At 43.8% G+C, this 61477-nt stretch overlaps 1 pseudogene; it reads left to right on the top strand.

Moving 5' to 3' along the window:
- Window positions 1-9590: 9590 nt before the first annotated feature.
- LOC134358124 (hydroxylysine kinase-like) lies at window positions 9591-24229 on the top strand (annotated as a pseudogene).
- Window positions 24230-61477: the final 37248 nt, after the last annotated feature.

Raw genomic sequence — 61477 nt, 5'->3', positions numbered from 1 at the left:
GAGTAGGGCTTTGACTCATTGTTGTAGCTGGGCGGGGGTTGAGTCCCCAGAGGGTGGGAAGGGAAAAGGTGAAGGGAAGAGGTGAAGGGATGTCTCTCTGGTGGTTGGATGGGAAAGTGCGATGAGGTGGGAAACGAAGATTGATCCAGGGAATTGCAAAGGGAAGGGCCACTTTGAAAAGCTGAAAGAGGAGGGAGGGAAAGATATGCCAGGTCTGGAATCTTTTGAAATGGTGGAATTGTGAAGGATGATCTGTCAAATATGAGGCTGGTAGGGAGTAAAAGACCAGGGATCTCTATTTGAGGATGGGATAGAAGGTGCAGGTAAAAGATGAAATGTGGTCAAGGACTCTGTCCATTGTTGTAAAGAGAAAGCTAGGTTTAAGAGGAAGGAGAACATCTCAGATGCATCTGTGGGGAAGTCCTGTCAGAGAAGGTTTGAAGGAGACAGTGGAACTAGGAGAATGGAATGGAGGATGGGGGAAACCATAGTTATTTAAATATCCTGGGAACAAAGTTCACCTGACAATGCAGCCACATGTGCATGACAAAATAATTGTGTGAGGAAATCACATGCCAGGGTAAATGTAGTGAAACCTCTCTACTTGGATGCAGGAGACACGAGACTGTAGATACTGGAATGTAGGACAACACAAAATCTGCTGGAGGAACTCATTATCTGGGATGGGAGAGGAAAGGAAATGTCTACGTTGATAATTTCTTTCCCCTCACAGATGCTTGCTGAGTTCCTCCAGCAGATCGTTCCTGTTTGTTCAGACGGAGACGCAGCTTGCAGTCATAGACACCAGAGTGCACCAGAAATCCCTTGCTTGCGTCAAGCTCAGTCTACACAGTAATATCAAACACAACAATAACTACAGTGAATAACTAAAGCAATGGAATGGTGCACAGATCGTAGTGCAAGTAGAGCAGGAAGAAATGCTGAGGTAACAATAAGAGAATAACTGAGAGATAGAATGAAGACTCTGAGAAGGAGGCAGCACCTTGGGGATAGGGGTTTCATTCCAGACGAAGATGGTAGAGTTTGTCATCGATACGTCGGTTATAATCAAAAGCCCAGGAAGAGTTTATTTAGGTGTCAAAAAGCTGATATGCTTATTAATATATATTCATATATGTGTGTACACTTGTTAATGATCAGCTCTGCCTGTGACGATAATGCACTGGGCAGGGACTGGGTTCAGCAAACTGTCAGTAAAACACAAAGCCCCACTCAAATGCCACAACTACAACCTGCCCTCCTTGCTGCCATACAGTGCTACTAACTCAGTCTGCCTTCCCTCAATCACTAACAGTTAATAGTGGCTTACATACATCAAAGTTGCTGGTGAACGCAGCAGGCCAAGCAGCATCTATAGGAAGAGGCGCAGTCGACGTTTCAGGCCGAGACCCTTCGTCAGGACTAACTGAAGGAAGAGTGAGTAAGGGATTTGAAAGCTGGAGGGGGAGGGGGAGATGCAAAATGTTAAGAGAAGACAGGAGGGGGAGGGATAGAGCCGAGAGCTGGACAGGTGATAGGCAAAAGGGGATACGAGAGGATCATGGGACAGGAGGTCCGGGAAGAAAGACAAGGGGGGGGGCTGACCCAGAGGATGGGCAAGAGGTATATTCAGAGGGACAGAGGGAGAAAAAGGAGAGTGAGAGAAAGAATGTGTGCATAAAAATGAGTAACAGATGGGGTACGAGGGGGAGGTGGGGCCTTAGCGGAAGTTAGAGAAGTCGATGTTCATGCCATCAGGTTGGAGGCTACCCAGACGGAATATAAGGTGTTGTTCCTCCAACCTGAGTGTGGCTTCATCTTTACAGTAGAGGAGGCCGTGGATAGACATGTCAGAATGGGAATGGGATGTGGAATTAAAATGTGTGGCCACTGGGAGATCCTGCTTTCTCTGGTGGACAGAGCGTAGATGTTCAGCAAAGCGGTCTCCCAGTCTGTGTCGGGTCTCACCAATATATAAAAGGCCACATCGGGAGCACCGGACGCAGTATATCACCCCAGTCGACTCACAGGTGAAGTGATGCCTCACCTGGAAGGACTGTTTGGGGCCCTGAATGGTGGTAAGGGAGGAAGTGTAAGGGCATGTGTAGCACTTGTTCCGCTTACACGGATAAGTGCCAGGAGGGAGATCAGTGGGGAGGATTGGGGGGGACGAATGGACAAGGGAGTTGTGTAGGGAGCGATCCCTGCGGAATGCAGAGAGAGTGGGGGAGGGAAAGATGTGCTTCGTAGTGGGATCCCGTTGGAGGTGGCGGAAGTTACGGAGAATAATATGTTGGACCCGGAGGCTGGTGGGGTGGTAGGTGAGGACCAGGGGAACCCTATTCCTAGTGGGGTGGTGGGAGGATGGAGTGAGAGCAGATGTACGTGAAATGGGGGAGATGCGTTTAAGAGCAGAGTTGATAGTGGAGGAAGGGAAGCCCCTTTCTTTAAAAAATGAAGACATCTCCCTCGTCCTAGAATGAAAAGCCTCATCCTGAGAGCAGACGTGGCGGAGACGGAGGAATTGCGAGAAGGGGATGGTGTTTTTGCAAGAGACAGGGTGAGAAGAGGAATAGTCCAGATAGCTGTGAGAGTCAGTAGGCTTATAACATACATCAAAGTTGCTGGTGAACGCAGCAGGCCAAGCAGCATCAACATACATCAAAGTTGCTGGTGAACGCCATAATAGTGGCTACTGTTTTCTGTTGAAAACTTCTCATTTACTATCATCTCATTCCTCTTCAGTAGCAGATAACCTGGTTGCATCGCCTTCTTAAGCTGCCCGTGGGGCTGAGGGTGACTCCGGGTCAGAGGGGCTGATGAGGCTGGTGTGGACTCACAGGCTCTGTCATGGGTGGGCTGGGGCAGCTCAGATGATGACACCTTCAGCTGTTTTCACTGGGCTACTACATGCTTTGGAGAAGATACTCAGGACTCTCAGCTCCTTCGCTAGTTTGAGCTGTCAATGCCCCGTCAGTGCCATACATTGCTGTGGATGTGGTATTTCCTTCAAGGAAGTTTTGGGTTGATCCTTGAGTCATTTCAACACTCCGGAGCTGGAGGAACTCAGCAGATCAGGCAGCATCTGTGAAGGGAAATGGACAGTCGATGCTTCAGGTTGAGACCCTTCATCAGGACTGAAAGAAAGAGCTGAAGTAGAGAGTCTCAGTCTCTTGTGAATTCCTGAGTTATTTCTGTCCTCCTGGTACCTTTCGCTGTGTTGGAGATTGGACGCGTGTCCTTCTCAGTAACCTGGCATTGGACAGGTGAATAGTGAGACCTTCCCTGGGAAGAGAGCAAGTAGAATAGAGACTTGAAGCTGGTGATTCAGTCCATCTGAAAGGTCTTGAGCTGAAACATCGACTGTCCAGTTCCCTTCGTAAGTGCTGTCTGACCTGCAGATTTCCTCCAGCTGATGCTGGGGAGGATGGTCTGGGGGAAAACACTCTCATTGCTTCACTTACCCAGCCAGTGGTGTTGGAGAAGACTGTGGGGAGTGTCAGTGTTCCTTCTCCAGTGCCTTCAGGTGGTCAATATTTCTAAAGTGTTCAGGAGACAATGAGCTTTGAACATAGAACACAGAACAGTACAACACAGGAACAAGCCTTTCGGCCCACAATGTCATGCTAACCCAGTTACATTTGTAATCAAGTTTCAAAGTTCCAAATAAACTTATCATCAAAGTACATATATGTTATCATATACCACTCTGAGATTCATTTTCTTGCAGGGATTTATAGGGGAAAAAAGAAATACAAAAGAATGTATGAAAAACTCTACATAAATAAGCAAAAACTGACAGACAGCCAATATGCAAAAGACAAAGTATGCTCCCGATGTGGCCTTTTATATATTGGTGAGACCCGACGCAGACTGGGAGACCGCTTTGCTGAACATCTACGCTCTGTCCGCCAGAGAAAGCAGGATCTCCCAGTGGCCACACATTTTAATTCCACATCCCATTCCCATTCTGACATGTCTATCCACGGCCTCCTCTACTGTAAAGATGAAGCCACACTCAGGTTGGAGGAACAACACCTTATATTCCGTCTGGGTAGACTCCAACCTGATGGCATGAACATTGACTTCTCTACTTCCGCTAGGCCCCACCTCCTCCTCGTACCCCATCTGTTACTCATTTTTATGCACACATTCTGTCTCTCACTCTCCTTTTTCTCCCTCTGTCCCTCTGAATATACCTCTTGCCCATCCTCTGGGTCAGCCCCCCCCCCTTGTCTTTCTTCCCGGACCTCCTGTCCCATGATCCTCTCGTATCCCCTTTTGCCTATCACCTGTCCAGCTCTTGGCTCTATCCCTCCCCCTCCTGTCTTCTCCTATCATTTTGCATCTCCCCCTCCCCCTCCAGCTTTCAAATTCCTTACTCACTCTTCCTTCAGTTAGTCCTGACGAAGGGTCTCGGCCTGAAACGTCGACTGCGCCTCTTCCTATAGATGCTGCTTGGCCTGCTGCGTTCACCAGCAACTTTGATGTGTGTTGTTTCAATAAAAATAACATTGGGAGCCTGAAAGTGAGCCTGTAGGTAATAGAATCAGTTCAGAGTAATGGTGAGTGAAGTTATCCACACCAGTTCAGGAGATTGATTGCAGTAGAGAGTCATAACTGTTCTTGAAGATGAAGAGTGGGACCTAAGGCTTCTGTACCTCCTGCCCGATGGTAGCAGTGAGAGGAGAGAATGGCCTGGACAGGGGGTGTCTTGGATGACGGATGTTGCTTTCTTGTGACAGGGCTCCGTGTAATTGTGTTCAATGGTGGGGAGGGCTTCACTTGTGATGTACTCAGCTGTGTTTTATTTATTTAGAAATACCCCGTGCAGAATAGGCTTTCCAGGCCTTTGAGTCTCGCTGCCCAGCAATGCATGAAAACCTTGATTCAGCCTTAACCTAATCGGGGGATAAGTTTCAGTGACCTGGTACGCCTTTGGACTGTGGGAGGAAACTGGGGCACCCGGAGAAATCCCACGCATCCCACAGGGACGACATATAGACTCTTTACAGAGGATGTTGGGATTGAACTCCATCCAAACTTCCAACGCCCCGCGCTGTAATAGTGTTGCACTAACCATAATGCTACTGTGTATCCGCTGCTTTCTGTAGACTTTTCTGCTCTTGGTCATTGGTGTTTCCATACCAGGCTGTGATGTAGCTAGTTACAATCATCTCCACTGTGTACCTATAGAAGTATGTCCCGGAATTTTATAAATCATTATTTAATTTGTTCCCGAATTTGAATGAGTTTTCACTAATCTGGGGCGGAGATCTTAATACTTGTTTATCCCCATTATTGGACCGTTTGGCTCCTTTACGGACTCTACCCAATAAATCTGCAACCTTGATTAATTCATTTCCCTCAGATTTCGGGTCGACGGACATTTGGCGTTTTTTGCATCCTCAGGAAAAAGATATCTCTTTTTTTTCACATGTTCATCATTCCTATTCAAGAATTGATTTTTTTTTATTGACTCTTGTCTTATTTCTTCAGTGGTTAAATGTGAACATGATTCTATAACCATTTCGGATCATGCTCCACTTAAGCTTTCTATTAAAATATCAGCCAATACACAAAATAATAGACAATGGCGTTTTAATTCGCTGTTGCTTCAGGACTCGGATTTTGTTAACTTTATGAATGAACAGATTGATCTCTTCTTTACAATTAACTGTACAGAGCATATATCCATGACCACCCTTTGAGATACTTTTAAAGCTTATATTCGTGGCCAGATCATCTCGTACTCTGCTGCTTTGAGGAAAAGGTCAAAGGGGGAGGAACAGGTTCTTGTGGACAAAATTAAGGAAATTGATAAGAAATATGCTACAGCTCCCTCTGAGAAGTTGTATAAACAAAGAACTGAACTTCAAAAGGAACACAGTTTATTACTTTAGTCCTCTATTGCAAATCAATTAATGAAAACAAGAAGCGAATTTTATATACATAGTGACAAAGTTGGTAAACTGTTGGCTAATCAGTTGAAGACTAACTACTAAATTTCAAATTAATCATATTTATAATCAAAAAGATCAACTGACATTTGATCAAGCTGAGACTTTTTTGACTTTTATTCCTCCTTATATCAATCAGAGTCTCCACGAGACTCTAAACATATGTATGACTTTTTAGATAACCTAGATTTCCCTAAGATTTCACACGATATATCTTCTATGTTAGACACTTCCTTTACCACTGATGAGATTAAGAATGTTATTTTTTTATGAACCCGGGGAAAGCTCCTGGTCCTGATGGGTTTACCGCGGAATTCTATAAATTTTTTGCATCCTCATTAATCCCTTGGCTATTCAGGGTTCTGGAGGCCTCAATAAAACTTGGTAAACTACCCAAATCCTGTTATAGAGCATCGATCTCTTTAATATTAAAGAAGGATAAAGACCCTGCTCAATGTGCATCTTATAGACCAATATCTTTGTTAAATGTTGACTCTAAAATTTTTTCTAAACTATTAGCAAACAGAGTAGAAATAGCACTTCCTTATATTATCTCGGAAGACCAAACGGGTTTTATTAAAAATTGTTACTCTTTTTATAATATTCGTACACTTTTAAACATTGTCTATACCCCGTCACAATATGATCCTGAATGCGTCGTTTCCCTAGACGCTGAAAAAGCCTTTGCGGGGTCAAATGGCCTTACTTATTCAAGGTGCTTGAAATGTTTGACTTCAGCCTGAAATTTATATCCTGGATCAAATTATTATATCATTCTCCTATGGCCTCAGTTCGTACTAACTCTTTAAATTCACCTTCTTTTCCTCTTTTTTGAGGTACCAGACAAGGTTGTCCTCTTAGTCCTTTATTATTTGGGATATTGCATTAGAACCTCTTCCAATTGCCATTCGAGAATCTCCTAATATTATTGGTATAACTCATGGTTTAAAGTCTCATAAAGTATCACTTTATGCTGATGACTTACTTTTATATATTTCTAATCCTCAAAAATCTATTCCTGCTGCTTCAGATTTATTAGCACAATTTAGTCTTTTTTCAGGTTATAAGTTAAATCTCAGTAAGAGTGAACTTTTCCCGATTAATAAGCAAGTTCCCTTATATCAGAACCTCCCGTTTAAATTGGTTAATAATCATTTTTCATATCTTTGGATTAAAATTACTTGTAAACATAAGGATTTATTTAAGACTAATTTCCTACCCTTAATTGATCACATTACACAACTTTCATTTAAATGGTCTCCACTTTATTTAACTTTGATTGGTCGTATTAATGCTGTTAAGATGTTTATTCTGCCAAAATTTTTATACATATTTCAGGCATTACCGATTTTTGTTTCAAAGTCCTTTTTTGACAAAGTTGACTCTAAAATTTCTTCATTTATTTGGCAAAATAAAAACCCCAGACTGGGTAGGATACATCTACAGAAAACTACGAGAGATGGAGGTTTGGCATTACCTAACTTTAGATTTATTATTGGGCAATTAATATTCGACACATGAAATTTTGGTTACTTGATCAAGATACACTATCCATTCCTAAATGGGTAGTATTGGAATTACAATCTGCTGAAGGTTATGCACTTGGCTCCATTTTAGGTTCTTCTCTTCCTTTCGATTTGAAACACCACAAACAGGTTTGTAACCCGATAGTTAAATATACCTTATGCATTTGGTTTCAATTCTGAAAATTTTTCGATCTTAATCAATTTGGGCTTGCGATTCCTATTTTAGGCAACATATTCTTTCCTCCTTCCTCTACAGACCGTGCCTTTCAAATTTGGAAGACCAATGGTATATCACGGTTTTTGGATTTATTTTTAGATGGCTCCCTTATGTCTTCTGAAGAATTATTTAACAAATATAGCTTACCAAGAATACATTTTTTTTAGACATCTCCAAGTTAGAAATTTGCTAAGTACCATACTTTCTTCCTTTCCGGCGTTACCTTCTACATATATTTTAGATAGTATAATTAACCTTAACCCATGTCAGAAAGGTGTAATGTCTATTATTTATAATACTATCATGAAACTTAGGAAAGCTCCTTTCGATAAGATTGGGTCAGATTGGGAAAAGGAATTGGGCTTCACTATTTTGGCGGATGACTGGACGCATATTTTACAACTAGTCAATACTTCCTCTATCTGTTCCAAACATTCCCTAATTCAATTTAAAGTTATTCATACAGCACATATGTCTAAAGATAAATTAGCTCATTTTTATTCTCATATTAACCCTCTTTGTGACAGATGTCATGGGGAGATAGCTTCCTTAACTCATATGTTTTGGTCCTGTCCTACTTTGGAAACATTTTGGAAAGACATTTTTAATATTATCTCAAAGGTATTGAATACAGATATTTCTCCCCATCCTATTACTGCTATTTTTGGATTACCTAAAATTTCCAGTAATCTGTTCCCTTCAGCCCGTAGAATGATTGCATTTCTTACTTTAATGGCAAAGAGATGTATTTTACAACATTGGAAGGAGATTAATGCCCCAACTACATTTTTTTTTTTGGTTTTCTCAGACGATACTATGTTTAAATTTGGGAAAAATCAGAAGTAATCTTTGTGATACGTCAGTTAAATTTGAACAGACCTGGAGATCTTTTATTCAACATTTTCATTTAATGTAACTTTTTTTTTTCTCTTTGCCTATATTTACATTCCCTTTTTGCTTTTTAACTGTTTTTAATGGAGGTCGGGTTTGAGGACGTGATTGTTTTGAGTTGTTTAAGTCTGTTTGATACCTAGTTAGCCCATTGCTTTGCTTTGCTTTTTAGATTAGTTGCACGGTGGGATTTTTTTGGGGTCTTTTTTTTTGGGATTTTTCTTCTCTTTATTGATATATATGGAAAATTAGTATACTATTATATTACCTCATTATTTTATAACTAAACTGCACTGTTTGTACTACTTTTTTTGTGTATTAATATCTCTTGTAAAGTTATATCACAACAGTGTATTAGTTTCTACATGGGTTACCTTTTGTGTACTAATTCAATGAAAAGATTTAAAAAGAAGTATGTCGACGTTTTTGGTGACATGTTAGATCAAATGAAACTTCTAAGAAAGTAGAGGCGCGATTATGGCTTCTTTATGATGACACTTGAGTGCTGGTCCCAGGACAGATCCTCTGATATTAAAGGATTTTGAAGCTACTGTCCCTCCTCACCTCCAATTCCCTAATGAGGACTGGCTCGTGGACCTCAGGCGTCTTCCTCATGTAGTTGATAACCAGCTCTTTGGTTTTGCTGACATGGAGTGAGAGGTAGTTGTTGTGGCACTATTCAGCCAGATTTTCAATCTCCCTCCTAGATGGCGATTTGTCAGCATCTTTGATTTGGCCAACAACAGTGGTGTCACTACAAACTTAAACACAGCATTGGAGCTATACTTAGCCAGACTGATATAAAGTGAGGGGGCTAAGCACATAGCCTTGTGGTGTACCTGTGCTGATAATGTTTGCAGAGGAGTTGTTATAACTGACTGGGGTCTAACAGTGAGTGAATTGAGGGTTCATTTGCACAGGGAAGTACTGAGGCCCAGGTCTTGGAGCTTAATGATGAGTTTTGGGGGGATGATAGTGTTGAATGCTAAGCTGTCGTCAATGAAGAGCATCTTGATGTATGCATCTTCATTGTCGAGGTGCTCTAGAGCTGAGTGAAGAGCCAATGGAATAACATTTGCTGTTAACCTGCTGTGATGATAGGCAAATGCCCAAGTAAACAAATCCCTTCTGCTGACACAACGTCCACATTCTTCCATTCCCTGTACATTCATGTGTCTATCGAAGAGCCCCTTGAACCTTCCGTTTGCATTTGCCTCCATCACTACAGTAGGCAGCACATTCCAGGCATCCATCGTTTTCTGGGTAAAAAAAAACACCACACCAAGGGTGGTGAGGTGCAGACATGTCTCTACCAAAGGAGGTGTAAGACACTCCTTCCCTCCGCTAGCCTGCAGGTCAGACTTGGGCAAAGCTTAGCACCTGCTTAGCCCCTCCCCTCCAAAATCAGGGTCACGTGAAGACACAGGAGCAGGTGGTGGATGGTTGTGTGAGCAGCTGGTGCGCAACACAGGTCCTGGTTTTGTGACCACTGACGCCAGGCAGACAATCTCTGAGGGTAATGATAATGGCTGGGGTCACTCATCTTGGAAAGACACTTGCAAGAAAGCAGCAATGGCAAACCATTTCTGTAGAAAATTTGCCAAGGACAATCATGGTCATAGAAAGAACATGATTGCCCACAGCACGTAACAAATGAACACCACGTACTTCCTTACTCTCTTTCAACTGAAATATATGCCCTCTGGTATTAGGTATTTCAATCCCAAGTAATTACCGTGGGGAACCTTGTCAAAAAATTTACTAAAATCCATATATGTCACATTCACTGCTCTACCTTCATCAATTTGTTTTCTCACTTCCTCGAGGAATACATTCAGACTCGTGAGGGGCAACCTACCCATCACGGGGCCATGCTGATGATCCATAATCAGGCTTTGCTTCTCCACCAGCCCGTAAATCTTGTATTTAAGACTCCTCTCTAACCATTTGCCCACAATCTAAGTAAGACTCACTGGTCTTTAATTTCCAGGATTATCCTGATTACCTTTCATAACCAAAAGAATAACATTTTCCACCCTCCAGTCTTCTGGTACTGTTCCTGTGGTCAGTGAGGACATAAAGATCATTGCCAAAGGCACAGTAATCTCTTCTCTTGCTTCCTGTAGTGACCTTTTGGGCACCGTTGTTCAAGCTCTGAGTGGTTAAAGGGAATTAGCTGTTCTTGAACCTCGTGGTGCGGCTCTTAAGGCTTCTGAGCCTCTTGCCTGATGGCAGCTGCGAGAACCCTGTGAGAGAATTTAGCCTTTGGTTAAACCCTCCTTGAAAAAAGTCAAGCATGATCAAAAACACAAATCCAGGGTTTTATCCATAGGAATTCCTCTTCTACCGACAGTACTATGGTTTGGGGATAAGGACACAAACAATAACAGTACTTCAAGACAGGTTTGCTTGACGTGATTTATTAATAAAACAACCAGTTACTGTTCTTTCTCTCTACAATTAACTAATCCATGTAAGTATGTGTGTTGTAGGTTAATTGACAACTGTAAATTATCTCCAGTGTAGGTGGGAAGTTGGGGAACTAGAGCACATCAATGGGTGTAATGTGAAAGAAAATGTCTCAGAAGGACAATGAGATTGATGGGCTTGTTCAGTGAACAAGAATAGACTCAAGGCACTGAATGGTCTCTGTTATGTTGGAGGAAATATAATACAAATATATAAAAAATTAAGAATGTTACTATTCAGAGTGATACACTCTGGATGTCTTTCAGATGTCCAACTCGGAGAAAGCCATTTTAATCACTGAGTGAGGCACAGGCGGCAGAGCTGGTTGATGGCTGTACAGTCTGATGGTTTCAGAAGTCTACCCAATGCCCGGCTGCATTGACCAGAACTTCCACATTCTGATAGCGGAGCCCCTGGTGAACAGAGATCACAGGAAGAGCTACGTCCTCAAAGTCCTGAACGTGACCGACAGCCAGGATGTAGATTTGGTGGAAGTACAAACATGAGTCATGGTGTTCTTGAAGCAGAAAGGTTTTCCAACCCCCAGACCCATCCCAACCACTGATGGCGGGATTGTGTTGCTAGAGACGATTAGTGGGTATCAGATATTCGTTCTCGTACATTGGCTTCTGCTGATCCCTTTAAAATTTGCTTTATTTGTATAATTTTGTCCATGTTTTCAAAATTCACTGGAATTCACTGGAAACATATAATTTTTCAGGTCAGATTCAGAAAGATTAGGCAGACTAACTTAATAAAAACCATGCTCTATATTTTGCAGATTCTGGTCAAGAATATAAGACCCATATGGTCCGCTTGCTGACCTATTTACCGGGAATTCCGCTGCAGCAGATCCCTGCAGACCCACCGATCTTGTACAAGGTTGGGCAAACTCTCGCTCAGATTAATAAGGTTCTCAAAGTAAGTCCATGTATTCTGTGTCCAGACATCTAAGTAAGCCGTGTTTTGCCTTTAACAACAATGTCGGTGTAATCACGAGTTGTGTGGTTATAGATCAGATCTATTTTAAACCTTGAAACAATAATTACACGAAAGCAATTTGTTGAAAAGGCATCTATATTATTTTGTGTTATTGGGCATCACAGACATGATGCCAAATATTAAGCAGCAAAATGAATTTGTAGAAACACTCAGCAGGTCAGGCAGCATGTGTGGAGAGAGAAACAAAGTTATTGCTTTATATTTGTCATTTATCAAGATACGGTGAAAAGCTTTTGTTTGGTGTGTCATCCAGCCAGGCCAGTACACTGAGGTATGAAAAGAAAGCAAAATGTAAAATATAACGTTTCAGTCTCAGGAAGTACAGTACAGGTAGACAAATAAAGTGCTAGGGCCACAGCAAGGTAGACCGAGAGATCAATCCTTACCAAGTTAAAGGTTCGTTCAAGAGTCTGAGAGTGGCTGAGAAACAGTCCTTGTGTCTGGTGGGACATGCTTTCCAGATTTTATATCTTCTGATCAATAGTAGAGAGGAGAAGAAAGAAAGACTGAGCTGGGAGGATCCGCTCTTTGGGATTTTTATGAATGACTTGGATAAGGAAGTGGAAAGGTGGGTCAGTAAGTTTACAGATGGAACGAAAGTTGGTGATGTTGTCGATAGTGTAGGAAGTTGTGGTTATAGTGGCAAGTTGACAGAATGTAGAGCTGGGCTGAGAATTAGCAGATGGAGTTCAATCCAGAAAAGTGTGAGGTGGTTCATTTTTGAAGGTTTAATTTGAAGGCAGAATATATAGTTAATGGCAGGATTCTTAGCAGTGTGCAGGAACAGAGGGATTATTGGGGTCCACGTCCATAGATCCCTCAAAGTTTTTACACAGATTGATAGGCATATGGAGTATTGGCCTTCATTAGTTGGGGGATTGAGATAATATCATTTGTGAGGTTATACTGCAGCTCTATGAATGTATAAAAAACACACACTACACTGGTTAGACCACACTTAGAGTATTGTGTTCAGTTCTGGTCGCCTCATTATAGCAAGCCTCCTCGACATGAATTAACACGTTGACATCACGTGGAGGCCTAATTGCTTCAAGGATTCCATCAGGCGATGCCAACTCAGGGCCACCCATGTCGGAATGGCTGTGGACGAGATGCCAGGCGAAGGTTGACCCGACCCCTGCTCCCGAACGGACAGACTCGCGACTGCTCCTCTCGGGCCATGTCATGTGAAACAACAAATGATAGGAGGGATGTGGAAGCTTTAGAGAGGGTGCAGTGCTGATTTAACAGCATGCTGCCTGGATGAGAGGGCAAGTCTTATGAGGATAGGTTGAGCGAGTTAGGACTTTTCTCCCTGGAGTGAAGGAGGATGTGAGGTGACTTGATAGAGGTGTACAAGATGATAGATTGAGCGGACAGCATGAGACTTTTTCTCAGGGTGGAAATGGTTAATATGAGGGGACATAACTTTAAGGTGACGGGGGGGTAAGTTTAGGTGGGATATCAGAGGTAAATTCTTTACGCTGAGAGTGGTAGAGGCAGATACATTAGGGACATTTAAGAAACTCTTAAATAGATGGGCACATGGATAATATAAAAGAAGAGTGTTTTGTTGGAGGGAAGGGTTAAATTGATCTTAGAGTAGGTTAAACTGTCAACAGAACATCGTGGGCTGAAGGGCTTATACTGTGCTGTAATGTTCTATTTTTTATGTTCTATTTCCTGAGGTAGTGGAAAGTGTAGCCGGAACCAAGAGGGAAAGGCTACATTCGTAATTCTCAGCTAGTTAATGTTTCAGATCAAAGACACTTTGTCAGGTAATTGAAATTTAGAAAGATTTGGATATTTCAATTTTTTCCTCTGTTTTTGTTTGAAAGAGAGATGGGCAGTGTTCAATTAATCCTTTGCTGTATTTGAAACCAACAAGTCGACTTGCATCGTCCACTATAAACCTTCATATCATGGATGCAATAGAAAGTAGCTACCTAATAAATGGGGGAGAGGACTGGCCAATAGAAGGTGGAGTTGGGACAGTTGTTTTGAACTTCTGACTGTACAGGATGAGTTAACCTCACAGCTGTAGTTGCTTGCAGTGCAGTGATCTGTTCATTTTGACTAATGTGAGTGATCCGTCTCCCACAACTGTAATGAATACTGTCAGTTCTCCACTCTGGGCTGCATAGAAAAGCAGAATTCTGTGGCAATTATCTTGAACTTACCTTTAAATGAAGTTAATATGCTGGAGGTGGGTGACTGTAATGGACTTGTCTAATTATTAGGAATTCCAGCATCCCAAACCGAAGAGTCTACAGAGAGATTCCTTCGACTGGAAACTTACAAACATTCACCAGCTGAACAAGTACCTATACACACTGAAGGACAGTGAGTGCAAAGTTGTGGAGCAAATTATTCAGCAAATTCTAGAGAAGGTGCTTCCAAATATCAAGAGCTTTAATGAAAGTAAGTGCCTGTCTGGCGGTCATGAGGTTTGCAGGGTGGGACTTCAGATAATTTGAGCAGTTGTGAAAATGAGTGGTTTCAATGTGCCAGGTACACCTCCTTCACCTTCTGACCACTGTGAACAATGGAATGAAATAGGTGCCTAAACACCCATCCGATGTAACCCATCCAGAGTCACAGACTGATGTGGTGAGTCTGTGCGATTCATTGCCACAGGCAGCTGCGGAAGGCAATTCATTGGGTAACTTTAATTAAGGACATCAGGGTTACAGGGAGAAGGCAGGAGAATGAGATTGAGAGGGAAAATAAATCAGCCATGATGGAATAATGGAGCAGATTCGATGGGCTAAATGTTCTAATTCTGATCCTTTGTCATATGATCTTATGACCTTGTACAGCAGGGAAACAAATCATCCAGTCCAACTCATCCATGATAGGAAAATGCCATCTAACCTGGAACCATTTGCACAAACTTTTCCCCTATCCCTCTGAACTGTTCCTATCTATGTATCTGTCCAAATGTCCATTAAATGTTACTAACCTTTACCTCTTCCTCTGGTCACTCGTTCCATAATCACACCTCTCTTTGTGTGAAGAAATTGTTCTTTTAAAATATCTCCCCTCTCAGAATACCATATATTCACCCTGTCAATGCCCCTCAAGATTTTATCCCAATCTATCTCAGCCACCTGGAATAAAACCCCAGTCTGCCCAGCTTCTCCCTACAACTCAGGCCCTTGAATCCTGGCAACATTCTCATAAATCATCTTTGAACTTCTGCTGTCTTAATGACATCTTTCCTATAACAGGGTGACCAGAGCTATGCACAACTTTCCAAGTGCGGCCTCAAAAGTATTCAGTACATTGCAACATAATGTCCTAAATCCTATACTCAATGTTCTGACTAATGAAGGCCAGATGCCAAATGCTCTCTTCATCACCCTGTCTACCTGTGATGCAACTTTCAGTGAACTATTTACTTGTATTCAGTCCCTTACTTTATCTAAAGGCTAACACCACAACTATACATACAGATAGTCACTCATCTCACGTGAAACTGTAAGAAGGCAAGAAGGAACTGCCAAACATCCAAGTTGGATCCTTCACTACGAGGCTTGATAACATCGCCACTGATTGAACTGGTTGAATCCTGAAGGAGCTCATTGCTGAATTAAATCTGGGGTAGATATTGATTCAACCAAGACAACTTGATCTCAACATCTCTAATCTACCTAAGGTAGAAGTCATCAATACACAGTCCTTGTAGAGACAGTTGCACCTTCACACCACATGCACGCAAAATGGAACTGAGATGGAACAGTAAACAATCTGCTGAATGAACCAAGGGCTGAGCAATGTCTGTGGGAGAAACAAGATCCCAGATGTTTTAGGTCAAATCCCTGCATCAGGACTTGAGACACTCACAGTTCCTTCCTGCCACAGATGCTGCTTGACGATCTTCTCGCAAATCGCTTGTTGCTCCAGACTCCAGATTCTGAAGTCCCTTTTGTCTCCATTGATCTGGCAGCTCAGAAGTGAGCAGCCCCGGGACACTGTGGAGCACAGATGGACACCTGTGGACTCTGTACCTTATGGCCTGGGTTAGGGTTTTAGATATTGTTTCATAAGCGGCAACAATGAGTATCAATCGAGACAGGATATATAAAAACAACCAAACATTTATTAAACACGGATAAACAATAATAAACAAATGAAAACCTTAACCGGAAGTTAACCGCTATGCAGCCGTTCAACAACTCGTCACTTGGCACTGATTCTTAAAGCGTTAAATGTGAAAACAGTTCTTAAAGCGGTAAAGTCAAACACAGTTCTTAAAATGGTAAATTCAAAAGTCCAACAGATTTATACATTCAATTGGGAGAGACTTCTCTGGAGAAGGATTTCTTCATAGACGCAACTTTCCTGTTGGTTCTGTCCAAAGGAATCACAATGCAGGAAGTAAACGGCTTAAAACAACTGACCTTAATTTCTTTTAGAGAGAGCAAATCCTGCATGGACTTTCTTGCTCTTTTGGCAAGAGTTATCTTCGATGCAGGTCGCTACTTCTTCAACGAAGACTCAATAAAGTCGATCCTTTGTTAAACTGCTGAACGATACCGACTTCTCTTAATCCTTCGGGTCCTGTACTTCGATAAAGTCTTCACTCTCCAATACTACTGGAAAAAGGTACATCAACACATCTAGCAAAAATTGCCAGTCCAGCACTATTGCATCTTGCAACAGAACATAACACTCCATTTTAAAAAATGAAACTGCGTCATAAAAACAAATACGCAACAGAAACGGAGACACAGATGCACGTTCTAGCTGGAAAACTAAAAACTAAAAACTAACTGCGTCATCTGAGGTCTTCCCTTATATACCCATGGTGCACATGTCATCACGTGACCTCATATCAGCAAGAAAATTACATCAGGTGACCTCCAAAAGACCATTACATCATTCTCACAAGATCTCCTTGAGATATGTAACAATATAGGAAATAAGCTGCAGAAGGTTGTAAACATAGTCAGCTCCATCATTGCGCATTCGCCTCCATAGTATCCAGCACATCTTCAAGGAGAATTACCTTGCAAAGGTGGCATTAAGGATCCGCATCACCCAGGTCATGTCTTGTTCTCATTGCACCATCAGGAAGGAGGTACAGAAGCATGAAGGCACGCACTAAGTGATTCAGGAACAGCTTCTTCTCCTTTGCAATCCAGTTTCTGAATGGACGTTGGAGATGTCAGGGGTCAGTCTTTTACTCAGAGAGTGGTGTGTGCATGGAATGGGCTGCTGGCAATGGTGGTAGAGGCAGATATGATAGGGTCTTTTAAGAGACTTTTGGATAGGTACATGGAGCTTAGAAAAATAGGGAGCTATGGGTAAGCATAGAAAACATAGAAAATAGGTGCAGGAGTAGGCCATTCGGGCCTTCGAGCCTGCACCGCCATTTATTATGATCATGGCTGATCATCCAACTCAGAACTCTGCACCAGCCTTCCCTCCATACCCCCTGACCCCTAGTTATTTCTAAGGTAGGGACATATTTGGCACAACCGTGTGGGCCAAAGGACCTGTATTGTGCTGTAGGTTTTCTATATTTCTATGTTTCTATTGTCACGTGATCAGCAACAATGAATTATCAATTGTCAGGTTTTATAAAAAAAAACATTTATTAAAGCAACACACATCAAAGTTGCTGGTGACTGTTTTTTTTTAAAATTTATTAAACTCTGCTCAACAATAGAGAAAAGTATTCCAACGACAAACTTAACTGGAAGTTAACTGCCATATGGCAGTTCTTAAAAGGGTAAATTCGAAAACAGTTCTTAAAATGGTAAATTCGAAAATCCAAGTGATTCACACAGTGAATAAGGAGAGACTTCTCTGGAAACGGATTTCTTCGAAGACGTGACGTTACTGCTGATTCTCACGACGAAGGAAATCAAATGGCTTAAAGGAACTGACCTTTTTCTGGTGAGTGAACACTGCACAAACTTCCCTGCTCTTGCAGGAGTTATCTCAGATACGGTCACTATTTCTGAATGAATGCTCGATAATGTTGATCCTCCAGGGAAGTTTGGCCAGATGGATTCAGAATTGGCTTGCCTGCAGAAGGCAGAGGGTCGTGGTGGAGGGAGTACATTCGGATTGAAGGATTGTGACTAGTGGTGTCCCACAAGGATTGGTTCTGGGACCTCTACTTTTCCTGATTTTTATTAACAACCTGGATGTGGGGGTAGAAGGGTGGGTTGGCAAGTTTGCAGATGACACAAAGGTTGGTGGTGTTGTGGATAGTGTAGAGAATTGTTGAAGATTACAGAGAGACATTGATAGGTTGCAGAAGTGGGCTGAGAAGTGGCAGATGGAGTTCAACCCGGAGAAGTGTGAGGTGGTAGGTACACCTTGGAAGGACAAACTCCAAGGCAGAGTACAAAGTAAATGGCAAGATACTTGGTAGTGTGGAGGAGCAGCGGGATCTGGGAGTACATGTCCACAGATCCCTGAAAGTTGCCTCTGTCATGGTCCGGTCCGTGAAGTCCTTATTCTAGTTCACGGTCCAGTCCATAGTTCCTTATGCCAGGGTTTCTGGTTTTCCCCAGTTTCTGTTGTAGGCACATGATTCTCGTTTTGGATTTTGGGGCTGAGACATAAATACCTCTGCAAACCAGGGATCATCATCATCATCATCATCATCATCATCATCATCACCCTCCTCCTCCCTGACTCTCTGCCTGAATACCCCGCATGACTCTCTGCCTGGATACCCCGCCTGTATACACCGCCTGTATCACTGGAGTTTTACCATCGGAGCAAGACCAGGGCCTTGTTAGATCAAGATAAGGAACTGTCTTTCGTTGTGTGGAATTGTCTCTCTGTGTCCACGCCTTTGCTAGGGAGGTCCGGCCGTTTGCTGCTACCTAGTATTGGGAACTGACTCTGTGTCCTCGCCTTCACTAGGTGGGTCCAGCCATTTGCTGCCACCTTGTGTTGGGATCCGTCTCTTCATGTTCAGCGTTCTGTGTTTGAATTCCGGCCCTACATCCTGTTCCCAAGGAGGGGTCCCAGCTCTGTGTTATGTGTGTGAGTTCCGGCCCTACGTCCTGTTCCCAAGGAGGAGTCCTGGCTCTGTGCTCCGTGCTCCCGTCTCTTCTAGTCCAAGGCTCCGTGCTCCTGAAGGCCCTTGTCCAGTCCGTGCCTAGTCCAGTCCTATCCAAATCCTGTCCATGTGCCTTTACCTGTCCTTGTGTCTCACCCTACCCAGGAGTTCCTCACCCAAGCCATGTCCAGTCCTGTAGCCTCGTCTTGTCCTCGCCTAGTTCTGGAGTCCAAGCCCGAGTCAAGTCCCAGGTTCTGGGTCTCTGCCCAGTCTCTGGCTCGGAGTCCATACCAAGCCTCGAAGTACCCTAGACCCAAGCCTCAAGACCCCAAGCCTGTCCCCAAGCCTCCAGCCTCAAGTCCCCAAGCCTCAAGACCTCTGCCTCCACTCCTGAAGTCATGTCATGTCCATGCCTGGTTCTGGGGCCCGAGCCCGAGGCAAGACCCAGGTTCTGGGTCCTTGTCCAGTCTCTGGCTCAGGGTCCAAGCCCAAGTCTGCATTCTTGTCCCTGCTCCTTGTCTGTATCCTGTCACGTCCCTACTCTAGTCAAGTCCTGTTCCTTGTACTTCAGTGTCCGTGTCTTGCATTTGAGTCCATTCCCAACGCCCCTATTGTGACAGCCTCACAGGTAGATAGAGTAGTTAAGAAAGCTTATGGGGTGTTAGCTTTCATAAGTCAAGGGATAGAGATTAAGAGTCGCGAGGTAATGATGCAGCTCTACAAAACTCTGGTTAGGCCACACTTGGAGTACTGTGTCCATTTCTGGTCGTCTCACGATAGGAAGGAGGTGGAAGCATTGGAAAGGGTACAGAGGAGATTTACCAGGATGCTGCCTGGTTTAGAGAGTATGGATTATGATCAGAGATTAAGGGAGCGAGGGCTTTACTCTTTGGAAAGAAGGAGGATGAGAGGAGACATAATAGAGCTACACAAGATATTAAGAGGAATAGAGTGGATAGCCAGCGCCTCTTCCCCAGGGCACCACTGCTCAATACAAGAGGACATGGCTTTAAGGTAAGGGGTGGGAAGTTCAAGGGGGATATTAGAGGAAGGTTTTTTTTACTCAAGAGAGTGGTTGGTGCGTGGAATGCACTGCCTGAGTCAGTGGTGGAGGCAGATACACTAGTGAAGTTTAAGAGACTACTAGACAGGTATATGGAGGAATTTAAGGTGGGGGGTTATATGGGAGGCAGGGATTGAGGGTCGGCACAACATTGTGGGCTGAAGGGCCTGTACTGTGCTGTACTACTCTATGTTCTATGTTTATTGTGATGAGAATACACATAAAATTAAGATGTTTGCTGGCCTAGGTTAGCATCAGTGACATCAGCAAGTGGTCTGCCACCTGCCCTCAGGGGAAGGAGAGATAAGGAACAATGGAGCAGCGTCTGGAGACGTGTAATGAAGGGACGGGGGAGAGAGAGCTGTCTGGAGCGGCTCCCCCCCTTTGAACCTTGAACTGTTTGAAGTGATGGACAGGCGATACCCCAACAGGGGGATAAAAAGGGACCGGTTCACTAAGGCAGGACACACACGCCACCCGAGGTAACGAGACCCTGGAAGCGGTACGCTTCTCACGAGTCGGTGGGAAGTACCAGACAACGGCCAGGGTGGAAAGGTACGATCAGCGGGAACCCGGTGTGTGTCCGCCCTTGCCTGGGTGCCGGGTTCACTGCAGAGGATCGACCACATCTGGAGGAGGGGTCACAGTCGGTGACCTCAGGTGACATCACCAAGGACCCGCCCAAAAGCTGCTTGTGAGCCATCTCGCTGGTCTGTGAGTGAAGCCGTGTCTGAATGATCAGTTGTTCCTGTTCCCTCTCTCTCTTCCCCCACGTTGTCCATCGCCATGGCAATGATTACTGCGAACTGAACTACTAAACTGGACTGAACTTTGAGTCACTTTGAAATTTGGTCATTTACCCCTAGACAACGATAGAGCTTGATTGATGCTGTTATCTTAATTCTGTGCACATGTGTGTTTATCATCGCTGAACTGTTGCATTTATTATCCTTTCGATGACTGTGTTGCTTGTTTCTTTAATAAAACTTTCTTAGTTCTAGTACTCCAGACTCCAACTGAGTGATCCATTTCTGCTGGTATGGCAACCCAGTTACCGGGAACGTAACATTATTAAACCGCCGAACGATTCCAACTTTATTCGATCCTTCAAGGTTCCTGTACTTTAGTAAGGTCTTCACTCTCCAATACTACTGTAAAGTAAAAATTATAGATGCAACACACAAATCTGGCAGCAATTGGCGAAACTGCCAGCACCAATCTTTGCACCTTAAAATAGAAAGGAAAACTCCGTTTTAAACCAAAACTGTGTCATGAGACAAATACGCAGCGTAATGGAGTAACTGATGAACTAACACAAAACTAAACTGAAACTAACTGCGAGCAACAGGAATTCTGCAGATGCTGGAAATTCAAGCAACACACATTAAAGTTGCTGGTGAACGCAGCAGGCCAGGCAGCATCTATAGGAAGAGGCGCAGTCGACGTTTCAGGCCGAGACCCTTTGTCAGGACTAACTGAAGGAAGAGTGAGTAAGGGATTTGAAAGCTGGAGGGGGAGGGGGAGATCCAAAATGATAGGAGAAGACAGGAGGGGGAGGGATGGAGCCGAGAGCTGGACAGGTGATAGGCAGAAGGGGATATGAGAGGATCATGGAACAGGAGGTCCGGGAAGAAAGACGGGGGGGGGGTGACCCAGAGGATGGGCAAGAGGTATATTCAGAGGGACAGAGGGATAAAAAGGAGAGTGAGAGAAAGAATGTGTGCATAAAAAAGAGTAACAGATGGGGTACGAGGGGGAGGTGGGGCCTAGCGGAAGTTAGAGAAGTCAATGTTCATGCCATCAGGTTGGAGGCTACCCAGACGGAATATAAGATGTTGTTCCTCCAACCTGAGTGTGGCTTCATCTTTACAGTAGAGGAGGCCGTGGATAGACATGTCAGAATGGGAATGGGATGTGGAATTAAAATGTGTGGCCACTGGGAGATCCTGCTTTCTCTGGCGGACAGAGCGTAGATGTTCAGCAAAGCGGTCTCCCAGTCTGCGTCGGGTCTCACCAATATATAAAAGGCCACATCGGGAGCACCGGACGCAGTATATCACCCCAGTCGACTCACAGGTGAAGTGATGCCTCACCTGGAAGGACTGTTTGGGGCCCTGAATGGTGGTAAGGGAGGAAGTGTAAGGGCACGTGTAGCACTTGTTCCGCTTACATGGATAAGTGCCAGGAGGGAGATCAGTGGGGAGGGATGGGGGGGATGAATGGACAAGGGAGTTGTGTAGGGAGCGATCCCTGTGGAATGCAGAGGGGGGGGAGGGAAAGATATGCTTAGTGGTGGGATCCCGTTGGAGGTGGCGGAAGTTACGGAGAATAATATGTTGGACCCGGAGGCTGGTGGGGTGGTAGGTGAGGACCAGGGGAACCCTATTCCTAGTGGGGTGGTGGGAGGATGGAGTGAGAGCAGATGTACGTGAAATGGGGGAGATGCGTTTAAGAGCAGAGTTGATAGTGGAGGAAGGGAAGCCCCTTTCTTTAAAAAATGAAGACATTTCCCTCGTCCTAGAATGAAAAGCCTCATCCTGAGAGCAGACGCGGTGGAGACGGAGGAATTGCGAGAAGGGGATGGCGTTTTTGCAAGAGACAGGGTGAGAAGAGGAATAGTCCAGATAGCTGTGAGAGTCAGTAGGCTTATAGTAGATATCAGTGGATAAGCTGTCTCCAGAGACAGAGACAGAAAGATCTAGAAAGGGGAGGGAGGTGTCGGAAATGGACCAGGTAAACTTGAGGGCAGGGTGAAAGTTGGAGGCAAAGTTAATAAAGTCAACGAGTTCTGCATGCGTGCAGGAAGCAGCGCCAATGCAGTCGTCGATGTAGCGAAGGAAAAGTGGGGGACAGATACCAGAATAGGCACGGAACATAGATTGTTCCACAAACCCAACAAAAAGGCAGGCATAGCTAGGACCCATACGGGTGCCCATAGCTACACCTTTAGTTTGGAGGAAATGGGAGGAGCAAAAGGAGAAATTATTAAGAGTAAGGACTAATTCTGCTAGACGGAGCAGAGTGGTGGTAGAGGGGAACTGATTAGGTCTGGAATCCAAAAAGAAGCGTAGAGCTTTGAGACCTTCCTCGGCCTGAAACGTCGACTGCGCCTCTTCCTATAGATGCTGCCTGGCCTGCTGCGTTCACCAGCAACTTTGATGTGTGTTGCTTGAAACTAACTGCGTCACAACAGGGTTTCCCTTTATACCTGTTGGGAACATGTCATCACGTGACCTCACACTGGCAGGAAAATTACATCACCCCACCATCACAAGACCGGTACATCATGCTCACAAGATACTCAATTACATCATGGTCATAAGACAGTCACAAGATACCCACGAGGTATGTAACACTATTGAACCCATGAATACTACCTTACTACTTCTTTATTTTTGTTTTTGCACTACTATTTAATTTAATTATTTAATATGTATGTTCCTACTTTAATTCACATTTTGTTCTATTATTATGTATTGCAATGTACCACTGCCACAAAGACAAATTTCACAACATAACCAAGGATATTAAATCTGATTCTGATTCTGACAAATCCTTCATGCTCAGTCCAAGGGATTAGCCCTGCTCAGGAGTGTATGTTGACTTTAGTGACGGATGATACAATTGTACAACCTTTGTGTCTCGAACAGGCATCAATCATGGAGACTTCAGTCAGACCAACGTTCTCGTGCAGCCTCGTCATTCATCAGCCGATCACTCCAACTCAGGTCAACTGCAACAGGAGTTGGACATCTCTGGCATTCTTGACTTTGGTAACATGAATTGTAGTTACTGTGTGTGTGACCTGGCCATATGCATAATGTACATGATGCCGGACAACAACGACCCCATGCATGTGGGGGGCCACGTTCTCGCGGGCTTTGAAAGTGAGATATCTTTATCTCCCCAGGAGAGGGATGCCTTGTATTTGCTGGTTCTTGGCAGGTTTGCTCAGTCGCTGGTTATAGGGAGATATGCTGTCCAACTTTACTCAGTGAGGAATACCTTATGACTATATCAAGACCCGGCTGGATGCTTTCTCCCTTTTTAGAAAATATTCCATGCCTTTATTAGTTCTACCAAAGTGCATGAGCATGAGCATCATCGGTCACTTCTTTGCCCCTTCTCCCATCTGTCTTAAATCCTTCTGCAGACTCCCTGCTTCCTCAACAAAACCTCCTCCTCCATCTATCTTCATATCATCTGCAAACTTGACTGCAAAGCCATCAATTCCATCATCCAGATCATTTACGTACAATGTGAAAAGAAGCAGTCCCAACACCAGCCCCTGCAGAACACCATTAATGACCAGCAGCCACCCAGAAAAGGCCCCCTTTGTTCCCACTCTTTGCCTCCCGCAGGTCATCCAGTCTTCTGTCCGTGCTAGTATTTTCCCTGTAATACCGTGGGCTCTTATCTTGTTATGCAGCCTATGTGTGGCACCTTGTCAAGAGCCTTCTGAAAATCCAAGTAATCAACATGTACTGACTCTCCTTTGTCTATCCTGCTTGTTATTTCCTCAGAGAATTCCAACAAATTTGCCAGGCAATATTTTCCCTTAAGGAACCATGCTGACTTTGGCCTTTTTTTATCATGTGCCTCCAAACATTGTCCTTAGTAATAGACTTCACCACCTTCCCAACCACTGAAGCTAACTAGCCTATAATTTCTTTTCTTCTGCCTCCCACCCTTAAAGAGTGGACAGACATATGCAATTTTTCAGTCCTCTGAAACCATTCCAGAATCTGGGGATTCTTGAAAGATCATTACTAATGCCTCCACAATCTCTGCAGCTATCTCTTTTAGAATCCTGGGGTGAAGTCCATTTGTTCTAGGTGACTTATCAACTTTCAGACCTCCAGCTTCCCAAGCACCCTCTCCTTAGTAATAGCAACTACACTCACTTCTGCCATTTGCCACTCTTGAATTTCTGGCATACTGCTGGTATGTTCCACAAACGAAGACTGAATCAAAGTAGTAATTAAGTTCATCTGCCATTTCTTTATCTCCCATTACTACCTCTTCAGCATTATATTCCAATGTTCAAGTATTTCCTCACCTCCTTTTTACTCTTTATATATCTGCATAAACTTTTGGTATCCTCTTTCATATAATTGACTAGCTGACTTTCCTACATCTTTTCTCTCTTTATGGCTTTTTTTAGAAGCCTTTTGTTGGGTTTTAAACATTTCCCAATGCTCTAACTTTCCACTAATTTTTGCTAAATTATATGCCCTTTCTTTTGTTTTTATGCTGTCTTTGACTTCCTTTGTTAGCCACAGTTGCCTCATCCTCCCCTTAGAATACTTCTTCATCTTTGAAATGAATATATTCTGCACTTCTGAATTGTTCCCAGAAACTCCAGCCATCGTTCTGCTATCATCTTTGTTAGTGCCCTTATCCAATCAACATTGCCCAGCTTCCCCCTCATGCCTTTATATTTCCCTTTACTCCACTGTAAGACTGAACCATGTGATTTTAGCTTCTCCCTCTCGAACTTCAGAGTGACTTCTATCATATTATGATCACTGCCTCCTAAGGGTTCCTTTAGCTTAAACTCACTAACTGCCAGGCCTGCGGAGGCAGGCACACCCTTCTCTCCACCCAGCTACCAGGAGTCACCTGACACTCATTACCTGCATCATCATCATCATCATCATCATCAGGTGCTGTGCCCAGATTGAGCTTTGACTGCCATGACCCCCACAATCCTGTTTCGGATCAAGTGGATCAATTCATTGGTATTCATTTCCAGTTCTCTGGCTGCTGTCTCCATCATCATTTGTCTTTGTCTTCCTCTTGCTTTCTTCTCTTCGATCTTTCCCATAATTACCGTGCATTCTAACTCCTCTTTCCTAATCACATGTCCAATGAAGTTACGTTGCCTTTTCATGATCTCATACATTATTTCTCTTTTCGTGCTTGCTCTGTTCATGACATCCTCGTTAGATATTCGTTTCGTCCATGATATTCTTTGCATCCTCCTCAAAAACCACATCTCTGCTGCTTCAATTCGTTTCCTCATATTACTAGATATTGTCCAACATTCTGATCCATATAACATAACTGGATAAATGTAACATTTCAGTGTTCTGAAGTGGGTTGTCATGCCTAGTTTAGTATTGGTCAGTATACTCTTCATTCTCGTAAAGGTGTCTTTTGCCATCCTTATTCTTCTTTTGATGTCCAAGTCGCACCTGCCATCTTTTGTCACCCAGCTTCCTAAGTAGCAAAAATTCTGTACTTGTTTTATGTCTTCCCTGTTTATTCCCAGCCTGCAGATAGGATTCTCCTTCTTTTTGGATATCACCATACATTCTGTCTTTTTGCAATTGATAGATAGACCCATTTTTGCACTTTCTTCAACAACTATATCAATTAAGTTTTGTAGTTCTTCCTCCGTACTTGCAATTAACACAGCGTGATCTGCATATCTGAAATTATTGATGTTTTCACTGCCAACTTTGACTCCCAAGATGTCTCTTATTTTTTGTAATGTTGTTTCACTGTACACATTAAACAAATCAGGGGAGAAAGCACACCCTTGTCCAACACCTCTTGATTTTCATAAACTGACTCACTTCTCCATCTGTTCTTACAGTGGCAGTTTGTTCCCAGTACAGATTTCTGATTAGGCGGAGGTCTTTCGAATCTAGATCTAGAGTTTTCTGTAATATTTCGAATAACTTATTGTGCTTCACTTTATCAAAACCCAGTAATACGTCATTACCTGCAGCCTATTTAGACCCAGCATTCATCCACAGACCATTGTTCACCCATCAAATCAGCCAGCCTCAACAATTTGCTCCTAGCTTTCAGTTGCTTTTTTGGTTAAGTATCTATTCTCTCTTGTTTTGTGGCCCTTCATGGTTTGTTATTTTGCAGTTTATTATTACAGCGATCACTCACCACTCAATCTTCTCCACTGCTCTGCATTTGAGCCAAGCCTCCCCTACATTTCCTGACAAGATGGGTGAGTGATGATTGACCCAGCAGAGTTTGCTCACCAAAAGGAAGTCATTTTGACAGGAGCACACGATCCCAAAGTAGCAGGAAACCATTAACCATCTGCTCACCCCCCCCCCGACCAACTCTCCGCCTTGATACAGCAACTGCACGCCAGCTGACCTCCTCCCCTCAAAGCCCTGGATTCCAGTGCCCAAACACTTTGGTGGATCCCCAACCCACCGCTAACTGGGACAATAAAACCACCAACCGAGGTGCGCTCTGTTTTCAACCATCTGGGAAGTGGAAAGGAGGCAGCGGATCAAATACTTTGCCTGCGTCAAGGCCCAGACTCGGTGCTGGATCACACCGTTGACTTCAGGACCCTCGTGATGGAGAGTGGCTGCAATGCAGAAGTGCCACTGGCCCATTGCTATCAGAGCCTTGAAAGACGAGCTGACTACCCCGGAGATGCCCACCGACCTTGAAACCTCATCACTCTGGCCCCGCAAATTGACAAGTGTCTTATGGAACATCCCTCCAGATCCTCGGCCAGACCCACAGTTCCGTTCCCAGAATCGTCTCAGGCTGCAGGATCCTCATCAGCAACTCTTCCAGAACTAGGCAGTTAGGGAGAGCTCTGTTACCCCCACCCCACCCCTACCCCAGAGCATGAGTGTCAGTGAAGAAACAACTTGAGAGTTTACTGCAGACCAGCCAATCACCCACGCATCAAGTGCCCACTGAGTCCGGGAAAACAGTATTACCATGTAGAGACAAGGGGCTTTCTATCTAGTAAACGTCCCCCGGCCCCTCGTTCCAGCACCATAGCCCAACTCCCTCTCTCTGTCCTCCTCCACTCCCCAATGGTCCTACACACAAAGGAGGCTCTGGTGGATTCTGGTGCAGCAGGCAACTTTCTGGGCCAGATTCTGTGCGTGTAGCTGGGACTCCCTACCGAGCCCATCTCTCACACCTTCTGCATTATGGCCGCTGACAGATGTCCCTTGGGGTTTGGGATGGTCAGTACATGTACACGGCCTGTGCACATGAGCATTGAAGAGCACCTCAAATCCAGCCAATTCTTCCTTATCAACTCACCCAATACACCTCTCTTCTTACCCTTGGCTCTCCCCTCTTGATAGCCAATTCATCTGGTCACACAGTTCACCACTGAGTTGGGAACCAATCTGCTGAACTACCTGCCTGCAACCCCAGTTGACTTCATTCCATAAGTCTGTGGAGACAGGGGGAACTCTCGACCTCACCAGACTCCCCCAGGAAACAGCGTAGCCATTGCCTTCAGTAAAGGGAAGCCAGCACCCTGCCATAGACCACGTGACTGGACAATTGAGAGCCTCCTGGACACCACCCCTCCCCGAGATTGTCTGTTCCCTCTCTCCACTCCTGAGACCCAAGCCACGAATGACTACTTTGTCAAAGTACCACAGCACAGCTTCATTCAACCATCCCAGTCCCCAGCCAGTGCAGGATTCAACTTTGTCAAAAAGAAAGATGGGGTTCTTCATCATTGCATCAACTACTGTGGACGTAACAAAATCACCATTAGTAACTGTTCCCCTCTCCCCTTGATGGACAACGCATTTGAAACACTCCAAGTGGCCTAGATCTTCACTAAACTGTATCTACAGAGTGTGGACAACCCAATCTTTATCCACCAGGGAGATGAGTGGAAGGCAGCACTCATAACAGCCTCTGGCCACTACAAATACTTGGTGATGCATTTCCAACTTTCTAACAGTCCAGCCATTTTCCAAGCCTTCGCCAATGAGATCATCTGAGACCTACTACACAGGTATGTGTTCATCTACATCGATGACATCCTCGTCTTCTCCAAGGAGCTCCAAGACCATGTCTGTCACGTCCATTCAGTACTTCAGCATCTCCTCGAAGACTAATTGTCAATCAGAAAGAGCCAATCAGCAAGTGGAAATGTTTCTGCAATGCTTCACCGCCTCTAACTCTTCCTCATGGTAGAAGAATGTGCTCTGCGCTGAGCTGTCCCACAGTCTACACCTCCTCTGCCACAGGTAGGTCACCCTTTGAAGAGTTTCATGGCTACAAGCTCCTCTTTCTCCCCACAGAAGCACCAATGGTTCTGTCCACCAGGACCCTGGTTTGCCAATGTCAAAAAGCTTGGAGTACCAGTTGCGCCTACTACCACCAGGCTAACTGCATCAGTGCCCAGCCAGACCACTCCAGCAGGAGATCCATGTCTGACTGTCCATCCGAGATCTGCCCCTGGACACTGACTCTTGCAAGCTCTCACCACGGCTTATTGGTCCCTTTAAGATTATGCATCACTTCAAACCAGTTACTTACCATCTACAGCTGTCACTGTCCCTCAGGACCATACTTACCTTCCATGTGTCCTGCCTGAAGCCCGTTGTCCATAGGCAACTCAAACCACCTGAGCTTGTGCCTCCAGAACCAAGGATGGTGGTAGGTTGTCCAGTGTTCAGGAAGTCCTGTATTCATCACCATTTTTGATTTTGCCCCCATGCTACACTTCAACTCATCCACTTGACTGCAATTTTGCTCAATCTTCTCCCCGTCTTTACTCCTAGTCTCATGACACACTGCGTTGACTTGTATACCAACTGCCCAATCACTCCAGTTCCCATCTCCCTGCCAAATTAGCTTAAACCCTCCCCAACAGCTCTAGCAAACCTGCCCTCAAGGATATTGGCCACCCTCGAGTTCAGATCTAATTCATCCTTTTTGTATAGGTCATAACTTCCCCAGAAGAGATTCTAATGATCCAGAAATCTGGAACCCTGATCCCTTCATCAATTCCTTAGCCATGGATTCATCTGCTGAATCATTCTATTCTTACCCTCACTGGCACGTGGCACAATCAGTAATGCAGAGATTACTACCTGTAGGCCCTACTTTTCAGCTTCCTATCCCACTCCCTAAATTTTCTCTTCAGCATCTCCTCCCTTTTCCTACCTATGTTGTTGGTACCAATACGTACCCTGATTCCTGGCTGCTCACTCTTTAGAACGCTGTAGACCTGATCCGAAACATCCCTGACCCTGGCACCTGGGAGGCAACATACCAACATACATTATATCTACTTTATATAAGCTGTGTATTTATCATATCATTCCTGCTTTTACTATATGTTGGTGTTATTTTAGGTTTTATGTGTTATTGGTATGATTTGGCAGGTTATTTTTTGGGTCTGGGAACGCTCAAAAATTTTTCCCATATAAATTAATGGTAATTGCTTCTGTGCTTTACGCATTTCGGCTTATGAACTATTTAATAGGAACATTCTACCTTAGCCGGGGAAGTACAGGACAAAGGTGGTCCCGTATGGGACAAACCAATTTAGCCCCATATACTGGATGTCCCGGCTAAAACGGGACAGTTGGCAACCCTACATCCAGGTGTCACTTTCATGTCCATAGAATCTCCTGTCTGCTCTTCTAACTATGGAATCCCCTGTAACTACTCCACTCTTCTCCCCCTTCCCTTCTGAACTACAAAGCCATACTCAGTGTCAGAGACCTGGAGGCTGTGATTTTCCTCTGTAGGTCATCCCTTATTATTGTGGGGAATACCACAGGAGTACAGTGCACTGACTGCCTATTCTCTTTCCCTCTCTTGACAGTCACCCAGGTACCTGCCTCCTGCAACTTAGGGATGACTATCTCCCTGTAGCTCCTTATCTATCATCTCCTCAGTCTCCCGTATGAGCCGAAGGTCATCGAGCTACAGCTCCAGTTCCATTACACGGTCTCTAAGGAGCTACAGCTCAGTGCACTTCAAGCAGATGTAGTTATCAGGGACACTAGAGGTCTTCCAGAGTTCCCACATATCACATGCACGATATCACATGCACTAATCCTGGACCCATTCTCATTGGACTGGCTATGTACTAATAGACAAAGAAAGAGAGAAAAAAACTTACTGAAAAATTACTTGGATCCTCCGCCTGTTCTTGCCAAAGCCTGTTGAGCCAAAGCCTGACAACTCGAACACTGTTATCCGTTGGGTAATGGGCTTTGTTTACACCACTGTCTGGGTGCTCAATGAGCACCACGTGGCACTGAAAGCAAGTTCTCTCCAGCCCCTGTTCCTCAACAAAGCTGCAGCAATACCTTCTGTCATGACCTCAGTGTGGGCTCCCTGTTAACTCTGAGGAACAGGCAGCCTCTGGGGTTGTTCTTAATGATTCTGGCTCCCAGTTCCCAAGCCACACGGAGTAAGAGTGGAATGTGTAGTGGTGAAAGGGGCCTCAGTGGTCATTGTTATTGGCTGACTGCTGCCTTCATCATGGTTTCTTGCTGTGTGTAGCTGTTGTTGGATTGCAGACTGGACTATTGGCTAGATTACTTTAACACCGTCAGGCAGAGTCTCCATTCATGTTGCCCCATCAAGGACAAAGTCAGGGTTACTGTCTTATGTGCAAGTCGATATATGTACAGGTGCAATGAAAAACTCACATGCAGCAATATCACAGGCACCTAGCATCAGATACACAACGTTTACAAGAAACACATAAATTAAACATTCTATAGAAAAAGAACACAGTTGGAGGAAAGAAACATTCAGTTCCGTTGTGGTGCCAAGTGGTCACAGTGTTGCTATACTGAGCTCGTGATTAGGGCTGTTCCGGTTTATTCAAGCACCTAATGGTTGAAGGGAAGTGGCTGTTCCTAAACCTGGTGGTGTGGACTTCAAACTTCTTAACATTTTACCTGATAATAGCTGTGAGAAGATGGCAGGGCCAGGATGGTGGGGACCTTTGATGATGAACGCTGCCTTCCTGAGGCAGTACCTTCTGTAGATTCTCCTGATGGTGGGGAGGGATGTGCCTGCGATATATCAAACTGAGTTCACTCCTCTTCCACTTCTTAGTTCCTGTGCACTTGAGTTGCCATACCAGACCATGGTGGAACCAATCAGGATACATTCAATCATACAAACCTACATCAATAGAGGTTAGAGTGTTTAATGACATGCCAAACCTCTTTAACCTCATAAGAAAGATGCTGGTCTGTCTTCCTTGTGAATACGTCTCTCTGTTGGGCCCAGAACAGGACAGGAAAACCCAAATATTCTGCTCCAGTGTGGAGACAGCTGATTGTTTACTGTGGACATAATTGGTTTTGTTCTTTGTCATCAGGAACACTCTGATCACCTTGCAGGATCCAATTGCTTGGCTCTGGATAGTTTCTTTAACTCCTAAATATCACCCAACTCCCTGCTGGGAAATCTCTGATGTTAATTAATATTTTGCTGGGGTATTTGTGCTGGGTTGTTCAGCAGACTTCACGCCTCTGACCATCTCAGTACCAGTATGTTTGTAGATCCTTCCCACACACTCCTGCCAACTGGTACATTCTTTGTTTGCGCCTTGTTGTCACTAAAGCACAAACACTCATGTACCTCATCATTCATTTAGGGGTTTTCACTGCTGAACACCTCCAACCACACACTGGAATCTCACAGACATCCACTCTGCATGTTCTGGTACCTGGGTCTCCCCTCAACTGTTGGACAGCATTGTTCCACCATCATTGTGTCATTTTAAAATAAAATAAAACTCTTCCAAGAAGTTTAACTGCTTTATTGGAAAGTTACAAACACTCTCCAGAATGATTCATTACAATCTCTCTCTCATTCTCTCATTCCCCCTCTCTCTCTCTTCCCCTCCCTCTCACTCTTATGCCCTCACACATACACTCTCTCACTCTTCCATTCTGTAGTCTCTCCTTCTCCTTATCCCTCTCTCTCATTCTCCTTCTCACACTCTCTCTCTCACTCACACTCTCATGCACTTACACACACTCTAACACTCTCTCATACTCTATCTCATACACATATGTTTCTTTGTCTCACACTCCCTCTCACATACTTGTTATCACAGATCGTGGACTGTTGTAAGAAACATAAAGTTGTTATAATAGGTGATTTTAATTTTCCACATATTGACCACCAGGCCCATCTCCCACATTGTAAAAGGACTAGATGGGATAGAGTTTGTCAAATGTGTTCACAAAAGTTTCCTATGTCAGTACATAGAAGTCCAACGAGAAATCCTGTGATACTGGATCTGCTATTAGGGAATGAGACAGGACAGGTGACAGAAATTTGTGTAGGGAAAACTTTGCATCTCGTGACCACAATACCATTAGTTTCAAAGTAATTATGGACAAGGATAGATCTGGTCTGCAGGTTGAGATTCTAAATTGGAGAAAGGCTAATTTTGATGGTATCAGAAATGATGTGGCAACTGTGGACTGGGACAGGCTGTTTTCTGGCAAAGATGTACTTGGTAAGTGGGAAGCATTCAAAAGTGAGATTTTTAGAGTACAAAGCTTGTATGTGCCTGTCAGAATAAAAGGTGAAGATAACGTGTAGGGAACGTTGGTTTTCAAGAGATATTGAGGTTCTGATTAAGTGAAAAATAGAAGTGCATAGACAGGCAGGAAGGAACAAAGAGGTGTTTATGGAGTAGAAGAAATGCAAGAGAACACTTAAGAAAGAAATGAAATCTGAACGAAGGCATCAAATTGCTCTAGCAGACAAGGTGAAGGAGAATCCTAAGGGATTCTACAGGCATGTTAAGAGCAAAAGGTTTGTAAGAGACGAAATTGGTTTTGTGGAATATCAGAATGGTAATTCCAGTATGGAGCCGGAACATATGGGGGAAATATTAAATAATTTTTTGCATCTATATTTACTCAGGAGATGGACACAGAGTCTATAATGGTGATACAAAGTGGCATCAACTTCATGGACCTTGTACAGATCACAGAGGAGGAGGTTATCTTAGATTAGATTAGATTATGAGGACACGCAGTCCTATTTTATTGTCATTTAGTAATGAATGCATTAAGAAATGATACAATATTCCTCCGGTGTGATATCACAAAAACACAGGACAGACCAAGACTGAAAAACTAACAAAAACCACATAATTATAACATATAGTTACAACAGTGCAACAGTACCATAACTTGATGAAGAACAGGTCATGGGCACAGTAAAAAAGTTCAAAGTCTCTCGAATGTCCCACATGTCACGCAGAAAGGAGAAGGAAGGAAACTCTTCCTGCTATGCCCGACCACAGTCCGACTCTGAGTCGTCTGAAAACTTCGCGCCTCCGATCAGCCCTCCGACACCGAATACTGAGCACCATCTCTATCCAAACGATTCGACCTCAGCCTTGGTCACCAGCAGCAGGCAAAGCCGGGGATTTTGGGGCCTTCCCTCCGGAAGATTCTCAATCGCCCAGTAACGACAGCAGCAAACCGGCGTTTCAGAAATTTCTCCAGATGTTCCTCTGTGCTTTCACGTCTGTCTCCATCAAATCAGAATTGTCCACTATCCTGAGGAAATCAGGGTGGATAAATCCCCAGGGCCGGACAAGATGTTCCCGATGGATAGAGCTCTTAAAGATAGCGGAATCAAATGTATGGGGATAAGGCAGGAACTGGATACTGATTGTGGATGATCAGCCATTTCACAGTGAATTGCGATGCTGACTCGAAGGGCCGAAGGGCCGAATGGCCTACTTCTGCACCTATTGTCTATTGGGCTCTATGTGAGGCAAGTGCAGAAATTGCTGAGGTCCTAGTAGAGATATTTAAATCATCCTTACTGACAGGAGAGGTACCAGAGGATTAGAGGATAGACAATGTCATTCCACTGTTTAAGAAAGACTCTAAACATTAACCAGGAAATTATAGGCTGGTGAGTCTGACAGCAGTAGTGGGAAAGTTGTTGGAAGGTATTCTGAGGGATGAGATATATAAATATTTGGATAGACATGAACTGATTGAGGATTGTCAGCATGGCTTCATGGATGATAGATCATGTCTAACCAACCTTATAGAGTTTTTCGAGGAAGTTACCAAGAAAGTGGTTGAAGGCAAGGAAGTGGATGTTAACTACACGGACTTTAGCGAGGCATTTGTCAAAGTCCTGCATGGGAGGTTGGTCAAGAAGGTTCAGTTGCTCGGCATTCAAGATGAGGTAGTAAATTGGATTAGACGTTGGCTTTGTGGGAAAAGCCAGAGAGTGGTAGTAGATGGTTCTCTCTCTGACTGGAGACCTGTGGCTAGTGGAATGCCGCAGGGATCAGTACTGGGTCTTCTGTTGTTTGAAATCTTTATCAATGATCTGAACAATAATGTGGTTAACTGGATCCACAAATTTGCAGATGGCACCAAGATTAGGGGTGTAGTGGACAGCGGGGAAAGTTACCATGGCTTGCAGAGGGATCTGCATCAGCTGGAAAAATGGCAGATGGAATTAAATGCAGACAAGTGCGAGGTGTTACACTCCTGTAGGACCAACCAGGGTAGGTACTTACACAGTGATTGGTAGGACACTGAGGAGTGTGGTAAAATAATGGGATCTGGGAATACAGGTCCATAATTTGTTGAAAGTGGCATCATAGGTAGATAGGGTCATAAAGAAAGCTTTTGACACATTGGCCTTCATAAATCAAAATATTGAGTACAGGAGATGGGATGTTATGTTGAAGTTGTATAAGACATTGGTGAGGCCTAATTTGGTGTATTATGTGCAGCTTTGGTCACCTACCTGAAGGAAAGATGGAAATAGGGTTGAAAGAGTACAGAGAAAATTTACAAGGATCTTGCTGGGTCTGAAGGACCTGAATTATAAGGAAAGATTGAACAGGTTAGTACGCTATTCCTTAAAACATAGAAGACTGAGAGGAGATTTGATAGAGGTATACAAAATTATGAGGAGTATAGATAGGGTAAATGCAAGCAGGCTTTTTCCACTGGGGATGGGTGGGACTACAACTAGAGATTATGGGTTAAATATGAAAGGTGAAAAGTTTAAAGGGGACATGAGGGAAAACTTTTTCAGTAAGAGGGTCATGAGAGTGTGGAATGAGCTGCCAGCGCAAGTGGTGTGTGTGGGCTCCATTATGTGCACGGTTACTGCTAAGATGGCAGCACACTCAGACGCAGCCACCTCTCTGGGGCCAGTCAAAGGTGCTTTAGTCTTTTTTAAACGTCTTTTTTACAATTTCAGGACAATGCTAGACATTAAGAGCTTCAGGTACATCAGCGAGGTGCACATTGTGGAGGAACTATGAGAGCTGGACTTCTTGCAAACTAGGTTGCTGGCTGCTACAGAAAGGCATCAGATCAGTGCGTGACAGTGGTGTGTTGTCTAAGAGTGAGTGACTGTCTTAGATGATTTTCTTGCAATTGCAAGACCCTAATGGACATTGAAAATATAAAATACTGCAAGTTCGATTCACTGGTTTATTGGGGAGACCGATGGTGGGGGAGCTGCCTGGCCTCAGTTGTAGCAAGGACTAGGCCTCATGCCGCGGGCTTGCCTGTTGCAGCAGTCCAGGAGGCGAGGTGCCGGAGGCGAGGCGCCGGAGGCGATGTGGCACAGCATCCGTGCATGGTTGGGGGCTGGCCTCTTCCATCAGCTCTGCCCTTCAGTGTTCACTCTGTGGAAAACAGGCTGGGTAGCATGCGTGCGTACATTCGTCAGTGACTGCTGAGAACTGCTTACTCTTGCTGATAGCAGCCACACGCCATCAATTTACAGCACATTTCATTCAGGGACTTGGGCTGCATATATTTCTTCAGTGACTGTATGGTTACCATTGTCTTATGCATACTATATGTGGCTTGTGCTGTGTATGACTGTTGGTATTGTGTTTTGCACCTTGGCCCCCAGAGGAACATTGTTTCATTTGGCTGTATTCATGGGTATTCATGTAAGGTTGAATGCTAATTAAACTTGAACTGGTTTATAAGGGTCTACAGTTACATTTTAACAGGATTTAATTGACAGTGAATAGTTTAAAGAGGTTTTGAATGGCTTTCTGTTTGCAGTGACACAGTGCAGCATCTTTTAAATGAAAGGCTGTTAAGAATAGAAAGGTATAGAGCATGGGAGCATGAGCATCTGGAAAGGATGTTTCCCATGATGGGGGAGTCTAGGACAAGAGGACCCAGCCTCAGGAGAGGGGAGTGTCCATTTAAAACAGAGATGTGGAGAAATTTCTTTAGCCAGAGGGTGGTGAATTTGTTACCACAGGCAGCTGTGGAGGCCAGGTCACTGGGTGTATTTAAGGCAGAGCTTGATAGGTTCTTAATTTGATGTGGCGTCAAAGGTTACGGGGAGAAGGCGGGGGAATGGGGCTGAGGAGGTGTAAAAAAGGATCAGCCATAATTGAATTGAATTGAATTGAATTCTCTCTCTCACTCACTCTCTCTCTCTCTCACACACACACACACACACACACACACACACACACACACACACACACACACACCTAACAACTCCTTTTTGATGCTCTCTGCCATTAACCAACACCAAGAGGCAGCAGCACGTCTGTGGGATATGGGAGGAAGCTCGAGCACCTGGGAGAAGCTCACATAGACATGGAGAGAAAATACAAACCCCACACAGAGAGCACTGAAGGTCAGGATTATACCCAGGTCGTTAGAGCTGAGACACAGCAGCACTACCCACTACAACAATTCACCTCCCAGCATCCACTATCTCAGTTACTACCTCAGAAATCCTCTCCTTGTTCAAAGGCCGGGAAGTTATGTTGCAACTTATGTTCGGCACGGACTAGAAGGGCCGAGATGGCCTGTTTCTGTGCTGTAATGGTTATATGGTTATTGTAACTTTATAAAACTCTGGTTAGGCCACAGTTCTGGTCGACCCATTATAGGAAGGATGTCGAGGCTTTGAGAGACTGCAGAAGAGATTTACCAGGAGGTTGTCTGGATTCGAGGTCCCGTGCTATATTGAGAGGTTGGAGAAACTTAGATTGACTTCTTTGGAGCAGCGAAGGCTGAGGGGTGATCTGATAGAGAGACAAGGTTATGAGAGGCATAGACAGAGTAGATAGACAGTATCTCATTCCAGGGTTAAAGTGTCTAATACCACAGGGCATGCATTTAAGGTGCAAGGAGGTAATTTTAAAAGGGGTGTGAGGAGTACATTGAGGGTCTTTAAGAGACATTTAGATAGGCACATGAATATGAGGAAATGGAGGGATATGGACATTGTGCAAGCAGAAGAGATTAGTTTAATAAGCCATTAGATTACTCATTTAACTGGTTCAGCAAAACATTGTGGGTTTAAGAGCCTGTTGTTGTGCTGTACTTTTCTATGTTTACCAAGATCTAGCCTCAGAGGCCCAATAAATTGGAAACAAGAGAGAGATTATCTAGTGGTAATGAGATAAAAGCCATTTGGTTTCAGTGAGATAAGAAACACTCTAAGACATCTCCAATGGCATCCAAGGTTTCAATGGCAACAGAAGGGCTGTTTTACTTTGGTAATAAGACTAGATAAGATTACGAAACACTCATCTGGCGAGCTGTGGTCATGAGACTGCAAGTGGGGAGCCAGTTTCTTGTATGACCTATCAAGGGAAATTACTGTATTAAATTGGTTCCATCCAATAACTACGATACTGCACAGTTTGTGAAGAGGAAAAAGGAGGTGCTACCATTGCAATTGCCGGCCGGTGGTGTAGTGGGCAGCATCTGTACCAGTCTTCGAGGCAAGTGGTCCCGGGTTCAAATCTGGCCGGCTCCTTGCACGCTTTCCACCCCTGCCCAGCTGAGCATCAGGCTATCAACTCAGCCTTGTAAAAACACAGACAAAAATGCTAAAGAAACGACAAGGTTGCCAGCCGATGTGCCACAAACACGGAGAGAAACAACAGCTATAGCAATCAATAATCTGACTGCATTGGCTAAAATGGGTTGGACCAGGGCTGGACTACCAATGTGGTACCATCTCAATAGGGCAGAACATAAAAAAGAGGGAGGTGAGCTTTAGAAACATGATCTAACTCCCATAGAGCCCTACAACTGCAGAAAGATGTGGAATCTTAGGGGGGCATTTAAGCAAATACCCACCAAGAGGACTCCTGAGCGCACCCCCACTGTCATAAGGACTTTGCATGTTCTTCCCATGACTGCATGTAATTCCTCTGGGTGCTCTGGTTTCCTCTCATAAAGACGTGCAGGTTAGCAGGCTAATTAGTTGCATGGGTGTAATTGGTCAGCATAGGCTTTTCAGGCCAGAAGGGCCCATTACACTACGGTATCTCTAAAAAACAGACGCGGCAGAAACGGAGAAACTCTGAGAGAGTGATCGGGCACCACAGGAGGCAGGGTCAGAGGAGGTACGGTCAAGGTTGCTTTGGGAGGTGCTGGATTTATAGACGATGTCAGTGGCAATTCTGTCTCCTGAGATGGAGTTAGAGAGTTCCAGAAAAGAAAGTGTCTGAGATTGAGCAGGTGAATCAGAATCAGGTTTAATATCACCGGCAAATGTCATGAAATTTGTTAACTTTCCAGCAGCAGTACAATGCAATACATGATAAGTCAATATAGAGAAAATAACTGAGTTCTATTAAATATATATGAGTCTATTAAATAATTAAGTTAAAATATGTCGTGCAGAATAACAAATAAACAAGTAATGAGGTAGTGCTCATGGGTTCAATATCCATTTAGAAATCGGATGGCAGAGGGGAAGAAACTGTTCCTGAATCACTGAGTGTGTGCCTTCAGGCTCCTGTACCTCCTTCCTGATGGTAACAGTGAGAAGAGGACATGTCCTAGGTAATGGGGATCCTTAATGATGGATGCTGCCTGCCTAAGGCACCGCTCCTTGAAGATGTGTTGGATACTGTGGAGGCTGGTACCCATGATGGAGCTGACTAATTTTACAACTTTCTGCAACTTATTTCAATCTTGCGCAGTAGCTCTCTCATATCTCGATGCAGCCAGTCAAAATGTTCTTCACTGTACATTTGTAGAAGTTTTCGAGTGTTTCAGTTGACAAACCAAATCTCCTCAAACTTCTAATATAGCCACTGCCTTTTGCCTTCTTTATAGCTGCATCGATATGTTGGGACCAGGTTACGTCCTCAGAGATACTGACACTCAGGAACTTTAAATTGCTTACACTCTCCACTTCTGATTCCTCTGTGAGGATTGGTTTGTTTTCCCTCATTCTAAACCTTCCTGAAGTCCACAATCAGCTCTTTGGTCTTGCTGACATTGAGTGCCAGGTTGTTATTGCAACACCACTCAACTAACTGGTATCTCACTCCTGTCCGTCCTTTTGTGACCATCAGAAATTCTGCCAGCAATGGTTGTATCATCAGCAAATTTATAGATGCTGTTTGAGCTACGCCTAGCCACACAGTCATGGGTGCAGAGAGCGTAGAGCAGTGGGCTAAGCACACACCCCTGTGGTGCACCAGTGTTGATCGTCAGCGAGGTGGAGCTGTTATTTCCAAACCACAGATTGTGGTCTTCCAGTCAGGAAGTCAAGGATCCATTTGCAGAGGGAGGTAGAGAGGCCAGGTTCTGTATCTTTTTGATCAGGACTGTAGGAAAGATGTTGTTAAATGCTGAGCTATAGTCAATGAACAGCATCCTGACCTAGGTATTTGCATTGTCCAGGTGATCCAAAGCTGCAAGGAGAACGATTGAGATCTCACCTGCTGTAGACCTATTGTGGCGACAGTCAAATAGCAGTGAGTCCAGGTCGTTACTGAGACAGGTGTTAACTCTAGCCATGAGCAACCCCTCAAAGCATTTCATCACCGTAGATGTGAGTGCTACTGGACGATAGTCATTAAGGCAGTTCACCCTGCTCTTCTCTTGTTGCCCTTTTGAAGCAGATGGGAACTTCCAGCTGCAGCAACGAGAGATTGAAAATGTCTTTGAAAACTCCCGCCGGTTGGTTGGCACAGGTTTTCAGAGCCTTACCAGGTACTCCACCAGGTCCTGCTGCCTTGTGAAGGTTCACCCTTCTGAAAGATAGCCTGATGTCAGCCTCAAGACAGCGATCACAGGGTCACCGGGTACTGCAGGAATCCTCATAACTGTGGGTTTATCCTCCCTTTCAAAACAACCATAAAAGGTGTTGAGCTCATCAGGTAGTGAAACATCACTGCCATTCATGACATTGGGTTTTGCTTGGTAAGAAGTAACGGCCTACAAACCCTGCCAGAATTGACGTGCATCTGATGTCGCCTCCAACCTTTCCCGGAATTGTTTCTCTGCTCTTGAAATGGCCCTCCGCAAGTCATACCTGGTTTTCTTACACAGACTGGATCACCAGACTTAAATGCCACAGATCTAACCCTCAGCAGACTACGAACCTCCTGGTTTATCCACAGCTTTTGGTTTGGGAATGTGCAGTATGTTTTTGAAAGCACACTCTCATCCATATAGGTTTTAATGCAGTCGGTAACAACCGCAGCATACTCATCCAGGTTTGAAGATGACTCACTGAACACAGTGCAGTCCACTGATTCAAAGCAATCCGTAAGCGCTCCAGCACCTCCTTGTCCATACCTTCTTGGTCCTCACTATTGGTGCTGCAGTCTTCAGTCTCTGCCCCTGCTCAGGGAGTAGAAGTACAGTCAGGTGATCAGACTTACCAAAGTGTGGGAATGGAAGTTGTCACCTATGATAAAGAATGCAGGCCCCTTATTTTCCTCATTAGTCACCTCAGACCCATAGAATTGGACAGGACCTAACTCAGCCTCATTTTCGAAGGACATCCTCAGAAGAGGATGACCCAGCAGTTGCCTTCAGATTCTATTGCGCACAGAAACTGATCTGCTAAGGATTGTATCTTAGGTGTAATGTTCTAAATCGGCACTGCAGTAGCACTGCAAGGGATACTGAAATGAGTTGTTATTTGGGTTATCACACTGCACACGTCAATCCCATGGTAGGGTGGCTTGAGATTCCTTTGCTTCTTCCATGTAGAGAGGCCCAACCACTCACCAGCTGTACCACCATCCTCTTTAGCTGGCTGAATTCATTCAATAGTTCATTCACTATCAACAATGAAACTGTGTTTATGCTGGGACATAACTCATTGTTCATGGTCTCCAACCAACTATATCAACTGAGGACAGCACATCAAATCTACATCACTCACTGGCATTTTCTAGCTTATGATATAGAATATTACACTGTGCTTATACATTTGTAGCGTGAAAGCAACGCAAATTCTCAGCACTTTTAATCAAGAATTATAGAAACTAACAGCGCTGAAAGGAGTTACGAACCCTTTGTGTCTACTAGCCTAACTTTATGTTGTCTATTGCTAATAGCCAAACTGACCTAGATGGCTTACGATCATTTCAGTAGTTGGGTAAAAGTAAATCTCATTGAATAATCTGGAGTTATGAGTAGGAACTGGCTACAGCAGCATGAAGAGATGTATGGGGCTTCTAAGCTGTTTACACGTGACAATTGTTGCTGCAGATTATAGAAACCTCTGATCTGTTTATTCACACAAAATGCTGCAAGCTGTCAATGTCATAGACTGAAATATACACCATCTCCCTAAGCCAAGTAATGACTCAGGAACTATGGAGACTCAGGGATTGCAGATGTTGGATTGTGGATCAACAAACAAGCTGCTGGAGGAACTTAGTATGTCAAGAGATGCTGTTTGATCCATTGAGTTCTTCCAGCAGATTTTTTGTTGCTTGCTTCTAACCAAAATTAGCAACTTGCTTTGACATCTTAGTGCTCTTTCCAGAATTACATGATTTTTATTAACATGCTTCCATGTAAGGCCTGCAAAAATGTACCTCCTTACACCAGTCTGCATTGAATTCGATTTCTGGTGCCTCTGCTCACTTAGCCACCATCTTAGACCATAAGACCATCGGACATAGGAGCAGAATTAGGCCATCTGGCCCGTAGAGTCTGCTCCACCATTCAATCATAGCTGATCCTTTTTCCTAACTCCTCCTCAACACCAGTTCCCAGCCTTCTCCCCATAACCTTTGCTGCCATGTCCAATCAAGAACCTATCAATCTCTGCCTTAAATACACCCAATGACCTGGCCTCCACAGCAGTATGTGGCAACAAGTTCTACAAATTCATCACCCTTTGGCTAAAGAAATTTCTCTGCATTTCTGTTTTAAAAGGGCACCCCTCTATCCTGAGGCTGTGCCCTCTTGTCCTAGACTCCCCCACCATGGGAAACACCCTTACCACATCTATCTCCACCTCATCAGTTTGCTCTGTAAAACTGTGGCCGTTCCCCATATCTGCACCAAGGTCATTGATAGAGGTATAACAAGCACTGTGGGGGAATGCCAGTGTCTGATTCGACTTGCGGAACTAATTCCATTTTCAATCTGCTATTTTCCCTGTTAGTTCCATTTCATCATGCAAATCAGAAACACTATTTTGCTTGCAGTTACTGTTTGTAACTGCACATTGGGTGTTCAGTGTTCTTTTTTATGGGTTATTTTCTTCTATTTATTTTTTATGGGCACAATGTGGTTTTTATTCTCTGCACATTGGGTGCCTGTTAGGAACACGAATCTCAAGGTTGTACAATGTATTAATACATACCTTGATAATAAATGTACTTTGAACTTTGAACTTTGATGATTTTAAAGTTTTCTAAATTGTTTTTAAAGCTCTTAATGGTCTGGGACCAGAGCACATAACAAAATTTCTTTCACTTTATAATCCTGCCTGAGCTCTCAGGACTCCTTCGTTGGTCTCTTAAATTTAAACAATTTCCCTCAAAAGATAGTTGGCAGGTCAGCCTTTTTTGAACTACGCCTCAAACTGTAGAACTCACTCAATACTTAAAACTGTAAGGGATACAGACTCAGATGACTCTTTTAAACATCAGCTCAAAACCTATGTATTTAACCTTACTTTTAACAAATATTTTTTGTCTTTTATTTTCATGTTTGCACTTTATCGCAGGGTAAAGCATCTTGAATGACATTATCAGTATGAAAAGTGCTCTATAAAGTTATTAGCATTATTATGGATTATTCTGCTCACAGAACCAGGGATAGGAACATCATTTGTTCCCTGAATGGAAGGCATCAAGTTTATCAGAATCAGTTGATGTAAAGTAAGGCCTTTTTGCTGTGTTCTGCACTAGTGGAGACCGTGCAAAGGAAATCAGCTACATCCTGAATCTGGGAGTTGGATGGAGGAAGAGCCACAGGGAGAGGGAGTGCGGGGATGACGGGAGCAGTAGGAGTTTGGAAAGGCTTCTGGTATGAGGATCAGCCACTGTGATGGGAGAGACCTAGAATACTTTCAATCCCCAGTGGACAGTAAAGGTTGGTAAGTCAAAATCTGCAAGCAACATTCAGGAGGTGGGGCAGCTGGACGATTGGGGAGTCTGAGTTGTATAACGGCTGCAAACTTAGAGAAGGTGTGTTCAGTAAGACTACTGACAAGGTGGAGAGAAGTGAAAAGGTGGTCTGTGAAGGAGAGACAACATACCCATCTATGGTGGGTTTCCCTGTGCCAGACTGGGACTGGCTCAAAGACATCCTCTCTTATTTATAGCTTATTTATTTATTATTATTATTTTGTTTGCTTTTTTCTATTTGTATTTCTACAGTTAGTTGGTTTTTGCATACTATCGATATCCATCCTGCTGGAGCAGTCTTTCATTGATCCTATTGTGTTTGTGTGTGCACTAGGTAAGCTGGCAAGAAAACAAATCTCGGGGTTGTATATGGTCACATACATGTACTTTGATGATTACTTTGTACTTTCAAGTTTGAATGATACAGAAACTAATGCACTACCCAAATAAACTTACTTTGATACTTTTCAAATAATCCAGTCAAGATGATGTGTCTTCAATGAATTGATAATGATTTTCTTTCCATAAACTGTGGTTTTCAAAATTAAGGGTTATTTTGCTCCTGATAGCATTTTAACATTCCCTCTGCCAATATTAGATTGTCTGTCTGGTAGTTATATATATTTTACTCCTTTCTCCTTAGTGATGTAACATTAGTAATCATCTCCTCATCTGGCATTGCTCTTATAAAATACTATGCAATATTGTAAGCTACAAAATGTCTTGATGTGTTGTCCCATTTGCCTGTGGGACGCAGCCCACAGCTCTGATTAACTCTGAGTGTCCCCTCATTAGTGGGAGAAGTAGCACAATAACAACATTAGCCCACAAATACAGAGATGGAATTTTCAGTTGCAGTCTCCAGGACATAAACCACCCTCTTTATCATTTGAATTTGGGATCAAAACCCGTGAAGGCAGAACTTGACACACTGATCAGGATGTTTGAGTGAAAAAAAGATATTGGAAATAGATATTAACAGGTCAATCTAGGTCACCATTCAAAGATTCAACACTTCTAAAATAATACTCTGGTGAAGAGAGTGAATGAATATTCTGTGGTTCTACAAGAAGTGTCCAGCCTCTCTAGATGAACTGTAACAGAGCCTAAGTGTGGCAGAGCGGAGTGATTTAACAATTGCAATAGTGGGCCGGTACCTTCATGGAAATGAACTATGATCCCATTCATGCAAATTAGGATTAATATGAATATTTTTGGGAGGCACTGGTAAAGTTGCCATCTCTAGCTGGACAAGTATTCCATCTTGAGGAACCACTGCAGACTCTTGGGTTAAGATGCTCCCACAGCGTTGCTGGGGAAGGAGATCCAGGATTTACATTCTGTGACAATGATGGGATAGCAATATATTTTCGAGTCAGGATAATGCGCGGCTCGACGGGCAAACTCCAGGAGGTGTTGCCTCCATGTATCATGGTGGTAGAGGTCTCAAGTTTCAGAGGTGCTCAGGCAAATAGCTGCTGATCATTCGGCAGATGCTGCACACTGCTTCCACCTAGTGGATAGTGGAGGGAGTGCATATTTAGAATGGTGAACCAGATACCAGACAAATGGACTAATTGGTCCAGAGGATGGTGGTGGAAATGCACTCACATAAGCAAGTGACGTGTATTCTGTCACACAGCTGACTTGTGCCTTATGGTTGGTGAACATTCTTTGGGATGTCGGTTGGTGAATTACCTGCTTCGGGCTCTCTAACCTCAGATCTGTTCTTGAAACAGCAGAATTGATGAGTTTCCAATCAATAGTGACCACCTGGATGTCTATGGCTGGCCAGTTAATGATGCTGAAGCCAATGAAAGTGAAGGAATTCAATAAACATGGTTGCATCTGCCAGGCCCTGCTGGTTTGTGTCCAGTAGGAAATGCAGCTTGCCATTTCTACTGTGCTTGTCCTACTTGTGAATCCAATTTAACACTGGCGTGGACATTTAATGCCCTTAGCACAACTAAATGGGCAACATGTATCTCTGTAGCAGACATTACCTTTCACAAAAGAAATGAAGAGTATTTATTTAGCTCATAATTTCTATATGAGCTCATCCCAAATGCTTTGTCGCCAATGAACGACAAGTGTAGGAAGCTCACAGCAGCAAAAATGCACATAGCACGATCTCATGCACATCTTTGACATGATCTATTTAAATAAAGTTGGTTGAGGATTAAGTAGCTTCCTGATAGGAACATTTTCCCTGATATTTGATTCGTGGGGGCTTTGTAACATTTGATTAAAAAAAGAACCTACTATATTATAGGAATCTTCAAATACTTGATTGAGTTTCTCAAATGGAACCTATTCACAATCTTCTCACCCAGAGTTAAGCTGCGGCTATTGAGGTATGGTTGGCCTCTGAAAGAAAGGAGAGTTTCTACTAGAGGCCAATTTGTCCTTAGCAAAGTCCACACTAATTCCATCAGTAAATGAGTGAGACTAGTGGTGGATTGATGCACCCTTCGCTGGCACAGGCATAACAATTGACTGGACAGTTATCATGGCACCCTGGCTTCATGTTGTGATACACTGCAGCAGTAACTGTTGCAAAGTAATGTTGACTTGCAAAAAGTCCTAACCACATTAAATACATACAGTACTCACGATTGAAAATACATTCTTGGAAGTAAACAGTACCCAAAGAAGTGGTCTATCATATTTTTAATTAAATATCTGACATCTAAGAGGTTAGATGAAGGCTGGTTATACCGAATGGTTGCACAAAGGGCAAGATCTGATGCCATAATAACATGTGAACATGAATAAATTCTCTTTCCACTGAGAATCATATTATAAAGCTGTCTCTGCACTACAATCATAAATCCTCATTGACATTTAGAGTCTTCCAGCCTGGTAAATTAAAACCAGAGAATGCTGGGAGCACTCAACAGGTCAGGCTGCGTCTGTGGGACGGCAAACAGGTCAGGGTTCCTGACACTTTGACTTTGTTTCTCTTCCCACCGATGTGGTCTGACCCGATGAGTGTTTCCAGCACTTTCTAGTCTTACTTTAGCTTTCAAGCATCTGCAGTTTATTTTAGGCAACGTGAAAGGCAGTGGCAGATAATAGGAAAATAACTGCCTTCTTAGAACTGAGCTTCTAATCTAGTCTGGAAAACACTATAGAGTCCATACAGCACAGAAATATACCTGTGACCCATTCTGTCCAAGTCACTGTTGTCCTTACCTACGCCAATCCCATTGACTCACATTAGCTCTGCAGCTTTCTCTGCCTTGGTGACTCAAGTACTTGTCCAGATCAGGCTAATCCTGTAGCTGGCTAATAGAATTCCATCAGCTACCATGTTCACAGAGGCTGGAAAAACCCTGCACCCAGTGCACCTGGAATTTGCCTGGAATCCTGCGTCAATTGACTCTGCAAATCACGTGAGAGTGGGAAGGACAGAAACTGACACAACAGTCACAGCCCTAAGAAGATCTGGATAATTTCTACTTGTGTAGTAAGTGGGCCTGGTGAGCTCCCTCCACTCACCAGCCTACGAAAACTGCAGGCAATAAAACCACTGAAGGATTCGCGCGATTTTTAAAAAACTAAATTGTGGCAAAAGTGGAAAGTTGTTACTACTTGATGTAGTTGAGGAAAATAGTGTCGATGCATTTAACAGGAAGCTGGAAAGGTGAAGGAGGGAAGGAGTGGAAGGTTCTGCAAAAGGAGTTGGATGAAGTGTCATGAGAAAGCTCGAGGAGCTGCTGGTCCTCGTGGTCCATTCCTATGAGACAAGTTCCGTGATATGGACAGGGAAAGGGATAAATGTGATTCTGCATTCAAAAGACAACTCTGTGCAGTATTAGTTCACACTAATCTATCAGAAGAAGGCAAGACTGACAATAACTGGCCTCAGTCAGTCAGTTTTTCCACTTCCCCCACCCAGTCCTTCAAAGATGTTCCATTTGGCAGCCTCAGTCAGACTGATTCCAGACACACAGCGTTGGTGCACAAGCTGACGTGACAGATGGCCAGGGTGCTCGTTCTCCTCCCAACTCGCTGTGAGTTGGGTTAGTCAATCAGGCACTTTCTAATGCTGAATATTACGGACGATTGCTTAATACTGGCAGATGGATCTGTGAACAGCCTGTAAAAGGGAAGGGACTGAATTATGAGCTGACCGTTTGGCACAGAACCCTGGCTGGAAACCACCTTAGCATCAAGTTTTAAATATGAGAAAATGCAGAATTCATATAACTTTCCCAGACATCAAAAGAATGTGTTTGTAGAATTGAAAGTGGAAATTCCCACAGACATGATGTTTGTCTTTCAAACCTCCCCTGGTCCTCAGTGGAGGCGTAAACTCATGAACAGTTTAATCACATAACACTACTCTCACATCAACATCAGTCTCAGCTGCGCTCACTGCTATTGGTATCAGAATTGGTTTATTATTATCATGTACCGAGATGCAGTGGAAAGTTTGTCTTGCATACTGTTCATACAGATCAGCTCATTACACTGTGCATTGAGGTAGAACAAGGTAAAACTATAACAGAATGCAGAATAAAGTGCAGTGAAAGTACGGCGCAGATCATAATGAGGTAGACTATGGCAAACAATTCTGAGTTACATTTGAAGGTGCACTCTGAACTGGTGATTGACATGGATCATCTGGCTGTAGCCTCTCATGAAACTCTGTGCAAGCAAGAAACAGGTTAATCTCACACACTAACTCTTCAGATATTCTTGATCCGCATTTGGTTGCTGGTAATATTTTGTTCGCATTCTTCACTTCAAAAGTTCCTGGTTTATCATTTCTATTTAAATTGTTCGATGAGTTATACTGTTGCTGTTTAGAATTTAGAATTTATTTAAATCTTACATCCATCCCACGATGTGAGGGAGTAAGAATCTTTGTGTTGTGACTCAGTTACAATGTCCAGACATGTGAATTTGCAAGTCTAATGGCTTGTAGAAAGAAGCTGTCCTGTAGCCTGTTGGTCCTGGCTTTAGTGCTGTGGTACTGTTTGCCAGACGGAAGCAGCTAAAACAGTTAATGGTTGGGGTGACTGGTGTCCCTGATGATCTTCCAGGCTTTCTTTAAGTACCTGCTGCTGTAAGTGTCCTCAATGGAGGGAAATTCACATCCACAGATGCTCTGGGCTGTCCGCACCACTCTCTGTAGCCCCCAGCGATCAAGGTTGGTGCAGTTCCCGTACCAGGTGGTGATACAGCCAGTCAGGATGTTCTCAATGTTAGTTAGTTAGTTCAATGGGCTGTTAGTAAAAGCATCCCTGGTCTACACCACGTTCATGAAGGGAAGGTCAGCCATGATTCAGTCAATCAGCAGTACTCTTGTGTACTGGGTACGAAGCATGTTCAGCCTACACGCAAGCTGTGCCGAGCTCAGGGAGTGAAACGTTGTCAGCATTGCTAGCTTTTAACCCAGATGTAAAGCCAGTGACTCTTCGGTCTATTCTGATGGGCTCCAGAGGTCCCATAGAACCACTGTAAAACAAGGAGATCTCCCCAAGTCCTGGGAAGGATTCATACATCAACTGAAAGGAGATTAACTGGCCATTTGTGGAACCTATCTGTGCTACTTCTGTCAGTGAAGACGTACACTAGACGTTTATAGGCTGAGGTGTTTTGAGATACCCTGCTGATATGAATGACACAAATCCCATTGCCTCTCTGTTAAAGTCTTGTAGCCTTTTGTGAAGATATTTTGGAAATATCCCAATGTTCTCGCAAATTGGTAGAAGGAATAAAGGTCTAAACAATTTTCTGAATAGAGAGAAAATTCTGAAATCAGAGGTGCAAAAGAACTCGTGCAAGATTCCCTGAAGGTTAGCTTGCAGGTTGAGCCTGTGGTGAGGAAGTCAAATGCAATGTTAGTATTCATTTCAAAAGGGCTCGAATATAAAAGAAAGGATGTAATGTTGAGGCTTTATAAGGCATTGGTCAGACCACATGGAACATGGTGAGCAGTTTTGCACCATTTATCTAAGAAGGGATGTGTTGGCGCTGGAGGGGAGTACAGAGGAGGTTCACAGGAATGATCCCAGGAATGAAAGGATTAATGTATGAGGACCGTTTAATGGCTCTGGTATTGGCTGGAGTGGTGGAGTGGGTGGGGAACCTCATTGAAACCTATTGAATACTGAAAGACCTAGATAGATTGGATGGGGAGAGGATGCTTCGCATAATAGGGGAGCCTAGGACTAGAGGGCACAGCCTCGGAATACAAAGATGTCCCTTTAGAACAGAGATAAGGAAGAATTTCTGTAGCCAGGGTATGGTGAATCCGTGGAATTCGTTATCACGGGCGGCTGTGGAGGCCAAGTCATCGGTTATATTTAAAGTGGATATTGATAGGTTTTTGATTAGTCAGGGCATCAAAGGTTATGGGGAGAAAACGGGAGAATGGGTTTGAGAGGGATAGTAAATCAGCCATGATGGAATGGTGGAGCGGACTTGCTGGGCCAAATGGCCTAATTCTGCTCCTTTGTCATCTGGTCTAAGTTATAACACGGTGATGTATTTTGGGCAGATCAACAGTGACCTCTTCCCACAGGCTATGAGCTTCCCTTTTGTTCCCCCCTGAACTAGCTCCTTAATCCACAGGAAGCTTCTGTGATTGTTTTGTTAACTACAATCTTTGGAGTGTAAAATGTTTTGGATACATTAGATAAGCATATCGCAATAGAACACTTTGGATTGCCAGAACAGTTGCAAAGTAAGCAAGTAATTGCTTCTCAGGAACTTTGAGATGATCTGAAGTCAGAGAGTTATGGACAAGATCTACAGCACAAGATCAGGCCCTTTGGCTCACCTAATTTGTGCCAGCCTGGTCCAATCTACTCCATACCTCTCTCATCCATTACCCCATTACCTATCCAAACTGGTCTTAAGTGTTACAATTGAACCCAGATCTACCACTCACACTGGACGTTCATTCTGCACTCTCACCACCCTCTGAGTGAGATAGGAATCTCTCAGATTTTCTTGAAATATTTCACTTTAACCTGTGACCTACGGTTCTCAACTGCTGATTCCTGAGGTTGTCATAGCCGGGGGGGGGGCGGGGTGAGGGGAAGTGAGTAATGGGGAGGAACTCCCACTACCTACTAAATGCTCCCAATGGCGTACGTCTCAAATTGTCGCTGACAAACAAGTCCAGCTCCTGGTCTTCACACGTGATTAAGCGTCTGAGCCCCGTGGAACCGTTTCTGCTGACAGGAGAAGGGGCAGGGGCAGGCGACTGGTGCCTTAAAACCAGTGGCTCTGGGCAGATGGTTGGCAGCTCATGTGGGAGAAAGAAAACTCAGATTTCAAACCTCTGCTGCCATGAGGCTTTATCCACTCACGGAGAAGACTTCAGGAGCGAACGGCGAGGAAAAACCTGGAGCAGCAGTCCCTGAGGCAGTCCCACACTGAGTTCAATGCTGACCGGCAACTCCCGTGACGTTGCTGGTGCCGAACTGTATCGGTCTCTGCCGGTCATTTAGATTGGTCAGCCGTGTGCAGAGGGGAGCCTGCTGTACGGGCAACGGCTTGCTCCCTGTATTGTGCTGCCCTGGCCTGTGGTCTGGAAAGACAGCTAGAACACAGCATCCATGGTTGACCCTGGCCAACAGAGGGCCTCCCCCAACCTCAGCGGAAAAAGCGTGCGTGCATTCCTCATTCCTCTATCTATACGCCTCGTAACTTTTACACCTGGATATGAGCTTTGATCATCCTCCTGTACTCCAGGGAATAAAGTACCAACATATTTAACCTTCTCCTCTAACGCAGACCCTCAGGATGCATCAACACCATTGCAAATTTCCTTTGCCTTCTTTCAAGCTTGTAGATATCTTTCCTATAAGTAGGTGCCCAGAACTGCACACAATACTCCGGATTTGGCCTTACCAACATCTTATGCAACTTCAACATTAAATCCCAACTCCTGTACTCCATACACTGCTATACGAAGGACAGTGTGCTGAAAGCCCTCTTTATGACCCTATCTATGAAGCCACTTTCGAGGAATTATGGATCTGTATTCCCTGGCCCCTTTGCTCTCCCACATATCTCAGTGCCCCGCTGAGACGAGGTTCATTTGCCTGCTCGGGTAGATGGAGATTTCATGGCGTTATCCGAAGCAATGAAGAAAAATTCTTCCCTCAGCTAATATCGCTAAATCTTGTTTGTCATCAACACAATCGCAATATTCAAAAGGCTGCAGAGTTCCCAATAATGCAACAACGGCTACATCCTAAGAAAACTGTTGTCTGTGCTTCTCTTTGAAATATGTTATTGCCAGACGTGAAAGGCACAAGATCACCTCAGACTCTGTACCTCCATTCTCTCAAGGAGGGAGCAAAAGCAAAAGCTGTTACTTCAGATAATGCAGAAAACTTACAGCTGCTCACTTTCACTTCATTCACTTTCAGACATGATTACCTTTGATTATTAGCCGTCCTCAATTAAATTGTTTGAGCCCCATGCTCATTTTTGATGTAACAATCTCCTTCAAAGCATTCTTTGTCCCCTACACAAAATAATGCAGCTTCCACACTGAAGTTAGACAATTGGTATGTGCTCCGTCTAGGGCAGAGGAAACACTCAGCGATAGCCATCACTGAATCAGCTGCTCCTTTTTTTCACTGATTGGACCATATTTAGAAACTCAGTCATAGATTGATGGCAATATTTGGCTGATTGTATTGCCTGCTGATACAAGCCTATGGTGATAAAACAGCCGCATGAAGAGATTAAAATCATTCTGCCTTAAAATCCCTTAGAATCACATTGGAGAGGAAGAGGCCATTTGGCCCATCTTGAATTATCAGGGGCTGGCACAGTGGCACAGCTGGCAGTGCCACTGCCTCGCGATGTGAGAGGCCCGGGTTCAGTCCTGGCCTCAGACACCGTCCTTGTGGAGTTTGCATGCTCCCCCCGTGACTGTGTGGCACTTCTGTTTCCTCCCACATGACAAAGTGTGCAGCTCAATGAATTAATTGGACATTGTGAAATCGCCCTATTGTGTAGATGAGTGGTAGATTCTGTAGGGACTCGATGGGACTGTGGGTTGAATAAGATGACTGTAAGTGTGTGGTTGATGGTCAGAGGACTCTGACTGAAGCACCTGCTCCCATGTCTCTGTCTCTATGGTCCACTCCCCTACCCCTTCTCAATACCCTGTAATTTATTCCCCTTTCAGTATTCATACTATTCCCCTTTGACTGTTGCCGTTGAATATGGTTTGACCTGCCTTTAAAATGGTGCTTTAAAGATTTCAATCACTGCTGCGGAAACCTCTCTCAGACGTAGTCCTGATGAGGGGTCTAAGCTGAAACATCAACTGTTTACTCCCTTCCATAGATGCTGCCTGACCTGCTGAGTTCCTCCAGCATTAGGCTGTTCAGCATCTGAATAACCTTTAGTGTTTACTGTTCCCCATGTCACCTCTCGCCCTTTTCTCCTCGAATCCATGTCTTCTGGCTACCAACTCTCCCGCCGTCATTTCCTCACTTTATTGAAACCCTTTGCGATATTGGACAAATCTCTGCATCTTCACGGTTCTCTGCAGAATATTTCAGCTCTAGAGACTCTTCATCCCTAGTCCAATTCTAATAAATTGTTTTGTACCTTTTCCATGTCCTTGACATCCTTCCAAATGCATGCTGCCTAGAACTGAACACAATACTTCAGCAGATGTCTGGAAGTATTTTCAAAAGGCTTACCATAACCTACTTACTTTTGTACTCTGTCGCGCTCAATAAAGCCAAAGATTCCAGAGGTTATTTTTTTCTAAGTACCCTTCTCAACCTGCCCAGCCACCACCACGGATACAAAACTTGTGCAATAGTCTTATGCACATATACATAGCCAGAGTGCTTAAGACCTGTGCACAGTACTGTATTTGTCAACGTGGAGCGGAGTGCGAGTTTGTAAATCTGGCAGGAGCAAGGGGTGTAGGGAATGGCAAGGGTGGAGGGCCGAGGGAGGGGTGTAGGACGGGTGGCAAGAGAAGGAGTGCAGGGAACGGTGGTGGGGGGGGGGGTGGTTGGCACATGAGCTGACACACCAAGACCTGAGACACCAGACAAGGTCATTTGATTCCAAATAATTGGTGTATTGATCATTACAGAGTGTCTCTCTAATTCTTCCCACTCCCTTCTCTCTCCCTTCCCATTTTCCCCAACCATGATTCCCCTCTCCCTGCCCCCTTCCTACTCACAGACCACAGTAGGAACCCACATTAGAATCAGATTTGTCATCACTCACATATGCCGTGATTTTTTTTTCTGGCAGCAGTAATTGCCACAGTACTGTGCAAAAAGTCTTAGGCACCCTAGGTATATATATGTACACAAGACTTTTTCATATTACTCTATTTATTTACCCATTCCCTGATCCTCTGTTTTTGTGTTTGTGTTAACATGGTACCATTTTGATTTATATGGGGGGTGGGTTTGGTACAGTAGTTTGAATAAAATCGGCTAATGTCGCACTTCACCAAACTGTATCTGCCATACAGCTGCCCATTATCTATATTCTCTTTACGTTGGTTATGTGCTACGCTTCTCATTGCTTACAACATTTTCAGGAATTACATCCTCAAACCCTTGGCCGTTGAAGTATCTCAAAAAGCACAGTACAGATGCCAGGGGAGTTGTACTGATGCATATTCACCTCCATTTTCAGTATTGCAAACTGATTACCTCTGACCTTTTATTCTCATGGGTTTTAACTTTACCACACACTGATTATGTGAGACAATTTCCTTTTGAAATCTACATACAAAACACTAAACAAAACTGTTTATCCTCCTGTTGTTTTGCCCAATTAGCTCAAAACTAGGGAAAATTACTATGATGTAGGAAAGACACAAACAAGAGAAGATCTGCAGATGCTGGAAATCCGAGCAACACACACAAAGGGCTGGAGGAACTCAGCAGGCCGGGCAGCATCTGTGGAAAACAGTACAGTCAACGTTTCAGGCCAAGACCCTTCTGCAGGACCTGCTCTGAGTAACACACACGATAACACAGTTAATCCAGAGTAACACACACAAACAGCCTGAAATGCTGACTGTACTCTTTTCCATAGATGCTGCCTGGCTTGCTGAGTTCCTCCAGCATTTTGTGTGTGTTATTTAATTTGGAAGACATTTGTTTTTCAGAAGACCCTATAGGATGCTCTAGAGTGCTTACTAACCAATTACACACACAAAGGAATAAAGAGTCAACACTTCAGGCCAAAACCCTTTATCAGGGCTGTGTGTGTAAATCTGGATTACCAGCATTTGTAGAATCGCCGGAGTTTATAATAACCAATTAAGTATTTTTTTAATGAAGGTACTGCTGGGATTAGCCAATTTGTACGCAGAGAGCTGCAATAAAGAACAATGAAACAATAGTTTGTTGGAATGTTGGAGATTACCATAGCCGGGAATGTCATCTGCAAGTTTTGCGGTGTTTTTGACGTGATCTGTTGCATTGAACAGGAAGGGTAGCCTGGGCCACCTAGTGTGCACCAAACGGTGAGAGTCAGCCTGCTGCCTGTGCTTAGGTCTCTGGACAGATCGAAGACCAAGGCTGCTGGCTCCAAGTCAGAGTGATATCCATTTGGTCCCTGTTGACATTCATGAAGTGCTCCACTCTCACTTTGTTTTCTCTTACTTAATGAACTGCTTTACAAAGTCTACAGCAGATTACACTAAAATGCGAAAAGTGCACCTGTCAATAGGACGGCAAAGCGCCTGTCATCAGCCGTACTGGCTGCAGCAGACTTTGTTGTCAGTTTCTGTCAGCTGGAGCTCTTTCATCTTCAGTCTTCCCTGCTGCAGTTCAGCAAGCAGACAGAATTAGTATATCACAGGGAAGCAGTTCCCTTTGAAATCTATTACTTCTGTCAACCAAATAGTGAGAAAACGCTGAACCATTAACAATTCAGGAATTTCATTGGCAGCAGCAGTTTTCCTGAGAATCAGCTCAAAATATGATTAAATTATAATTATAACAAGGTTACTAGAATTAAATAAATTAAAATTTCACTTCAGAAATTAGAATTGTGCTAGGTATGTGAAGGGTTATGTCGATGATAATCACTTGCCTTTTAAAGGAAGTGATGGGGGGAAATTGCTTCAGTTCATTTACCCCAATAAACAGTCGGGCATTAAGCTACTTCTGTTATTAATACTTTGCAAATTTGTATTTGCAGTTCTCTCCCTTTAATTTGTACCAATTTCAAGCTGTGATATTGCGACCTCTGGGTGGGGTTGCTGCACTTCCTTACTGCAACAACAGGGGGCGCCCTCCCCAAAGATATGGGAAACCATAATTCCGCCAAAATCAGGCCTGCAAAAAATTTCACAACTTTCAGCTAATGTTGCCCATAGAAGACATCAAGAGGAACTTACATGATACATCATCATTGCACACACTTTATTTATTATTAACTATTGGAAGATTTGCTTCTGAATGTTTTACTTTAATCATCACAAGCATATTTAAATATGTTGATTTCCCTAAATGGCAAAGTAACTTGCACCTATTGAATTACTTTAAAATAATAAATCATGTCGTGATGTTTTGCAGGAGCATTCTCAAACAAAATTTGACTTCAAGCCACATAGGAAGATATTTGGGCAAATTAGCTCATAGGATCAAAATAGAAAGGCAGGGACATTAAAGGAGGGAATTTTGGACATTATGGCCAAATCAGCTCCAAAAATATCCTCCCTGTAATGGTCAGAGATATCCAACTGGCCAGAACTGGAGGAGTATAACTCCTGGTAACAAACAGCTCCAGCGGCAACCTTCATTGAGAAAGTTAGTGGTATTCTCACTTAACTGTGTCTGTTTCTCCAAACTCTTTTTATAATTTTATCTTCTATGTATATTTTTCTTTTAAACTCTTCCTATAACTTATTGACGTTGTAATTTCCTCCACCTCCTCATATTCTCTGTCCTGGACTGGAGATCAGCAGTCACAAAAGGGAGGCCCCTCTCACCACACACCCTGAATCGTAGGATCCCTGCACAACCGGACAATTCATGCAAAGGAAGAGACAAAGCAGTTGACATCCAGCAAGGCTCAAAACAGAAAGATCACAGGTACAATAGACCCAGTGGACATTGGAGCTCAGCAAGGCCCAAGACAGAAAGATCATGGGTACAGTAGCCCCAGTGGACATTGGAGCTCAGCAAGGCCCAAGACAGAAAGATCACGGGTACAGTAGCCCCATTGTTCTGGTACAGTGGCCTCAATGTTCATCAGAGCTCAGGAAGACCAAAGAAAATAACTCACTCTGATCAGGTACATAGGAAGAGTAGATGTAACAAAGTCTAGAGTGGGAGTGGGTCCAGCAGGTCCTGGAGAAGCCTCACTTTAGCAAGACCAGAGTAGGATTGCCTCTAATGAGGAACATAACGAGACTGACTGACTCATTCCAAGAAGGCCCAAGAGAGAGCGCAGAACCAGAGCAGGAAACACCCACACAAGGACAGCCATGGTCAGCCGTGTTTTGGTGCTGGCTGGAGGCAGTCCATCACTGAGCGGTCTTGCTCTGGTCTTGTTGTGCTCTACTCTCCATTGGTCCTCACCTGGCACCAAGTGGGAGAGACACAGACCAGGAGTGATCATTTGATCCCAGCGTAGGGCAGATCCCAACAAGACTTACAGAGGACAGACCCGAAGCAGGACTGACTCCAGCAAGGTCCAAAAGCAGATAAATCTCAACAAGACCTAAGGGAGGAGAGACCCTAACAATAAAATACAGACAAGGCCAGGGCCAGGATAAAAACCAGTAGATGACAGAAACTTCCAGAAGGGACCTCAGCAAAGCTCGGAGTGGATCTATGACCAAAACCAATAGAAGAGCTCACTCCTGCAAGCAAAGAACCAAACTATACTGAGAACATGGCAGATTCAGGCATGCACCCCAGAACCCCAAAGAATAAGACACACTCCAGCAAGGATCAGAGGGAGATGTAACCAGGTATGATGAGGGCGAGGCAGAGAGAAGAACAAGTCCCACCAACGCTAAGAGCAGAATAGATCACAACAAGAGGTACAGAAGTCCTTATTCCAGTAAGACACAACAAAACCCAGAGGACAGGACCCAATAAAACCCAGTGTCAATGGCACCTTAGTATAGGTGAAAGCAGAACAGAACTCAGCAGAGACAATGGGAAAAGAACAAAACACAAAGCATGACTGGCTAAGAGACACAAGAGATTCTGCAGATGCTGGAAATCCAGAGCAACGCACACAAAATGCTGGAGGAACTCAGCAGGTCGGACAGCATCTATGGTGGGAAATTAACAGTTGACATTTCAGGTGGGGACCCTTCATCGGGACTGAAAAGCAAGGGGGAAGAAGCCAGAATAAGATCACGGCAGGGGGAGGGGAAAGAGAACAAGCTAGTAGGTGATAGGTGAAAGCAGGTAGGGGGCAGGTTTCTTAGCCAGTCATGAGCAGAGGAGAGGGCATACACTAAGAAGCTGGGAGGAGATAGGTAGATGAGCTAAAGGGTTGAAGAAAAAGAACTCTGATAGGAGAGGACAGTATTCAGTGAAAAAAAGGGAAGGGAGTAACCAGAGGAAGGTGATGAGCAAGTGAGGGGAAGTGAGGGAGGAATTAGAATGAGGAATGGAAAAAAAGAGAAAGGGGGGGTGGAAATTAACAGAAGTTAGAGAATCAATGTTCATGCCATCAGGTTGGAGGCTACCCAAATGGAATTTGAATTTCTTTGTATCTATTGTGAACGTCCACAAGAAAAATTAATCTCAGGGTTGTATATGGTAACATATATGTATTTTAATAATAAATTTACTTTGAACTTTGAACCTGAGAGTGGCTTCATCATGACAGTAGAGGAGGCCATGGACTGACATGTTGGAATGGAAATGGGAAGTCAAATTGAAATGTGCGGCCAGCAGTAATGGTCCCCCTAATTTGTAATGATCAGTGTGCAAAAATCTTGTGCTGTGCAATTTTTCCGCCCAGTGACAATAACATGTTCACACTGAATAATTTATTCAATAAATAAGCCAGTTCTAAAATCTGCAGACATATCAACACAAACTCCATGTTGTCAACACTGTCTGCATCAGAAACTTGAAAAGGAAATGTGATTGTGTACGATCGTGAAATATACTTAAATTGCTAATGAGGTAGAGGGTGACAACCTTTCGTGCAGAGTTTAAATTTCTTTGTGCACTACTAGCAAAAAATTGTGAGTGTGTGCACATGCACACTCCTTAGAGGGAGCATTGACCACCAGGAAATCTCACCTTTTGTGGAGGATGGAGCAAAGGTGCCAGATAATGCGGGCCCCCAATCTGCATCGGGTCTCACTGATGTAGAGGAGGTTACACTGGGATCACTGGATGCACTAGGTGGCTCTGACAGGCTCACAGGTGAAGTGTAGCCTCACCTGGAAGGACTGTTTGGGACTCTGAATAGTGGTGAGAAAGGAGGTGTAGGGGGGCAGGTGTAGCGCTTGTCTCACTTGCAGGTGTAAGTGCCGGGGGGGGTGGGGATCAGTGGATAAGGGAGTCATGTAGAGGGTGATCCCAGCAGAAAGTGTAGAGTGTAGAGAGGGAACGATGTGTTTAGTGGCAGCATCCCATTGAAGATGGTGGATGACAACTATCACCCAATTACACTCACATCTACTGTGATGAAGTGCTTTGTGAAGTAGATCATGGCTAGTATTGACTCCTGCATAGCAAGGACCTGTGTGATAGTGTTGAGTTTCCTAGTCGTGATGTTCTAAACCCAAACAAAGATGTTAAGCCCTATCTGATATCGATAACTGCTGGCACTATAACCATCTACTCTTCAAAAAATAGTTTACTTCCCTGTTTCTCCTCCATGACGAGTTTAGCTGCCAATACCCGTTAACTAAACTGCGACCCACCTACTAAGGAGGATATACTTCCAGCTAACAAAGTAGTTTAAACATTGTTCATTTATTTTTAGTAATACACTTTTAAATTTAAATAAAATTCTTAAAACTTATTTTAAACTCAGAAGATTTCTAATTTCCAAATTACGAATGATTTCTAAAGCACAAACGATTTCAAAAACACAGGTACAGTTCCTATAAGGCAAAAAGACATACCAACAAGCTGCAATAAATCAACCAACTGTCACAGGAATCAAAGGCAGAGGAATAGATTCTAGCGCAACCCATCTTTCTGTCATTCTTCTTGATGTTCTTGGACCATTCCTAACAAGCCTGACTGCAGTCTTACATTTATATCATCTTTTTGCCACTTGAGTGACTTCACAAGGATGTGATAATTTCTTCAAATACCTTTTCACACAGGTGGTCTAAAAGCTTCTGGGAGCAGTGCTCCAGTTACAATTCCAAGACAATTAATGCTATGAAGCTGACTCACTGAATACACAAACCCTCCAGTTATGAATAAATCAGCAACTTGATCAGCTATTTAATGTGCTAAATGATAGTACCAATCTGGTCTGCAAGCTTCCTTGAACTAAAGCCAGTGTCGTATGGTTTGATAGAAGCCAATTAACATTGTCTTACCTCATCGTCTTACACTGCATCTCTTGAGAAATCAGTCGTGAAGTCAGGAAGCTAAACAAAGAATATTGGTTGGAAGTTTAACTTACTCAAAAACAATAATTTGAACTCTAGAAGCTCACAGTTGCTGTGTTTGAAAGATGAGCTTTGAATAAAAGGCCCCCTGGCCCCGGACAGTGAATATCCATCACACTTATAACCACTGCAATTTGTCTAACGCCACACTAGGTCCACAGTGGATGCAATATCACTAGCTCTGCTTTTAGTCTTGAACCACCTGGACAACAGCAATCCCTAAGTCAGGCCACTGCTGGTTCATTACAGCTCAATGTCCAATACCATCATCCCCTCAGTACTAATCAATAAGCTTCTAAACCTGGGCCTCTGTACTTTTTAGATTATTGTCATTTAATAATGCATGCATTAAGAAATGATACAATGTTTCTCCAGAATGATATCACAGAAACACATGACAAACCAACTGAAAAACTGACAAAAAACACATAACTATGACATAGTTACAACAGTGCAAAGCAATACCGTAATTTGATAAAGAACTTCCCCCTGCAACTGGATCCTGGACTTCCTCATCAGGAGACCACAATCAGTGCGGATCAGAAATAACGTCACCACCTCAATGGCAATCGTTCGAGGGTGCATGCTTAGCCAATTGCTCTACTCTCTC

Source organism: Mobula hypostoma, chromosome 18 (assembly GCF_963921235.1).
Source record: "Mobula hypostoma chromosome 18, sMobHyp1.1, whole genome shotgun sequence".
Lineage (NCBI taxonomy): Eukaryota > Metazoa > Chordata > Chondrichthyes > Myliobatiformes > Myliobatidae > Mobula > Mobula hypostoma.
The sequence above is the reverse complement of the archived record's forward strand: the minus strand, read 5'-3'. Positions and strand labels throughout refer to the sequence as shown.